Here is a 72,089-nt window from a genome sequence, read left to right on the forward strand (position 1 = left end):
ACATATTAGCATTATTAGCAGAGTGGTGAGTGTTTACTTAGTGAAATTATGGCTTGTTTTGTTATTGTGCTTGTAAGGCTGATTTTATTTTGTCATAAATTCAAATGCAGGCAGAGAAGCATAACTGAGGCAGTTGTTACAGACAAAACAATTCCTACTCCGGGAATTTTTATTTAATTGAATTTATTGCCAATTAACACAAGCTTCTGATCACCCCAGTTCTGGTGTTGAAAAAAAAGGAGGAAAAACTCAATCAAACAAAAACTTCAGGAAACAGCTTTCCTTCCCCTTCCCCAAGCTCAGCAGAAACCAAACACCTATTGTCCCTCCTTTTCAGTCTCACCGCCCTGCATTTTTGCCGTGGGTTACCCTCAGCCCACCCCAGTCCCTACAGCAAGGTGCTGGGCATTGCGGGAGGGCTGAGGCCATGTGCATAACTGTTTCTTTTGGCTGCTTTTTGCATCTTCAAATTTTCCTGCTGCTGTCCTTCTTAATGTGCCTGCCTGGTGTGGGCCATACTTGGGTTGCAGTTCCTCAGGGGTAACCCCATGAAAGATAAGGAGTAAATAAGTTAAATAGCTTTTACTACTTACATTCACAGAAACAAATTCCTCATAAAATGAATGAGAGACAGAGAATTGAAACTGTTGTAAAGGGACTTGGTGGGGCACCTTTCCTGGATGTGTATTTTCAATAAAAGCAACCACTTGCTGCAACCTAATATATGTCTCTTAATGGTTTATTTAGCTGAGAAATGGAAAACAGGTTAATTTTAGAAGGAGAAGTCCGTGCTAGGAAAGTATATACGCTGAAGCTCCCAAAAGGAAGTATACAGAGGAAACCAAATTCCAGTGAGGTTTTTAGAGGCCCTCCTCATGAAAATCCCAATGCAATTAAGTGGATAAGTGTTTGTCAAAGAAATCCGATGATTTTTTTTATGTAGAAATATGCCTGCATAGCACAGCAAAGAAATTTCACAAAGAATTTAAAAAACATTTTTCCATTTCAGAAAATGTTTCAAAAAAATAAAAAGGTGCAAAAATAAATTGCATATTTTCTTGAAATTTTATTTCATCTTTTATATATGCTCTGTTAGTAAAAATGTGATGAAACTTTCAGCACAGAGAAAGAAGTTTTGTGTAGAAAGAAGTGCGAAACCTTCAGAAACTACTGTCATTAATGATTTTCAAAACTGAATAAAAATTAATTTTTTTATGAATTAATGTGAGTTATAGTCAGTTCCTGGCATATCAAGAAGTAATATGAGAACAGTATATATGAATTAAGTTGTAGAAGAATGAAGCTGGGTTAATTAGCATTGACAATATACAGCTGTGGGTTGGCTTCAGGGGCGGCAGGTTGGCCAATGTAGATCAGGTGCAGCTGTGGCTGGTTCTGGTTAAGTGGTTGAGAGCCAACGAAGAGAGAGCAGTCGAGGAAGAAGAAGAAGAGAGAGCGGGCCCTGGATGAGATGTGGAGAGGGCAGCAGAGGGACTAATATGAAGAGTGTGATGGTAAAAGACATTGTTGAAGCTTGATTGTTTGGAGAGTGCTGTGACGTTAAAGTGATAGAGAATTTCTAAAAAATGCTTGAAAATTCCTACTTATTCTTTTTTAAAGAAACAAATTTCAAAGTTTTTGTTCTATGGGAAAATGTGGAAACCCTCTCTTCCTTTCCCTTTTAGAATACAACGTCACTGAAAAAGACGGAACTTCCCATGAAATAAATGCTAGATTTTGAGAAACTTCAGCTCAGAGTTTGAAGGAAAGCCGCCAAAAACTTTAGTTTCCTGCTAGAAAACAGGAATTGAGTTCTGAAATCTCTGAGCACTAACAAGAGAATTCTTATTTGGCTGAAAAAGAAAGGGGGGGAAATGCCACCACTGAGAACTGGAACATCCCTGAAGGTATCTCTCAATGTGCCTTCCGAAATGCTCATCCTGTTGTTCAGGTTTGGAGCCCAGAACTTTTGGCTGGGAGAGAGTGGTTGCTTGCATGGGAACACTACTATGCCAACTGTTCTGCTTCTCCTGCTATAGCATCTCCTTCACAGGAGTCTTAAAAGAGGGTTTGACAAACATCTGCCAGATGTGGTCTGAGTGCATGGATCCTTCCTTGGGGGAGGGAAGGGACACTAGATGGCCTGTGGATGTGCCCCCTATCCCTATCTTTCTATGATTTTATTACACATATGTGGTGGCATGGCAAGCAGACAACCTGAGACTTCTCAGCGGCGTGGTGTTCTGTGGTGCCTCTTACCGTAGCTGAGTTTGACTGGATGACACTGGGGGCTCCTGCCAGTTCTGTATTGCTGTGTTTTTGTTGGAAATTTGTTCCTTCAGACTGTCTCTTCATCAGTAATCTGGGATGTGGTTTCAACCCGTCCTGCTCATGTCTTCTCCCCCGGCAGTTCCCCCCTGGTATGCCCTCCCCGGCTGCAGGGGTTTCTCCTGTATACCTGGTCACTGGCAGCATCTGCTGTTAGCGGTTTCCACCAAACTGCCTCCTGGAGCTGGCGTACGAGACCGACTAGAAAACACACCACAAACCACATAACCTGCAGGTTAAGCTAAACACAAAGCTCCAGCAGAGGTAGCTATAAGCGTGCTGTTAAATTCACACGGCAGGTTAGAACTACAGTAAGAGCCGTGCCATTTAAACCAGTGTCCATCTGCCTGCTGCAGAGGAAGGTAGTTTGCTGCTTGCATGCTCCTGGGGAAAGAGTGGAGTTACACAGATGCTCAGATGGTTTTCCTTGTGTCTCATGAAATTTAGGTAAATGCTAACTAGAACTATTTTACAATTGGATGGACATCTCTATTCCTGGCTGAAAAGGCTGTGAAACAGTCACTGTCAGCTCCACCAAGATGTGCTGGCTGTAGTGCTGGCAAACTCCTGATCTTCAGTATACTAGGAGAACCAATTTTATTTTTGTCATAGCAAAGCAGAAGCCATCATACAATCAGCTGCTACCTCTCACCTGAGGCACGGCAACTTCTAGATGAGGAAAAGCGGCATTTGAAACCTCTGTAACGTTGTCCCAACAACCTGGCTGTGCCCTGACTTTTGCAGTTCAGCTGTTTGTGAATAATGCAGTAAACAAATACTACAAATTCTGACTCTGCAGTGCTGTTCTTCCTCATGATCTGCCCTTCAGGTGCTCTTATGCAGTACTTCCTGCAAATCTGAGGCAGTTTCTTGCTTTTCTAAGCAATATATTTTTCTTGCACTTCTTATCATTCCCATAATGGCTTTTTTATGACACCCAACTTGTTTGTTCAACTGGAAATGGGGCTATTGTAGGTGTAGTTTTGAGAAATACAACTCGAAAAATTTTAACTGGCACCACAATGTAGTATGCATTCAGTGTCAGTATTTGGTGTGTCACAAAATGTTCCTCTGGTGAGTTTTACTCAGTCTAACTAGTGTCTGTGTTGCTGTCCCAACCCCTTTGCTATCAGTCACAGTGATGTAATCAATTTAGAAAGCAGGGGAGCGCTGCAGGAGCAGTATATCAAACCACAAAAGTAAAAGTGGAGCTCCAAACTAGATACAACATCTGTAAAGTTCTCCTATATCATAGCTAATGGATTTTCATGATCCCTGTGAATTCAGAGATATGGGCAGGTGAGTTTTAGCTTGTTCAAATTTAAGAAACAATGTCACCTAATTTATTTAGCTTGAGACACTTCTGAAAGAAGGAATGTAAGTATTAACTAATGATCTTGGATTATCTTGTTTATATAAGGAACACTGTTGCATACTGCCTAGGTGCTGCCCTTTGTAGTACTGCATTTTAGAATAATACCAGTATTTTTCATGGCATGTTGCTGTTACTCCTATGTCCTTCTCTTTCTCCAAGAAGCCCATGACTGATTTACTGTAAAGGATGGGTCCAGAGAAATGCATTTCAGGGGATCTCAGCAGTGGGCTTTTTGCAGTGGTACAAAATGGAGCTAAGGACAATGTTTTATCTAGAGGCAAATGTATGAGGGCAAGACCCATTTAATTATGGATATGGACATCCGAAGTTTCTCAACTGAATTAAGTAAATCTCCTCACCACATCTTTTGATTTAAAGCCTTAATGATCATCATGTCTAGATTGTTCTCCACCAACCACCTTCTTTAAGGACTGCAGAGCAATGATGACCCTGCCAGCAGCGATGAGAATCCATGGCTTGTTCTGGGACAGGTCTTCTAACTCTGGGGAATTGCAGGCAATTGGGAAAATGTTCCCTAATATGTGTAACTGAAAAGAAAGTTGTATTTTTTGCTAGAGCACGTATTTGTTTGAATTCACTCAAATCTCTTCTATTTTGCAGCAAATTATTATTGGTTATATCCTTTGGAACATAAAACAGCAATGTGAGTAGTTTAGGGAATAGAAGGGTGATTTATATGCCATAATGGAAGTGAAACTCTCTTTAAAAATCAGTATAGGGAGTCTTCAAGTGGTGCTTCTGCTGGACTCACTGTAAAGATGGTCCTGCCCCAGGAAGAAAATGTAGATGAATATGAGTATGCAGGCGAGTAATTTCCACAGCTGATCATAAAACATTGAAAAACTTAATACAAGGAATAGTAAGATGCTTTTAAGTTTTAGAATTGGTGAGAACCACATTGCTTTGCCATCCTGGCAAAGCACAATACAACTTTATTTCTTTTCTTCCTTAACCAAGGAACTCTGCTTGTTTGATAGTTCACAGGCTGAATGGGTTTGCCTTACATGAGGGAAAAATAAACATGTATGAGGGTGGAGGTTTTTCTGTTTAATTTGTGCAAGGTTAAAAGTAGGTAGTTTGGAACTTATATGCTGTCATTTAGGTGTTACAGTCAGCTCTTGAACATGTAAAGGAGAAAAAGACGGTTGTGCTGCTTTGAATGAAGTCCTTATTTATAGGGGCAACCAGAAGGATTAAATAAAGGCTAGGATTTATTCAGACAGGAAAGTAAATTATACATGTTAGAATATATAAAAGAAAAGGAAAAGGAGAAGAGCCATGTGGCAGTGAAAATGTGAGATGTCTCTGTAAAAGGCCATTTTAAAATTTTGTACAAATATAGCACAAGCATTGACAGCTCTCATTACTTCACATGATCTATATGATGTCAGAGACTTGGTGTCATGTGATAGTGTATTTTAGCTTGCATTTATACAAGGAAAATATAAACACTCAGGTTTTCTTGAAAGTATGAAACATAAGGGCTCCAAATTAAATAGCCAATAAAAATAGCCCACATTCCCCTCCAAACTGTCTTGCTTTGCAGTCTGTGCTCCAGTCTAGGGGAAGCTGTTCTTCACCACCCAACCTGGGGCCGCAGTTGTAGGTGCCAAGGGAGGGATGCTCTTCTGTTGGGTTTTCTGCTGAGGCAATTCCTCTGGGTTTAATGACATTTCTCCTCCTGACTTCTGAGATCAGAGCTGGGACCCAAGTACCCAGTTGCAGAATGGCGACATACTGAGGAAGTTGCAGTCTGATTGCTTGTAGTTAATCAATATAGTGATTCTGTGTCTTACACATTTATCTTTTCTGCAGTACTGACCAGTGTAGGAATGGGGTGGGGGGAACCACCACACCCCTTGGGTAAAAAAGTGAAGTTTCACATTTCACACTGCTTCTGAAGAGCTTTCTGGTGCTCTGCTGGCAACAGAATGCTAATCTGCTACTCTGTTACTTCTGAATGTAAGACTAAAAATGCTATTAATGGTGAGCTGTAACATTAATTTGTTAATTAATTGTTTCTAATAGCTGTTTCTACTGATGCAAGGTAAAGAGATTTAGATCCAGCTATGCATTTTTATTTATAAATCTGGAAGAGAGAAGGGTTTCCACCTGGATGCATGTTTCTAATTGGATGGATTTTCTAAGAACATGATTTACAGAGAAAAAATGATAATGGACTTCTTTAAGCTTTTTCCTTTTGGGAACCCAAAATCACTAATTATTTTCCAATCCCGTCTGTAGGTTTCTTTATTTCTGTTGGCCCTTTTTTTGGAAAAGAACATAAAATAACTCAATTACACTGTGCTTTAGTGTTTCTAACTGATTATACTTCTGCACTTAATTCATGAGAAATTAGGGTAAATAGCTCTTACTGATCAGCATTTGTTTAAACAAATTCCTCGAAATAATGGAGGCCAGATGAGGGAGGGAGAGAAAATTGAAACTGTCTGAAAAGTGGCTTGCTGGGGCAGCTACTTTCCCAGAAGCATGTATTCAGTAAAAGCAGCCATGTTCTACAACCTAATATACGCTTCTTAAAGATTATTTATTTGGGAAGTAGAATGTAAGTTAATTTTTAAAGGAAAAGCCTGTACTGAGGAAGTTAAAGCCTGCTCTTACTACCCCTATTGTGTGTGATAACCTCGCCTTTTGGTCTTCAAAATGTGCCTGATTTGCAAATGGGTAGCTTGAATTTGTGAGGGCGAGGGAATTCCTGTGGAGCCTGGGTGATTGCAGTGTGTTTTGTGATTCCTGCTTGGGGATACAGGGTAGCTGTATGCTGAAGAAACCCAGGAAGGAATATATGTAGCTAAGAAGTTTTACAGATTGCAGGTAGAGGAATAATGTTGGGTTTTTAAAAATACTGAAGATAGCTCAACTACGTCAGTTCATTATCTGGTGCTAAACACTTATATAACATCACAGCATATGATGCTCTTTATATGTTACAAGAAAAAATATCAGCACCAAAGCATGCTGCTACCTTCCTTTAGTGTCTTAAATTTCACCTTTTTTTTTTTTTTTTTTATAAATAAGGTTCTGTTGAACTGAGCTGTATCTTTGAACAGCACAGCTAATTAAGTTATCCCTGAAGTGTATTCTGGCTCCAGATATATGCTACATTCAATAAGTTCACAGTGTGTTCTTGAAATAAATGGAGTAAGATTTCTAGAGTGTACCTGATGAAAAAATGCATTATGCATTGCCAGCTAGCTCTACCAGTCAGATTTACATTGTCCGTATACTACTTTGTTTGTCTCACTGTGCTCTTACTGTTTTACAAAGTTAATTGTAGATGCCTGATGTTTAAAAACCTTCCAAATGCATGTTGATATGCAAGAAAATGTAGGAGGGAAGCCAACACAAGTGGGCATTTTAGGAACTCACTGATGTTTTATCATGGAATAAAGCCAATGTGATGTCTTTAATGAAATGAGAGAGCCTGAAGACAGAGAATAGCCCATGTGTTTACACTGTGGAGCACTGGAGAAGCTGTCTGTTCCAAAATTCAGGGTACAAATTGTTTTGCAGCTAAGGGTCAAGAAGAAAATACCCCCTTTTTCCTCTCTCCATATCCTGCAGGGCACTATAGAACAATTAAGTTCATTTTGGGGAGCCGGGGTGGGGAATTAATCCTCTCACGGAAACATCTGGAATTGGTAAATATCTTAGGCAGGAGACCCTCTTGCAACAGAGTATGAGCGATTTCAACAGTGGAACAAACCAGCTTTTATTCTTTCCTTTCTCCTGTTCTCGGTCTTTGTTAAGTGAAAGATTTTAAGACCCGAAACCCAGAAAAAATGTGTCTGTGCTTAAAGAGGAGATTTGAAGTAAGAACTTCAGGCAACATGAATATTATAGACCAGACAAAGGATTTGTTTATTCAGGGTGGGATGAAAGAAGAAAATACATATCAAGGGGCATGAGACCATTTGATCTTTCAGATGCTTGGGAGTAACATTACTAATGGCATAAAAGAGTGGAAGTTTCTTCTAAAGAGCAGAAAAGCAGGGGAAAGAGGGAAGGCGTTGGTGTGTCTCAGAAGGATGTTTCCCCAAACACACGTTAAAACTGATGAATAAGTGAGAGATACTTGCTGCTGATTTGGAACTAACACTTCTTTTTGTCTTGATTTCTCTGTAAAGTATTTCAAAATACATGTAACAGATATATATGCAAAAGTGCTGTTTTTTATAGGCCCTCTTATTTCCTGGCTGAGAAGTTATTTCAAAGCAAAAAACCTGAAACTTCTCAAATCTCAAGCAAATCAGATTTGTATATGAGAAAACTCCTTCAGTTTGGTAATTTTACATGGATTATTTGGCTTGTGCTTATTATGATTTCTGCATGCTTTTCTGATGAGCCTAAATAGAAGAGGTTGATTCTGTGGTAACACACTCTTTCGGTAGAGAGTAATCAGTCTTTGTAGAGATATACCAATATGATAATTTTCCTGCAGGGAAATGGTTTGTCTTGATGTTTTTTCATCAAGGCTAAGTGGGAGGAAGCAAACTGAGTCTGTCTCAGCTGACGTTCTGAACTGACTGAAACCTGCATACCAGACTTAAGGAATTTATTAAATGCGACTTGTGTGGTATATTCTATACTTTTAAGCTTCCTGCCTACCTCCTGCCAAAACCAATTTCAGTTGGAGTACTTAATTTCAAAGACTTCCCCCCCACCCTTCTCTTTAATGTATCTGTATTCAACAGAGGTATTATTTTGTAAATATATGTATGTGTTTAGCACAAACTAAACCAGAACTGGCTGTGCTGGAGAAGCTAGAGTTCTCATTATACATGTCTTAAAAGCCTTTTTTTCCCCAAGAAGTTAGGAATTTTTTTTCTGCTGAAACTCACTGTATGTGGCTTCAGTAGTAAATCGACTTGATTTACTTTATATTCATTAAATAACATTTTATTTCTATTGAAACTGTAATGTCCCATGCAACCCGATTCTTTCTGTGAATATCCTGTTCTCAAACTTCTATCAGCATGTTTATTATAAATTACAATTATCAAATTAAACTGTTATGATTTAAAAATGTCAAAGAAGTTATTTATTTCATATGTAAAGTAAATATTGTGACAGCTGTCTTACCCCAGCCATCTTCATAATCCTTCTTGCGGGATTTCATATTAGTGAGATTTCTGATCATGTAGGTTTGATTTCATGAACGTCGGGCTGCCTGTGTGTCTGACCGCTGGCTGCTGCTGCTCCCTGGCCTTGTTACTGTTAGGCTGAGCACAACACCAGCCTATAAATATGCCACCTCTGTGTGGGAGCTGACAAGGGCCAGGACAAGAAAGTTGGTGCCTGTCTTCACCAGACTGTGAGGACATAAACACAATCTTCTCACGAACGTCTGAACCATTAAGGCATCTGCTCTGAGGCTGTGTAATGCACGCCACACAGCTTCAGCTGTACCCTTTGCACTGGGTCCAGGGATTTCTGTTTGATTATTGACACAGCTTTTGTGAGCTACTTCAGCCAAATTTCCAGCTAGGATGTTTGTCTGCTTGAGATATGGATGTAAGTCTTGACTAATATCAAGTCTCTTTCTCCTAGAAGCTTTGCTTAAAGCGTTCCAGGAAAGAAAAATAATTCTCTAAAGGGTTATCTGATCCTCCAGAGACCAAGTGGTGTGATATGAAGAAAGGACAGTTAGCTGTAATTACTTCTTACCAGTTCAGGAGAGGGTGAAATCGAATCTCTGTTCATTGATCACTTTCAGTATTGCAGTGAAGTGTGTTCTTATTTTGATGCTTGTGAGAAAAGGTGTATAAATTGAAGAGTATTTTATATTCTCAGTGATATTGCAAGACCCCATATGTATGTACAGAAACAATTTGTCTGTTTTCAGGTATGATCCCATAAGATGTGACGGAGACTGACTACCCACTTGTAGGAAAACTGGTCATTTCAGACCCACCGAAGAACGAGGAAAGAAGTTCAGAATAAAGCAAACAAAACAAATGAAAGAATACAGTGGCTATTTTGAAACTGCAGCTAAAAGTAAATTCCTATTCTGACAGAAGTATCCAATCTAGTTGGTCTCAATCTGTGGGGCAAGGAAGGAGGCTGAGAACTGAAACCTGCAGTGGTTGAAAACCAGAAGTAGCTAATAAAGCACAGTTATTGGTTGTGGTTTGTTACAGTGCTTTAATGCAAAAAAAGGCTGACCTGACAAGCTAAAATTCCTTTTAAAACAATCTATAATCTTTTTACATTACCACTAACACTTTGCAGCACTTAGCTAATAATTAGGAATTCCTCTGGTTTTCACTGTCACTGTATGAATCATTTGATTTAAATGTGGATACCTTAAGTAGGTCTGAATGATTCCACTGGAATCAGCAAATTAACTATACCATTTAATCTTCTCAGCCACGTTTACATGGCTATAGGAACTGCGGCACAGACATTTTGAATGTTAATTGGAGACTTGTAAAAATGAAGGTTCCTCTTACTTTCGTAAAGGTCAGCAGAATGAATGGTATAATTCACATCCCTTGAAACAACGAATATTGTTTTAGAAAGTGTCAGAAGTGAAAAAATAGTATTGATATGAATAAACATGTGAAGCAATTAAGTGAAATGGTTACAGAATTTGCTTTGGGACTAGGAATGAGCAACTAGTGGGATGTGTACAAGGAAATCTATTGAAAATAGGGAGATAAACCTAGACTGGGAAAGCTAATTCTAAAATGACAACTGCTCTGTAAAATCTCTTTCTCCCTCCCTCCCCTGACCCTTGTTGCATATATGTTCATTAGTCAACCAGCATTTTTAATGAGTAACTATATATATTACACACTTTAAAGAATCAGTCGTGAGGCACAAATAAAGAAACCCCTATGACTGTACTCTAAAGGTAAGATATGTTATACTTGCAAGTGCTGCAGATCCCACCACTTTTCTGTTGGTAATAAAATAAGTGGGCTTGGCAACTGCATAAAATAACTGAATGTATGATGTGTTGAATTATTATTTAAGTCTCCACTTCAAAATAGTTACTATTCTTTTACCTATTTGGCAAAAAAGAACTTTCTCTGCTTGTCTCCTGACGGGTCCCTTGGAATGTTGCTTTTCCCGTCATTTCCCTGCTTTAATATTTTTTTTAAAAATTCTTGCTTGAAATGTTAGTTTCTGTTTTCTTCTTGTAGCTTTTCTACTACCCATCAGCTTCAGTGTCACTTTCCTGCCTCACTGGCCCCTAGACTCAGCAGCATCTGTAGGTCAGCGGTGCCCTGTGCAGACTAGTAAGGAGTCACTTTAGGCAGCAAAGCTGGAGGCTTTGTGTGGAAGGAACTGCTGCAACCACTTTATGGAAGCAGCTTGCATTTCTCACCTGAGGGGCTACCAGTGGTTAAATTGGTTCTGTCGAGCTGCCTGTGGATTCAGAGTCCTACATTTAGTCAAAGTGCTCTTAACCAGAACCAGCATTTAACTTTCTTGCTTATTTGAAGTCTCAGGCTTTGAGGCCATCTGCTCCAAATGAATCTTCAGGTATCATTATTAAAATATCAGCAAGGATATCACTTGAGGCTGGAGTGCCCTTGCTCTAGTTTCTGTGAAAACACAGACAAGGAAATATTCCCTGCCCCAAAGAGTGAAATGGGTAAGACAAAGCAAACAGAAGCAGCTGGAAGGGAAGGAACTTGGTTGCAGTCACACAGCAAATCAATCCTTGGCAGACCTTGAGGTCTCTTGAGTTTTGTGTGGTTGATTTTTTTTTTTTAAAAAAATACAACAGTGATTTGAAATGGTATCCACTACGTCAGAAATCCCCTTTTTATTTCTGGTTATTCTGGAAATACCCTTTCTGCCATATCAAGGGATCTCACTGACCTGCTGCAGTCCATAATCCCTATCAACTGCCCCTCTTCTGTCACCTACCCTGTGATCTAGGCAAGGCATGGAAGAGTAGAGCATTTGTTACCTTGCATCAATAGCCATTTATCGCTGACAAATGAACTCCATAGTGGGAAAAAAGTGTGATACCTTACAGTGGACTAATCTGTAGAGATGGTAATTTTTGCAGACCAGGAATTTGGTAAAATTTCTTTAATAATGAGCAGATCCAAATATAAATCAGTTTACCTTTTGTAACAGATAGATAAGAGGAATAGAAACATTGGAGACCACAGATATACTGTGTTTTTATACTGCTTTTTCATCTGGTTTCCACTTACCTATTTTGCATATTTGTTTCCTCACCCATCTTCCTGTTTCCCATGGTGGTATTTTGAAGTGCTACTGTACACCTTCATGTAGAAGATCTCCACCAAGGTGAGTGGAGCTGTAGAAGTACCACCCAATCTGCCTTCGGGTGGAATGCGCAGATGCCTCTGCCTTCAGCCTGACTGTGTTCCCTTATTGTTTGTACTTGGTACCCTGTCTCCTACAAGTATGTGGAAAAATAATAATTAGCACTGTTAGGAATATTTTATTATTTTCAAGATTTGGGCCAAGATTCACACATGTAAAGTGAGATTTTAAAAGCAATTTGCTTTATAGCGATTAGGTCCCTGTTTCAAAAGGTACTTTGGGGATTCCTTCATGCAGAAAGCCATGGGAAAGCCACCACAGCCTGAAAGGAGAGCAGCCATTGGCAAAACTCAAAGCAGTAGTGCAGATTCAGGGACTGAATACATGTCCATACACTGTGCAACCAGCCCTGCAGCACAGGCAGCAAATTGCCCCCTGGATCCAGTGTCAGCCTGGCACTGCCCCAAGAACCCTCTGCAGGACTAATGAGACCAGTGCCATGATGAGAAAGTTATGCTGGTGCCTGTCCCATACATTGTGTACAGGCTTTAAGGCTGCAGCCCTATGCATGCTCCCGCACTGCATGGTAGAGACATGCTGCTAGCCACCTCACTCCATATACTGCTGGCTTTCTATGGAGTCCAAAAAGGTATTTTGAAGTGCTACTGTACACCTTCATGTAGGAGATCTCCACCAAGGTGAGTGGAGCTGTAGAAGTACCACCCAATCTGCTTTCTGGTGGAACGCGCAGATGCCTCTGCCTTCAGCCTGACTGTGTTCCCTTATTGTTTGTACTTGGTACCCTGTCTTCTTGGTATCTCCAGAAGTTCCCTTGGCCCTGCAGGAATGTGGCTTTCCTCATCCTCCTTACAGCTCAGCTATTACTAGCTAAAACCAACAGTTTCCATTCTGCAGTCAAAACAGACTTTGGGGATCACTTTATCTAAGTGGAAATCATCATGTACAGTCCTCAATACACAGGTTACATTAATGCCATGAATAAGTGAAGAATTCTGCAAACAACAGAGTACTAATAACAAACTAACCCTTAATCAAACACGTTTTGCTTTGTCTGGGCTCATTAGCCTCACAGTGGTTGAAGCAGAATAAGGCATCTGCTTCCAGTTTCTTTCATAAGTCTATAATAACCATTTTAATGTAAGTAATCATGATAGACCCTGTATTGTGGTGTTCTGTCACATCAGCTGGCTGGTTCTGCCTGCGCTACAAATAATCTTTCTTTGGTAAAATGATCTACTTTTTCTACAACAGTATGAGGCTCCATTGGCAGTAGTGGATGCATTTACTTATTGTAAAATGCACAGATGACCATTTTTTAATTTAGTAGCACTTAGAGGTCTAAGTTAGGGTCAAAGCCCCACTGTGTTATGCACTGTAAAAACTCACAGTAAGGGAAAGCTTGACTGGAAATTTCTCTTATCTGAGTATGCAAGAATAGCTGAATTTAGCAGGTGAAATAGTGCAAAGAAAAGCATTTGCCAAACTCACATTTCAAGACAGTAGAAGAGATAAGAAATCGAACCATTGTCCTCATTCAGTGTCTTCTCCAGAAACCCTGTTGTTTTTCATAATTAAACTATTAACAGTAGGATTAAATATTTAAATGAAGACAAGGAATAAAGTAGAACCATACACTTAAATCACCTTTCTGCTTTTTGAGGTGCTCTGGGCTTCTCTTTGCTGCTGATTGCTTGGTATTTGGGCACCATCTTGACTTGAGGAACGTGGACTTTCACTCTGCCCCAGTTATGGGCTTTTAAATCTTCCTGTTCTTTCCAGCATGGAGACTTTTGATTGCCTCTCCTTTCTGGTGGGGGAACTGACTGCTGTTTCATTTGAGGACATGTGTCCTGCGGGGCTTTCATGTTGCTGATGCATCATGCTTCTTTTGATGGCTCCAGCCCAGAGTAGCTGGGGTGGTTTTCCCTGGCCTTGCATTTCCCACAGACTGCCTGTCTACGTGCTCAGGCTTGGTGGTTTCCACTTCCCATTTACCCTCACTCCTAACCTCGTTGCTGGGGCTGCCTGCTGTAACCTGTGTCTTACTGCAGACTTACCTGGCACCTTTCCCATTGCGTGCTGGCTGATCTGATAGTTGGACCCAGGTTTCTCATTTTGGTGCAGTGTCCTGGGGCTGGGGCTCCTTTGCTTCAGGGAGGTGCCTGTGTCTGGGGCTTGGCTGGTGCTGGATCCTTGCCATTGCTTACACCTGGAACTGCTGCTGCTGCTGAGGGAAAAAAATCCTGGCATTGTAGTCCCAGGACTGGGTTGCCCCAAAGAAGGGATCACAGCCCAGGAGCACTGAGTTAAGAAAGCCTTCCAATAAGTTATAGTTGGTTCAGGATGACTCTCCCCTGCCTTTATGCCTGCATCTGCCTCTTCTGACCAGAGGAGGCTGTTCAGGCTCCTTGCCTCTGTTGCTTGTATGCCAGGTATTTTTCACCTTGCTTTTTGTATTGCCTTGTGTAGGTGGTGCTTCGTACTGTGATACTTCCACTCTCAGCCAGCTGCTGATCTGTGCAAGTGTCTGTGCATAGTACAATTTTCTCCTGCAACAGTTCAGCTCCTCTTGCTGTCTGTGTGCCTTGCCCTTCGACCGGATCTCAGCTGCCTGCTTTACAAACTGGAACCTCTCCTGTTGGCTGGAATAAGTGAGCCACAAACGTGCCGTTCCTTAATTAAGCAACCTTTAACATCTCTGAGTTATGTGTTGGTGTGCAAGTTCTTGGGTCAACAACATGAGCATGCAGGTCATATTTTGCTGATTAGCTTCTAGTTCAAGGCCTCTTTGCAACTCTGTTCTGTCAAAGGAGTCATGGCAGTTCACAGCTGGCTTTGCATTAACTCCTGGCAAGAGCATGTGGTTTTTATGTCCTTTCTTCCCCACAAGACAGCAAAAGCTCCTCCTTTCTTTTCTCTGCCCTGCTCCCTATCAGAAAGCTTGTTTATGGGCTCCGTTGTTGTTACTCTTGCTTGAGTAACACTGCTTGCTCAGTGCTTGAGCAGATTTGTAAACTCAGACATGTAAGTGCTGCTTGGTTTGCCTGTTCAATCATAAATTCTGTCCTGGTGTGTGTTCTGCCTGGCTGACCATTGGTGCTGTGTTTCTATAACATTTATTAGGGAATAATAAAAAAGCCATAGTTTCTGAAACTATATCCACTCCTTGCCAGGGAGATTATTTACAAAGGTGCTGCAGGTACTGCTAGCTTTCCATCTGATGGACACATGGATATGCACACATGCTGGTTTCTTGGCCACTTCCATCAAACTATTCCATTTAGGGTTTTACAGTTTTATAATATAGCAGGAAAAATTAAAAGGTCCTGATGAGTGGAGTCCTTACTGTAGCTCCTTCCTCTCTAAAGCAGAAGGGCTGAAGCTGCACAGGAGTGAACTAATGGCGGGAGTGATGGTAAAAACAGGAGTGGGAATACAAAGCAGTGAATGCCATGCAGTGCTGACTACAGTGTGGAGATTTCCAGGGTAACAGCATTGCCGGTGCCTGAATTAGGAACTGAAGGATTTAGGAAGAAAAATGTAAAAATGTTCCTCAGTAGTGGATCGTGATTCCCCTGTATATTCAGTTTCTTGTCCCTCAACTGACAGGTGCTTAACACTGATAGCACTTACAGAAAATCCCTAACTATGCCCTTCTTCATGTACAATTAGACACAGTATATTTCACATACTGGTCAAGTATCTAAAACCAAAACAAACTCCTTTGTGAGTACTCCTGTCTTTGAACAAAGATTCTTTGGGGTTGGATACAAAGTAAGGTGATACAAACATCTCCAAGAGCACTGTCCTTACACACTGCAAATCCTGAGGGCTTCCTTGCAAGAAAGCACCTCTGGAGATCGCCTTTTTTTCCAGCTCAGAAGATTTATCTATGCTATGCTGATCTTCCCACTGATGGCATTTTAGGCTGGGCTCTTTTCCTCATGCATATCTTTTGATACTTGCATGACATCTGCTAGTACAGAAAACCAGGTGTGGTGTGACAAATATAAGGACTATGTTACTTGACAAGTTATATAATCTTAGAATCTGTCATAGGAGCATAAAGCATTGGAGTTAAAAGATAGAGTATTTGTAAGTCTGATTAGGCGTTTGTATTTTATTTAGAATGAAAGTTTGGATGTTTTCACAAAATTACTGGAATTATAGGCGTTCTGTTACACCCTTTGGCTCTTCCACTTGGTTGCTTCATGAAATGCCCCGAAGTTTTCTCATCACATAATATGATGAGCTTTTCTGTTGCAGCTATGTTGTGATACACCACTCCTCAGAATTTTGTTACCTTGAATCAATAGCCATTTATCACTGACAGATGAACTCAAAAAAAAGTTTGGACAGAAAAAATGCAATACCTTACAGTGGCCTAATTTGTAGAGATGGCAACTTCTGCAGACCAGGAATTTGGAAAATTTTCTCTAATAATGAACAGATCCAACTATAAATCAGTTTACCTTGTGTCACATAGGTAAGAGGAATACCAACACATAACACATTTCAAGGAAAATCTTTGTGAAATTCCGCTCCCGGCAAATCCTTCACTGCGCGGACGTGAGTGTTGCAAAGGGAGTTCTGTGCTGCATAGTTGGTTGTTCCTTTCAAGGCTGGCTGAGGCCTCAGATGGGCTCTGCTTTGCTGGTTTCCCACCTGGGAACTTCAAACATATTTCTAGTCCTTGTGCTCCTTTACTGTATCCACTTCTGTCTGATCATCTGCCTGAGCTTGGCAAGCACAATGAGGAAAGCTTTTTTCTGGCAATAAGTGGTGACAGATCAAGGCCGTACAAGACCACTGCACCAGAGACCTCTGGTGCGGTCAGCCCTGAGGAAAATGGTCCAGGTGTCTGCCCTGGGCATGCTCTGACAGCTCGCTGCACTGAGAAGTCCCCGGGGTGGCTGGCCTGAGCCCTAAGATGCCATCTCTGCAAGTACTGCTGGATCCAGGCAGGGCACAGGGAGATAAGAGATCTCTGTTGCTTTTCTGCCTGGCATAGACCAAACTCCAGGCATCGTTGCGGCCCCTTTGTAAGAGCCTTTTAAACACTGCTGATGTCCTGCCCAGCATGGATGCCATAGGTAGGCTACGTGGTAAGACACAGCTGATGAGAACCAAAGGAAATCTGTGGGAAGTGGCCTAGGAACAGGTTTGCCCTGTGTCCTCCACAGCCCTCAGCTGAAGAGGGTGTTTGCAGAGATGAGCCTGTGCTGCTGTTACTCGCTGTGCTCGCACGCCCACGGGGAGTGGGAGTGCTCACCTGGGGGCTTTCTAAAACAGAGCTGCAGTGGCCTGAAGAAATGTAAGAGAAGCAGGTGCCAACATTACCAAGCAAACACAGAATGTAATTGCTGCACCTCTCACTTTGGCAGCTGTGAAGACAGGCCTGTTCTGTGACTGGACATGTGCTCTTGCATGACTTCAAGAATAAACACAGAAGATGGTGTGGTTTCAGAAACTGAAAGGAAAGAGAGCTCTGTAAAAAGCAGACAAGCCAAACACAAGGGTTAAATCTGGGCTTTGAGGAGTAAGTCAGGGGAGAGGGCAGCCAAGGCTGAGGTTCTCAGCTTGCAGTACTGGCAGCGCAGTTGCACACTGACAAAACGTTTTGCTCTGTGTATCGTGCTGGTTCTGTCAAGCTCTGCATGTCGTGCTGGCTCCACAGAGCAGCAGAGACACCTCTCTGGCATTGCCCTGGCACCAGCCACGCTCCCAGTAGCAATGAGGGGCAAGAGTAGGGGTTGTCCAGTCAGGGGTCCAGAAGGATGCAGTGATGCTAGTTTCAGGGTATGTGTGATCTTCAAAGTAAATAGAAAAGACTGCATTGTTTACTGTCCTTTTTCCTACCCCCCCCCCCCCCCCCCTTTTTTTTTAATGTGAAATTTACATCTCCTTTGGAGCCAGTCCTAAATGATTGGTGTTTAGTCATTTCATGTCATGCCCACCTGCTATTTTTCAGACATTTCAGAAAATGACTGGTTTCACAATAGGATTGCAACATATGTCAGAGAGGGACAGGGAAATTAGGATAAAACTAGAGAGGGAGGAAAACATAAATGCATCCAGAGCTGTTATTTCATGTTAATATGCAGATGTGTTGTATTACATAAAGACATAGGGAACCATGCAGAACTTGTTCTCCTCACTCATTTTGTCTTGCTCCTATTACCCAATTTTGCTTTTTTCTGATTGTTCCATCTTCTAACCAAGAGTGAGTATTATCCTTGAGGCACCATCTGTTTACTTTGTATCGGTATGACATACCACCATGAGACCTGGCACTCATGGCCTCTGAGTGGTCTGAAGGCACACATTAATAGTCTGATGCTCTAGGGTACTCCTGCAGTTCCTTAGTACTCCTGGATGCAGAGTGTGAATAAAACTAAGCTCCAATACAGGGAACTCTCCATCACTCTTCAGGCAATAGGAATTGGCATTTGGAAAACCCAGTGAAGACTGTAGTAAGGCATTTAGATTGTTACAGATGGTTTCTGTTTGGAATATATTTGGTAAAGTTATATTTTCTCATATGATGCAGTCTGAAAATACAGTTCTTACCGCTCTTTCCAGCTGAGTTAGAATCTGATCCAGCTGTCTTTGACCTGCAACTGGGTTAACTCCTAAATCAGTTATACCCCACCTTTGAAGTGTGGTAGGAATCCCATTTTCCCTGATTTAGCTCATTGTCAGTAATTCAACATGATTTTCTATAAAGATATGGCAAACTCGAATTTTCCCTACTACAATTTAGAAATGATCTCTTTAAGAAGAACATTTTTCTCAGACCATGCTCTTGGTTTGGTTTGCATAGCCCAAGACTCAAAGCCACAAAATAATAATCAGAAATATTTAGGTCTTTTGGAGCCCACATTTTGTGTGGTTATATATGTCAGCATCCTTCTTTTCTACAATACAGTAGGGCAGAGATGAAGCATATCCAAACCCAGGCCTTTCAAAGATCTCTTTCGTATTTAAAGAGAAAAAAAAATATATTTCAAAACCCATGTTTTCTGAATGAAGGCTGAATTCTGTTTGCTCCAAGCTTTCCATTTTCTTTCAATGCCCACCACCACCGAACATGAGCTATAAAAAGGATGAAGCAGCGTTGTGAATGCCTGTAGAAAGAAAAAATTGGACACCACTTGAGGGCAGCAAATACTCAGCTTCTCTCTTTGACACACTAACAAAGTATCATAAAGAGATAGGAGACTGTACTTTTATTTTCCATTTATCTTGTAATTTTTTTACTTGTCCTGCAAAGGGTTTTGTTTCCAAATAATTGCACTGATAGAAAGAAAAGTGGGTTTTTTTGTTGGGTTTTTTTTTTATAGTGCAAAAAGAAAAATGAGATTTTGTTCTGGGTTTTTATTTTTGCTTTAGAATTCAGCAAAAATACGAAGGTGCATGGAATTTTTTTGAAGGTGGCAGAGAAGAAGTCCAGCAGAAGAAGCTCATTTTCACCAAATATGTCCTTGCAATGTTATATGACAACATCTATGCAAAATCTTCACACAAGAAAATGCAAAAATAATATGAACATGAAAAAATGTATTTTCAGTCAATATAAATGATAGTGCGAGATCATGTAACTTTCAGATACATAAAGAATGAAGACTGTCAAAATACACATTTGAGGATGTCAGATTAAATCTGCACAAGGACCTTTAATCCTAGCATAGACTAAATTCTTATAGCACTTGTTTTCATAGCCATATCTTTTTCTAAAAAATGTTCAGTTTTAAAATGCAGCAAAATGATGAAACAAAATCTTTCATCTGGAACTAAATTTATGCCTTCGTGTTCCTTTAACAGCTTTAAAATGTAGATGTAAAGCAGAGATCTTTATCAATTAGGGTAACAGACTGATCAGCCATGAGGTTATCTGGGAACTTGACGGAGAAGCCTATGTTTTGGTTTTGTGCTTCACAGTCTGATGATGATGGTGGAGAAATACTGGGCTTCAGTCTAGGTTTTTACTTTCTTCCTAGTACCATCTTTCCTCAGCTGATCCATTTTGCACCTTTTCTTGTACCAGTCTTCCCCATAGCCCTTTTGTCCTCATTGAATGTTTCCATTTCTCCGTTCTGCAGTTTGGGCTGCTCCCTCACAGCCCCTCGCTCCCCTCTTGTCCCTGAGCCTCTTCCTAGCTCCTTCTCCATGCTAGCTGTGCTTCTCCTCCTCCACCGTGCTGCAGCACCAGGATGGGGGTGGCCAGAGTGCGTTGGGGGGCACTTTGGGCTTCAGCTGCTCTGCCTGGTGCTGAAGCACCCTCAGCTTATTGGAAGATGTTATGAGCAGGAGAGTCCTGCTCAGCTCCATCAGCTATGAGTGTGCATCTGAGTATCTCAGGCCCTCAGAGCCTCGTACAGCCGAACCTGAGCAGATTTTCGCATGGGTTGTAAATACCAGCACCCGTTTCACCCACGTCTTCGGTGAACTTTGAATCTCTGGTCAAAAGCACAGAGTTACTGGAGAGGTTTAGTTTTATGGTGGTATTTACTTCAGTGTCGAGGTTAGTGAAAAAGTGAAGCTGATTTACCATTTTCAGAAACGAGTGAAATGCATAAGCCAACTAAAAATATATCCGCATACAGAAATAAAATTCAAATTCAGCTTAATGCAATTCAGCACCATAATAGGCAATTTCAGTGCATATGAAAAAAGTTGTTGAGATGTAGTTGAGGGCAGGTTTATGTAATGGAAAATGTAAAAGGTGTCTTACCTGTAAGTATTGTTGTTGGTGTTACCTCTGCTCTGTTTCTCTTGTCTGAGGTCGCGTTGTTCTGCAGGCATACAGGAATATTGGAAGAGAATAAATGCAAGAATGTCTCTGTTTCACAAATAAAAAACCTACCACTCAGACTGCTGGTCAGAGTTTTCAAGATCTGGCATTACTTCTAAAGTTTTAAATGTTCAGCTTTTGTTATCCAATCTGAGAGAAAGAAGCTGTCTCTTCAGAGTGGCTTTACATTTGTCCCTCCCACTGAAAGTAAAGTGGGGTTCTTAGTCCACTTTTCTAAAAATCAGGTCTTAGGTGTTTCAGATGAAGTCTGCAAAAGCTGGCCATTACTGAATTGTTGCATTATTTTTTTTACCTTATCTTGCACAGGAAATCTGTTTCAGAGCCAGACATACTGACTGAATCTCAGGACTTCTACACCTTTGGTTCAGCAACAAGACCATCTGTCACTTCTAATTCCTGCTATGAATAAGACAATCTAGTTATCTTTGATGGAATTATTCTGAATTTGCAGTCTACGTTTTCTCCCTTTCCCCAATTAGATTTTCCTCCCCTCATACATACTGGAATCTCTATTTGAAGGTTCAGCCTTGGATAAACCAAAACCCAAGGAGGACGATGCATTTTTAATCACCGTCTCCCCATTGGACGAGATACAAGCCTGGAAAACATGCCAACTCCTCTCACCATATTTTGAGTCAGTTTCAAAAGGGAGAGAAATCTGAAAACAGGTGAATTCCTTGTCACTTTAGGTTTCAGTAAGGATGTGCAGAACTTTTGCTCTATTTTAAGCTTGATATATGTTTTGGAAGGTGGAAGATTTCTGAGGAGGAGCTGGGTATTTTTTCAGACATGTCTACATCTTAACTAGCATCTGCATATCATTCCGAGACTGCTTTTTAATCTACTGGGTTCTCATTCAGCTTTGTTTAACTCTCCAAGGCAAAGCACCCTTTCTCACAGCACCATTAAAAGCATGACTAGAGTCTCTTTCATAATGAGGAAACAAATCAGGTTTCTTCTTTGGGGACAACCATTCTCATCCTCATCCTCATCTGGGTAAAGATGTTTCCTGAGATCCTAATGTGTTAGGTCTTTCACATACACATTTTCATGGTCTAAACTACAGATAAAAAGCACATGATATGATTTCACCATTTGAGTGGCCTTATTTTTCATGACTAGGTGAGGCAATGTCTCAGGCAACTCCTTCCATCCATGTATACGTAAATACATTCCTGAAGCACAAACTCAGTGGTGTTTGTATAGTTCAGGGCATGTCTCTGATGTTAAATTTTAGTGAAAATATGATTGAAATTTTGGGGATTAATGACTTCTTGGCAAAAAATTCACCTGATATCTACTTTATCTGCACCAGTTCTTCCAACCTTCCTTCTATAATGAATAACTAAAAAGGACCGAGGAACTGAAAGCTGTTTCTAGGATACAATGTGCAGCACTTCCTACTCTTGGCTCACTCTAACTTCAGCCTCTCGGCTCTGTCATTTTTTTCTGTCTATGAATTTAAAAGAGCTTTTGCCACCAGATAGTGAAGTGAAAGCAATAGCATTTGTCCCAGCTGTGGATGGGATCACCTTGCTACCCTGGTAAAATTGAAGGGGCTGACCTTCACAAGGATTTTATGATAGGGTAATTTCCACACATTACTTATTCTGCTGTTTGGAAAAAAACCCTTTCCTGCAGTGCGTTCAGAGGCTTTGTGTATGTATGTGAGTGCACATATGTCCCTGTGCAAAGCACAGCTTCTCCGCATTGGCATTGCAACTGGCAGTTCCTGGAAAGCTGTCTGGAAAGTCACTGTGTAGCTCCAGAAGCTACTGCAAAAGAGAAATCACAAATGAGATGGCCTCCCTCCTGCCATTCATACCTGTGCCATCCTCTCTGTATTCCAGTGCTCATGTGTAGGCAGAATGATCCAGAGATCATTGCTGTTTCATAATCTTTCTTTGAGGGGAGAACAAATTCCTTATGGGGCTGCTTTCTTTGGGCAGTCCAGCTGACGGGAAGAAAAGGTCTTTAAACTGTGTTAGTGCAGGTTGATCTGGGTATAAACACTTTGGGTACATTGATCCATTGTAAACTCCTGGAACAGGAACAGGATGCAGGTATAGCAATTATTATAAAACAATTGCTGCTCTATGTACAGCCAGTTTACAGCTTTCTGGTGTCCCTGAGATATAGGTGTTGGTTTCATGTTCTTGGCAGCCCTCCCTCTTTTTGACCAGGAGCTGGCAGGAGGCTCACAGGTCAGTGGTAAAGGGCTGCTGGGGAAAGATTACCCTCAAACCAGAAAACTGAAGAGATTTTTTTTGTCGTTTGGATTTGGGAGACAAACCCCCTTGCTAGCATTTTGCACTTGCAGCACATGACTACTTTGAGATTTAGAAAGCAAACAAACAGTAATCATTAAGAGCAGTTTATTAAATGAAATAAATTTCTGCTTGTGCTGTTGACTAAAGAGCAGGCAATTTAGCTGTTCCTAATTATGGGGCTATGTCTAGATTTTTCTAAACTGAAATGGCAGTTTATATACACTTTTTTTTTTTTTTTTGAGGCATGCATGTGCTTTTCAAGCGTTTAACATAAACGAGCTCTTTTATCTCTCCTCTGTCCACAAGTGCCACCATGTGCAAATGATTGAAAATGGTGGTGTAAATCTCAGGGCTGCTTCTAGCCAGTTACAGAGCCTTGAATACATGGCACGTACCCACAGGCAGTGATCTGCCCTGGTGTTTAGCAGAGGTTTTTTTTTCTCAGCCAGTTCAGAGAGGGCAGATACACACATTGACTCCAGACCCATGTTTGGGATGGCAAAATAAAATAGTTCCCATAGTTATTCCTAGAAGTTAATTAGCTGTGACAGTGGGAAAGTGACAACCTCATGATTCTTGGATATTTATAACGAGGCTGTCACTTGCTCGGTTAGTCGGGTCATAGAGGAGACAAGTGTGTGAAGCCAGGTTTCTGGCAGGACACAGAGCTGAACCTGCATCGTCGTGCTTTTTTGCCATTGCTTAGATGTTGGCAGAAAGGATCTCTTGGTGCAGCGTCTGTAACACTACACCAGCGTGTGATCTGTATCTTTTGGAAATGTAGCTTCACCATGCTGCAGAGCTCTGTAAGTGCACATGCATTGCCTTCATCACCTGCCTTTAGAGTTTGGTCTGGGATTATTGAAATCAAGGTGTCTTTTCTGCTCCCGCTTTCACAAGCACAAGGTCAGACTTCCAGGGGTAAAGCAGAGCTGTGGCATAGGGAGGTCACGGAGGACATGAAGAAATGCCATGGTGCCATCCCTCAGGTCTCAGGGTCTGCTGAGGTGGGTGCCACAGTGTTCATGACTGCACGGTGCCGTAGTGCCCTTTTGCACTGTGCACTAGTTGCCTCATGGGTGACACAGACCACTGCTTTGGGGTATTTTTCTTCTTTGTGTATTTAGCAAGCGGCACTGCTACTATCGTGCTTCAGGACTTACCTTAACTATGGAGTTTCCTAATGCAGGAGGAGATATTAAAGTCTGACTATCTATTTTTACCATGTAATCAAGGCTTAATATGCTAAATATGATCACTGTACACTGGTAACAGCATAGCTAAGCATGACTTTTTATTAATACCGAGAGAGCTGATCAGGTCTGGAAAGGCTGTTGGGAACATTTCTGAGAGCACTTTTTGTGTTTTTGAGAGTTAAAAGAGCAAAAGAGCTACACTAGTGGGGAAAAAAGCTCTTTTTTTTTATTTCTATTGGGGTTTTTAAAATTTGATTTTTAATGATAGGCTAACCTGGAATAGATTATTTTAAAGAAATCTCGCATTCAAAGTACCATTTATTAATGTTGCTACTGCTCAGAAAAAGAGATATCTCACATAGAGAAATATATGAGTTACCATCGTGATAAGGAGAAAGCACAGAATTTTGTTTGGTTTTGTCTGTCATTCCAGTCCTTCACTTTTAGTAGGAGAAACTATCATAAAACTTCAGCATGATCTGTAGAGCATTATTTCTCCATGAAAATTCCCTGCCCATAAATCCTGTGCCAAATGTTGTAGTGGGTTTGTCATCTGCCCAATATTCTTCAGAGAAAGCAGCTGACTGTTGGCTTCCCTAATTATTTCTTCTTCTAATATTGTTTCCTCAGAGCTAGCTTGAAGGGGGAACAAACCCCAACTATGTATAAATAATCAACTAAACCCAGACATTTCTGTCAAAAAATGTAAAGCTTTGCAACAAACAAGAATAGTTCCAGGCAAATTTCTCTCTTCAAACTGGCAAGATTTCAATAAGCATTTTCTGAGAATATTTTATTTCACTGAAAGGTGGGACACTGCTTTTTTTGCATCGCTATGAACCCCCACTGGAGAGCAAAGCTGGGAAACTGCCAAATATCTCATACCTGCTGTGACAATGGGTAACTGTATCAACACACACAAACCCATATTTAACTAAACTGTTCAATTGAATTCTAATCTCCAGCTAATCGCTAAGCTTGGAAAAAAATACCTCCCTATTCTTGATTTATTTCTAAAAAATACCTTTATGATGTAATCCATGTGAATGAATGGATGAGATACTCAAGCACAATATGCTATCTACAAAGTTAAATGAGCTACAGGGCTCACATTCTATTAAATATTTCACCCATGAAACTCTCAGTTAAAGAGAACCTTTAAGTGGAGATTGGGAAGTCACTGAAGGGCCCTTTTAGGGCTCCTCAGAATAAAAGGTGATACAGAGATGTGGTTTTCTTGTGCGCTGACATCCAAGGGAGAGAACACTGCAAGCCTCCATAAGCCACACAGTTCAATGAGATTACAATAGGAGAAGTACCAGCAGTCACTGCTTTCTGTAGAAGGTACACTTCGTGTTCAAAACAGACCTGCAACCTCCTGAATGAAGGACATGTGTGTGTGTTGTAGGGGATAGTGAGGGCTTTCATCTTTCCTGCTTCAAGGCTCTGTGCAGAAGAAAGCATGTCACCTCTGAGTCTGTGCAATCAGACTTGGCAACTTCTGTGTGATCACTGGTATCCAAATTAATTTCTTCTCAGTATTGCTTAAAGGGAGATGTTACAAAAGTGAATAGGTGCTCCTCCATTGACTTCTTTGGGGCCATAATTTGAAGTTAATGATGAGGGAAATGCAGGGTTAAAACACACAGTCCTTAAATCAAGACTTGTAACACAGCACCTCATCATCCATTACAAGCCTGAATGGGTACCCTGCCCCAGTTTACCAAGGAAGCACTAATGTTCCTGATAAAAGCCACATCTGTGGAGAAGATGCCTACCTGTTACGGAGCCAAAACATAATTTCATATAAGGATGCTGTGGAGCAAGTGCGAAGAATGAGACATCTGTGTACAGCTGGTTGTTGAGCACAGGCCCTCAAGTCTCCTATACCAGGAAAGTGGATGAAAACCAGAAGAGTCTCCCCTGGACCTCCTCACTGAGTTTCAGGTGCTTACCTTCTGTCTGGGTCTCAGTTTTCATCTTTTTTGCAGACCTGAACGTAAGGACAGTCTGATCTGTGCTAGTGTTTGGTTGGAGCATCCAGCAAACTCTCTGTATTTATGATGGCTCCTCTTTGCTGATTTTAAGAAATTCCTTGCAAGTGGCTCATTCTCATTCTGGTTTTCCACCCTGCACAGCTTGGCTAGGCATATCCTTAATTTAACCTGGCAGTGAGAAGTACTGGCATGTACTTTTAACTGAAGTGACTCTCCCTGACCCAGGTTTTATGCTTGCATGGAAACCCTGTCAGTGAAAATAATTTTCCAGTGTCTTTCCATTTGTTCTGTTATTGTACTGTGTTTTCAAATCTCCACCTTTTCAGTGCAAACAGGCCAATGTGACCTTCTTACCAAATGATTGTAGAAGACTACAACTAACAAAGTGTTCTAGGGGGCTATCAAATGTCTCCAAGGTAAGGCATGCATAAAACATGAGCACGTAGTCATAAATAACTGGGCTCCTCTTCATTTATTTTAAAATAATGATGGTTGTTTAACTGGCTTGAAAGGGTTACTCTTTCACCCCTAGCTTGTTCTGAGCACCGTGGGAAAATGACATGAGAAGTGTTTAGTTTAAGGGATGTAGTCATGCAAAACCTTTGCTGTACTTGTGGAGGAAGCTGGAGTGTTTCAAGGAATAATGAAGGTGTGAATCATCACAATTCTGAATTGTCTGATAAGAAAATCTTTTAATCTCTTGTAGTAATGTAAGGACTCCAATTGCTGCAATTCTCTTTATAAATTGTGCAATAAAATATGGTATAAATCATTTCAAAAGAATCCAGGATTATCAGCAGTATTTTCCTTTGATATCAGTATTTCTGAACAGTGTTCTTTAAAGGTTTTGTTTGTTAGGTTAGTTCCAGGAGACAAGTAAACGAATTAGTTCTTCTTTTTCTTTCTTTTTTATTTTTGGGGGTTTTTTTTTGTTTGTTTGTTTGGTTTTTTTTGTTTTCACTTTATGGTCTGTTCTTGGCATGCTTAGAAAATATTTGAGCTCAAACAGTTCATTTTCAGTTGTGCCCATTAGCAGGAAGGATTTCCAGTTTTCAAAAACAACCTAAGAAAATGAACAGGATGAGATACTGCTTTCATTACAAGTATATGCAAAGGATGAGGAGTTTGGTTGCTTACTTATATATTTTTTCAAAATATATTTTAAATGGCATCCAAAAGATACCAAAAATTCTTCAGTTTTATGTGTGTGTTCAGTCAAAAAAACTCTCAAGAGTTCCCTATTGAAAAATATTCTCATTTCTCATTGTTTCTGGAATTTGTCTCCACATGCTCTATGTGATTTTACAGGACAACACCTATGGTCTTTTACCAAGGTTTTATGTTTTTATTAAAACAAAAATCACACAATGCAGTAGGATGTCAAGAAGGCGAAGTGTGGCAAGATTCAGGCTTTTGAGGTTCCTTTTATGACCAAGAAAGACATAAAATGAAGTAAATCACTCAAACTGGAAACCTCAGAACCTAGCTTTGATATATGACTCTTCACATAATATACAACAACTTTGATTACAGCTTTGTAATTTCATTCATCACTTCCTAGGCAGCAGCTGCCCATTGGCTAGAGAGGAAATCAAACATTTATCCACTGCTACCTTTGCCTGTGGATGGTAAAAAGTCCTACCATAAAAGATTAGAATAGTGGAGCTAGACAGGAAGAATGAGCTACAGCCATAAAGAATAAAGTTTAAAGTGTTTGGGTTGGATTCTGTTGTGATTTATCTGCCAGCTCCTCGCTCAGGCTGTGGTATGTCCCAGCAGCCCACCCCAGGTAAGAGCCAGGTGCGGCTCTTTGCTGGGTGCCTGTGAGCATCCTCCTGCACACTGTTTTCAGAAGGCTGTGAGAAAGTGGCAAAGCAGTTTTTGGAAACAGCATGTGCACTTGCATTTTGGATGGGTTTTTTATCACTGAATAAGTTTTATAAATATTTGATGAATGTATGAGAAAATGTGAAAAACCACAATAACAGTAAGATTGCTTATAGTGTTTTATTGTATTTTTTCTATTTACTTTCCACAGAAATTTAATAAGTAAAATATCTTTGTGTGCAGATTACAGATATGTGACACACTGGCTAATTGTCTAGATGTGTAGCTCAGACAAGAGGGATGAGCTGCCTGGCCCTTTCTCTGTCAACTCCTTCACTTCATACAGCTGTTTACAGCCAGTAATTGGCTTGGGAAACAACATATAGTACAGCCACTGTTCATATGTCAATCATGAGTAATTCCTTTCCACAAATAATTCCCAAACTGTCTTATGAAGCTACCAGAACAAAGCTACTTGAATGCTTGTTTAGCAGCAATTGCTTCACCTGCTGAGCTTTGGCTGCTGGAGGGAAGAATCCAAGTGACTGTGAGCTGCTGGGGAGTGAGCGGAGAGCAAGTGGGTTGGTAGTGGCATGGGGAAGCCACTTCTGCCCAACGTCCTGGGCATGTTTATGTCTCCTGGGACTCAGAACTAGGATCTGTGGTAGGCTGATGGTATAGTATCCCTGGGAGGACAAGACAGGTCCTGAAGGTGAGCTGGGACCCCTTTGTAGCTGAATAAAGTAGTGAACACACACCTTCAGGAAGAGGTTAAGAGGGCTGAGGATGTGACAAGTAGGCAAAAGACAGCATCTGGCTGGTTTATGTGCAGTTCATAGACTGAACTGGGGGACTTGATGGGCCTGAACTCTTCTCACAGCCTCCTGAAAGTGTTGAGACACCTGGGAGGAGAAGGAGGCTTCTCAGGGTTAGCTTCAGCGCAGGTCTGCCTTGTGGAGAGGCCAGCCCTGTCTGGAGCTCTGTGATGCGGTAGTGAGGTCACCTTGCTGTTCTCCTGCTCTGGAAGCATTCCTGGGCTTGTGGTCCCCATCATGCAGAGCAGTGAAGGAACTGTGCTGCTGCAAAAATTATATAGATGCTTGCGTATGTGTGTAATCATATTCTAGCTGTAATGGGGTTTAAATACTGTCTGATTCAGATATAATCTAACACAGCATTTTAGACTGTGTGTGAACTGCTTGATTTTCCCTTGGGTTCCTTTAAATATGAGGCAATTGCACAGCTATCTGGAGATAACCTAGTGTAGAAAAACAATAGAGATGCTTCTGTTGTTCCCTTGTCATTTTTACTTCCTTTCTTTTCTTTGAAAATGCCAGTTATTTCCCTGTAGAGCTGTGAAGTAACAGGAAACAAGAACTCCCCAGCCAAGAAAAGTCTCTTCTGCAGAACTAGAGACGATCATGTCCTGTAGAAAGGTTAACGAGGAACTGAGACTTGTGTGTGTCAGGATAAAGAGAGTTGCTCTCTTCTTAGTGCACTAGAAGCATTTATGAAACCTTTTAGGAAATGGCATAATTTATTTTTAGTGTTAAATGAAGCTAGAAAAAAGTTGCAAAAAGCTGTACCATCAGTCCTGGATTTAATTCATCAGACACTCAGCAGCTGCAGGTTTCTGGCTTCCTTGTTTCATTGAAAATGGATGTGGGGGACTTCAGAAAATATCCTTATTTTCTCATTTCCTCATCAGACTTGCCCTAGAAAATGTGTATCAGCCAAAGTGTGTGAGCCAAGCTGGTGCTGGACACCAGGCAGAGCGCTCAGCACGGCCCTCCCTTGCCCACCTCTGAGCACTTTTATGGCTCAATGCCCATCGCCATTTCCCTGCCTCGCTCTCCTGGCCCACAGCAGCCGCTTCCAGGGCTGCTACTGTGCATACTGAGAGATTTTTTTTTTTCCAGACTCTGCATTTTAATTATACCTCCTCCATTTCAAAAGGCTGGATGTTTTGAGATAATGAAATGTTTCCACAGGTCACACTGCTTTCTCTTCTCTTGATTCCTCTATTAACAGAAAGCTACTGGTTTCCAGAAGGAAATTGTCTTGATTTCTTTGTAGCCTCAATCTGTTCTCTCTGAAGCCACTGGCAAACCTACTGTTTATTTTTTAGGGATACAAACATAAGCCAAATGCCATCAGCAGGGATCAGCACATATATTGAACTGTCAGCAAGGCCTGGGGAGCCCAGTTAAGTCATTCATTAGAGCTACTTTGAAATTCTTCACTAAAAAGGTTTGGGTTTGGTTTTTGCCAGAAATACTGTCTGGCTGAAACATTTTGTAGCAATGTATCAATATCTGTTATCCAGAAGGTTGTTTTTGTGTCCCAGGTGAAATTTTATGGGGGGAAAAGGAAACAGAGAAGGATCTTTTTGTCTGTGATACTATGCTGAGCAAGTGTAGCTACCATGGCTTCTGGGCTAGACTTGCTAGCCCTTGTCTGAACACATCTGGGTAGCTGGACTTAGTCCGTGATTTCAGGGGTTTAAATCAAGGCACCTGAAAGAGGAATTGAAGGGGGTTGGGCTGGATGATCTTTAGAAGTCCCTTCCAACTCAAACCATTCTATGACTCCATGAAATATGTATGTTTGCAATGTGTGATTACGGAGTGTTCCTATTTATGACTGGTTATGAAAAATTATATTGGAGTGCAGAAGACCATCAACCTGGGATAAGTAGAAGCATCATTCAAGCCCACTCTTAAGGAATTGGATTCCACATCATGATGAAGTTGACACTCCCTGTTACAGGGCACAATGCTAATTCAATGCTCAGAAAGCAGTTAGAGACATCGCAGAAGATGATCTTGTCAAGAACTGTAAGCAAAACCTGTTTTAGTTCAAGAAATTGCTGGAGACTGGGAGAGTATGTTGAAGTAATACCATGCTATCTTTACCTTGTTCTTATACCTTTCTGTAGGCACATGGTCGCTGTCCAAGCCAGGATACTGGGGTGAAAGAATATTTAGTTCAGTCTGATAAAACTTGGCTTTTAATGCTATTTTAAAGAAAGTTTACATGAAGGTACCAGAGAAAATAATTTCTGCCTTGCCTTCAGCTATGCCCTGCTCTCTGCAGTTAGTACTGTGTGTCTGTAGCTGCACCGGCTCTTGCAGCTGAGATCTTCCACAAGGCTCTGAAGGCATCAGTGAAGGAAAAATGATAGAGACGTGAGAAGTGCTGAGGCCTGAACAAGACCAAATAACAATTGAAATTCAACTTGGTTTGGCCCATCACTGATGGTAAACTGAGCTTGAGGGTCTGCATTATTAAAGACATTCAAATACGTACATCTCTGTGAGTAAGGTGTCTGAGTATTTTCATAATCTGGGTCACAACAAAGCCAATGAATAGTGTTTGTGTTAAATCACAGAGGTGATTTGATTGATATTTGGGCCTGATGGTAATGTTGGAAAGTAATAGTTACTCTCAAAAAATTTAAAAGATCAAATGGTTATATTGCATTCGAAACATCAGTTTACCTCACTGTTGTCTTGCATTGTGTTGTTGTCACAGGCAGTATACAAGCATAAAAATGAAGTAATTAATGATGAATGCTTCCATGATTCTTGTGTTCCAGGAAAAAACAGAGCAAGATTTGTGTTGTATTTTGATTCTGATTACAATTTTCTTTATCAGTAGGACATATTCTAAATATTATTAACATTAAATGAGCTAGTCTGTCCAACAGTATAAATATGTAGTTCCAGGTTTTTTTCTTAAATCCTAGTCCACATCAGTTGTATCCATGGTGATAGTACGACTCTTGTTCTCCTTTTTTAAGTCAGTGTTGTGATTCTTAGTGATTTTGAAACTGCTTTTCAGTAATTCTAAAAATTAATGGTTAGGTAAATAGTCTCGGCTTTGGCTCAGTCTTCAGCATGCGTGCACCCATTATTAACAATCTACAGCAGCAAACCCTTTCATGGTGGTTTGGGTTCTCATATTGTGTCTGTAAGGATGGGATAATCTATTTGAACAAAATCTGGTGATATTGCACCAAAGCTCACTACATGCTTTATTGGGAAATATAAAGGTCAAGCTCTTTCTTTGTAGAGATTGCTGGCTCGGTATAGCTTTAGTAGTAGGAGTGAGCAATAGGAATGAAGGAGCAGGGTGATAAATCAGATGAACACTTCCTTCAATATATCTCTCTCTTACAGTAATTTGCACTTGGTAAGATATTTAGAGTTTGTTTATCATTCTGTCTTTTCTCTGGGTGTGCAGCCTGGAAAACTTTGGGGGAAAAAAATAAAAAGCAAAAAGATGGGACTATAGGGAGAAGGCAGATTACATAGATTGGGATCCTCCTGCATACATTGCGGAGAGGACTGAGGAATGCAGGTGATGGTAGTGCAGGAGGTACAGCAGGGTGTGCAGAAGCAATACCATGGAAAGCAAGTGAGAAATACTTTCCACTTTGACACTTGTGGAGTGGGGAAACTTTGGTTGGCCACCCCACACAAGTGAGGACATGGAGCATTACACCAATGGGACCAGCAGGAGCCTGGGGTTGCCTGGAGTGTTGGATATGCCAGTGGGAAAACTGGTGCATGACAGCTACAGCTCTTCCTTGTGGTGCCTAGAAACTTTTCCCAAAGCTTGGACTGAATCAAATTAATACATGCCTGATAGGAAACTTGAAAATCTTCCTGGTATTCATCAGGGACTGCAGGTTTCCAGAAACCCTGCATTGCTAAGCTCAGCCTGAACAAAATAAGGAAGTGCTCCAGAGATTTGCTGTGCTGTGCCCTTGAACAAAAGTGAAGCTTAAAAAAGCTTTAACAAACACTTGTGCTTTTCAAATGCTTATCTGGAGCTCTTGCCCCTGCTTTAGCTGTGTAGACTGAAGGTGAGTAGGGAGGAGCCTGCGTTGTTATTGTTCCCCCTGACCAGGGCATGGGGATAAAATGGTTCTTGACTGGAAGAGCCCACTGAAGGGTCTGCACTGACGCTACATGCATGGTTTGTCATCAATATACATTATCAGCAACTTAAAGTTAACCTGAAGTCTTGTTTCTGTGATTGTGTGGAGCTTTTAAAATTTCAAGTATACAGCTGAATGTTTTCTATGTTTCTTCTTCAAGTGAACATGCAAAACTGTTCCTCACACTTGCCACATGCGACCTCTGCCCTGAGTCGGTGATGACAGAATGTGGTCCATTTTTTAAAAAGGGATTTGCAAACTCAAACACATTCACAAATCAAGTTCAGTCAGGAGATTCCTCACATTCCTGCCCTGACCAGTCTCCAGACTCTATGAAAAATACAACTAGTCTGCACTCCATATGACCATGGATTTTTAGTTTGCTGATGGGAATGCCAAACAATAATCACTGTCAGCCAGTTTCACAAATGGCTAGAAATCATTCTCAAAGAAGAGAAGATAGTAAGTGCTATCAAGCTGGAAGACCTCTAATACACCTTATGCCACTTCTGATGTACAATGAGATGCAAAAATATCTCTTTTTTACAAACAATTTGACTGATGAAAGAGAAGCTTTTAAAATTTGACACTTCAGTTGGTGGTGTTGCAAGATCCTCAGGAGGACATGGTCAGAGTTCAAAATGAACTTGGTCAGGCAGAGAGGTGAATTGAGAATTTGTCAGGCAGAGATGAATAGGTGACTGAACAATGTTCAATGTACCAACTGTGACATTTAGGAAGGGCAATACAAATGTCAGGTGGGTAGTGTCTGCTAAGCAGCAGTATGGCAGAGGAAGATTTAGACATGAGAATGGAACAACAGTATGTATTAGTCAGCAACATGGTATTGCAAAAAATGGAAATGTCACCCTAGGCTGAAGTTGAATTTTAAATAATTCGGTAGTCTTAGAAGTCCTTTACCAGTAATTCTGCGATAAATGCCTCATTTCGATCTGATGGCCACTTATTCTTTGCATAGCTGCTCCGTTTATTTTTAAAAAGCCAACTCATTCATTATAGCTATCTCTGAGTAAAGTAAGGCATTCAACTAGGTACGTCAGCTTATGATAGTCAGCTTAAAGACATCTCCAGATTTGTTTTGAGTTAGCTGGTACAGGCCCAGTGTAAAACAGCTCATAAAACCCATATGTAGTGTGGAGTGCCTTGTCTCCTTAAACTTGCTCTGTGAGAGTGAATTGTTCAGTGGAGAGAGACATGGTGCTGCAGAGGACATCCCAGGGAGTCTTCCTAGGACTCTTGTAATCTATGGAGGAGCCCAGGGAAACCCACCCTGGCTAAGGTAATTTTTTTGCGACTGCATCTATCCAAATGACTTGACTGACATAGATCGATAATGAACACGATTTGTACGTTGAATTAATCTAAATTCTGCACTTTATTAACAGCAGAGTGGACCAACCAAGAATGGTCTTACACATAGACTCTGGTTTTCTTTTTTCTTAAAGCACAAGGAATACAGAAATCTTCCTTAGTTTCCCAGGGCTTTCCTCCTCTGTACATAACTCTTCAGCTGGTACACACATAAACAGAAAAAAACTACTTCACTGTGTACTGTGTATTGCACAAATTCGCCAACAGTGTATCTTTTCATTTTAGCTTCTCAAAGCTTTGTTTAAGCCCTTCCACATTAGCACCACAACCTACTGAAAACAATAAACCCGATGACAGTTATGGATGCACAGATGACTTGACAGCCTTGACACATTTCAGGTGTGGTAGTGTATCATTTTCCTCAATTGGTGCTAGTGATGGAGCTGTATACCTAGCTGGAGTTATACTACTTTAAGCAAACAGAAGTGTAAAGGAGAGCAAGGCAACTGGTGGTATGATTAGCTAACATGACCTGTGAAGAAGGCTGAAGGAACCAGAGTTGTTAGTCTAGAGAAGGGAAATGAAAAGGGAAGCAGGTGAAATTTTAAGATATGAAGACCTTTTTAAAAAGGAGATGGTGATCAGTGGTTGTCTACAACTGCTGGAGAAAGGACGGGACAATAGCAGCTTGGTTTACAGCAAAAGGAAATTTAAGATGGATTTCAGTGGAGGCAGAACAACCTGTATGACGAAAGAATGGAATGAGTTTAACTGGGCAGTTTGGGGTCCATCTCAACACTAACTTCTTCTTTTAGGAATTTCGCAAAGCCCTTTTAGGTGTAGCATACTACTATTTAGTCCTGACTCATCAAAGGAGGGCTGGGCTAGATGACATCCTTGAAACCCATCGTGGACTTTAATTTCTATGACTCTTTTACTTCCGTTGCCTGCAGTAATGCTGTACCTCTTCAAACTCCCTGTAGATTTGTGCACACTGAAAAATGTTTCCTTTGCTAATCTGAATGAGTCATCAAAATTAAGCAAAGCATGGAGAACCAGGCTAATGCACGAAACATTCAAAATCTAGTAGCTACTACATCTTGTCTGTCTGTGGACATCCTCTGTGTTGCAGCCTCTGCTCACTGCTTTTCTTGCAGAGATGTTTGTCTTATCTGGAAATATTTCCATACTTGAAGTTTGTAAGCAGAGCAGATGTACACACCTCCTCATAATATAAACTGATCTATAAGATTGGACTATCCGGTCTCATAAACCAGAATCTATCATCAGCAATCTGCTTTTTGATGTTGCTGCACGGGGTAACTTTAGAACAGTATCTCCCTCTGAAGATAAAATCTGAGACTGGACCTTCTCTGTTGCTGTAGCTAAATGTCCCTGGCAATGTTTTTTTTCCCTTTTTTCCTCCTCTTTCTCACTCAAACACAGGCACAGCTAAACAGCACATGACAAAACAAGTGAAAATAATGGGGATAAAACAATCTAATATGAAATTATTATCAACTGTCTCAGCCTCTGCAAAGCTTTAAAAGCATTTCTGACTGACTCAACCGACAAACGGCCATCACACCAGATCTTGTTCCTGGTGGTTTTACTTTAGTAACCAGAGAGACTATTGTGCTTCTTGTTCTTACAAGTAGTGCACACATTACATAGATCTACAGCACTTTTGTTCTAAACTGTCGCCCTTAATGTGCGGAGTCCCCAAGGAAAGTTAAAGGCAGTGGTGAGTAGCTCTTGAGATGTGTTGGGTTCATGGGCGCTTCCAGCACAGATGTTACACCTGGGCTGCAGCACCTGATGGCCAGCAAGGGGCTGTGCTGTGTGGCGGCTGTGGGGTGAAACCCACACCCAGCTGTGGGAGTGAGCCAAGTGGAGTAGCTGATGCCAGCTTCTCTGGTCTGTCCTTGAGCCCCGTCTCACAATGGAACAGCAACCCCTCCCAGCAGAAGCTGCTGTCATTTCCTACCACCAAGCTGTTCCCAGGGTTTCTCAGGCTAGGCAAGGTATAAGAAGTGCGTCTTGTCACTTTTCGTTCTCACAAGAGAAACGTGAGATTTCTCTGACCTTTGGAGAAAATTATTGCTTCTCCACAGAGTATAGCTGATTGGAATATTCTTAGGGTCTGTCTTTTGGATTGATCTTCCCAAGATCAATCAAATCTCTTCTCTGGAATTCAATTCTTCCAGTCCACAAGATTCCTGGCCAATTAATTTTTAAGCACTTTATTATTACACTCGTCTGAGCTCAATAGCTATGGAAAATTCTCTTGATATTTTAGATAAATTGGAAATACTTTTCCCTTATACTCTGGCATAAGCCTGTATTATCCCTAAAACTGAGATTTCTTATATTTTTCCCAAATGCAAGTTTAATATTTATTGAAAGCTTCTGTTGATTAAATGCTCTGAAGAGTGTATCCAGAAAACTAATCGATATTTTAAATGCACTCAGGCATATTAGCTGCTTACTGGTTACACAGAGAGATAATGAAGTTGGTATATAAGAAGGTAAAATTCATGAATAATTCATACCCATTAATTTATTCAGTTTTGCCTTTTGAATTGATTTGGCAATTATTCTTGTATGCACATCATTTACAAATGCCTAGATATAAATATTTACAGTTGCAAATTTGTGGTCAAATCATTTCTATTCTCTGATTGAATGGCTTCTGTAGCACACTGATCAGTGCAAATTGTGAATTTTCCTGTTAAATATATAGCTAGTAGAATGTGGGTGCTTGAATGATCAAATAAAGTGGATACATACCAACTGTAAATATGGTCAAACTAATGTATTTCAAATATGAATAAATATTTGCAGGCCGGTTTTTCTTCATCATTTATTGTAGTAAGAACAAGGGAAAGATCCTGTGTGTCGTGCTGCCACAGACAACAAAGACCAATGTCCTTTGGCACTGATATTTTTATTGTTTATTCAGCTTTTCTCTCTTTTTCCTTTGTTTGCAAGGGTTTTTTTTCCCTGCTGATTGTGTGCTACATTTTTCAAGGATGATTGCAACATTCAGGAAAATGAGAACTTGCTCTAGATGTGGGTGACTGGCAAAAAAAGCCCTCTGTTTCCCCTAACCCCATGGAGAAGCTGTGTAGTTAGAGGATCCACAAGCAGAATATTATGGATCTGTGAGGGAACTGATGGTCTGGCTGAAAGGGATAATTCACAGTGGCGTACTTCAGCCAAAGGAGACTTGTCTCCTAAACTCCCCTTGTACTTATCGGAGAAAGAGAGACTTCTCTAGAGTGTGATTCAGAACAGGAGTGTAATTTTAAGTGCTCTGAATCACTCTGCTATTCTGCTTATTTTGAACTATGCAGTTTATCTTCCCTCCATTTCCTACTTGTTGCCCTGATTGATGAGTCAGGATTTATGCAGAATGAATGAATTTCACCTTTTATGAATAAAGCATAGCATTGTAATAACTTAGAGCACTTGATTTGAGACTAAAGAACTAGTGAAAGCATTAAGGTGTATTATGTTATACATTTCTCTTTCTGAACAGTTAGGAGAACCTTGAAAAATTCCAAGTTTAAGCATTTAAGTTGATTAATACATTGCAATAATTCAAAGTCACTTAATGTGATTTTCAGTTTTCTTGAAGGACTCCAGAAAATTATTTTTCCAAGGTTCCTTCAATTTGAAATGTTTCCACAGAAGCACTTGAGGCTAAAAGTAAAGAATCCATCTAGAGATAGCATATTCAGAAAAGAGCAAAACCCATGAAAATACAAACAATTGGTTCTAAAGGAATAAAGATGAATACATTGGAATCCCAAGCAATTCTAAAGTAAAACTAGGTATTTGGTTGTAAACATGTTTGAGAAATGAGAGTAGATGCTCAGGTGGTCTTGAAGCCAAGCCAGTGGTTGCCTTAGGACTCCTGTGTAAGGATGCAAGCGATGCTCAAAAAAATATTTCACACTGTGTGCAGCTCATGAATGGGCGTGAAATCATGTTCCAACTTTTTGCTGCTATTCCAGTCTTGGGATGAACTGTTGTTGCTCAGAGCAGACCTTCACGACCACAGCAGAACTGCTGAAGCTGCTGCTTTCAACTCTTCACTGCTGCTCTTCTCAGGGGAGCAGTGTCATGGGGCTGGGTGAGCACCTCACATCTGAGTAAAGTGCTGGGTCACCCTGCTCAGCTGCAGCTGACACCCAAGAAGGAAACTCCTGATCAGTAGCCTCCATGTGGACACAGGGCCTGCTGTAAGTGTTGTCCACAGCCCTGCTTTTCTTGGTGGACACTCTGTGTCTTATGGCATTGGGAAAGCGCAGTGCTGCAGATGGCATTCTTCTAGTACATCAGTGTCTTGGGACAACCACTGCTAACACCTCTGAATTGAAATCAGGTGACTAACAAATGCTTCTACAGGTGTTGCATAGTGCATCTATGTATGGTGGCCCCCAGCAGGCCACTCTGGATGGATGTTCTACTCAGGACATCCAGCTGCCAGGGGCTGCTCTGCAGGTGGTCCCACTTCCTACACTAGTTGCCTGCTGCCATCTGCCGTTTTTTTTCCAGTGCCTTTTTCATCCTTGTACTTTCTAGGGGTTTAGTAGGACCTCCAAGCACTGTCCAGAATGGCTTATCATAAAATTATGACTGTTTTAAATATGATTTCAATCATGGGCAAGGTTCATAGGGGGTTTGCTCCAGTTCAGAGATGCCATAGCAGGGGAGCAATGAGTGAGCTCCTTAGGGCTGTGTCAGGTGCCCGTAGTCTGTGTGTGCCCCCCTTGGTTTGCAAACATGAATTGAGAGGAAGGGAGGTCAAAGGGATGTTGCACTGAGGTGAGAAACTCTGTCCTGGTGAGTAGTGTGACAGTATAAAGGATGCTTGAACCTGGCTTCCTGCTCATGATGTGGTACATTATGGGGTAGTGTGCCTGTGAGTAATTCTTCCTCCACAGGGTGAACAGACAGAAATGATTTTTGCTTCTTACTGTAGTGCTAAACCACTTTTGTAGTCTCTTCACATTTTTAGCTGAAAAGTGGGAACAAAATTTTGCTGTCAGTAAAATGAATTGTCAGAACAACTACATGTGCTGAGTTTAATTTCATTTAATATTTAATGACTAGCTAGCTTTTCCTGGGATAATGATTTCACAAGAAGAGAAAGATCAGAGCAGACCTTCCGTTAGTGTAGCAGAGCTACAGCAAGGACTGCAGGAAAGCAGGGTTGCTCCAGCAGAATGAGATTCTGCCATCTGTAGTCACTGTGGATAGCACTTCGCTCCTTGAGGGTCTGTACTTGGGTCAGGAGGACTGCTGTAGAAGAAAGGAGACATTCAGTATGCATTGAGGCATAGAGATTGACCCTAACTGCAGATTGCTCCCTCCCTTGGAAAGAACAATGTGGAAACACAGTTTAAGGCAATACTCTGTATCTCCTGCTTTTATGAGAGAAGGGGTGGGATGTCTCCTCACAGATCTCATGTCACAAGGCTGTGCTGTCCAGCCCTTTCCACAGTCACATAAATTCCCCACTCAACCGTGGTCATGGTGATGTTATTTCATATAAAGAGGACTTTTATACAATCATTTCCACAACAAGTTTGGAACAGCAACGTGCCTACATTTCTGTATGGCAAACAATGTTGGAAACACTTGACTATCAAATAGTATCTGTATGGTTTTGATGTCAATGTCAAAAGTAATGTTTCTACATGCAGCAGGTTAGCAGATGTAGGTGTCGGTGGTCCACACAGCAGAATAGGTGCTGATTTGTTTTTTCACATTTGTATTGGCTCTGCAGTGCTAACAGTCTTGTTAGTTCTTGTCTTTGGCACCCTCAGATGCATTCCTCTGAATTTCGAGAGTTAGAAGAACCATTAGACACAGGCAAGGAACAAGAAGACCCACAGCATATGTTCAGTCTGCAGGCGAACAGTACTGCCTGTACTAACCCTAATCCATGTGTACAAAGATGGTCTGGGAAGCTAATTATGACAGGCACAAAAAAAAAATAAAAAAAGAAAGGACTGTAGGAATTTGCTCCAAATGACAGCAAATGCAGTTGGCAGAATGACTGAAACTCAGTCCCTGAAGAATCCCTCCAGGATATGTAGCTTTCCTGACACAAAGTGAGAGGGTTTATCAAGTGGACTCAATGACTTTAGAGTAATTTTCTACCCATAGCCAGACTAACACTTGTTATTCTTCCTCTTTCTCTTTTTTTTTTTTTTTTTTTTTTTTTTGCCATTGGGTAGGGACCAGCTCCATAGATCAATTTGTTTATTTGTGTGGGGGAATTTTTGGTGATGGATTAATTGACTGATAGTGTCATTGCCGCCTTGTGAACCTAAGGATAAACACACAGGCTGTTAGCAAAAGCACTGCCTGATGCCTGTCATCTCTACCGAGCAGGCATTGCCCCCTCCTCCCCAAACTCTCAGGATGGCTTGAGGCTCCTTTCCCTTTAATGTTTTATTTTTCACTGAACTGCACCCTGTGGTTAATTTTCCTTCTTACTTTGCAGCTTCTCCTCACCAGCTGCACCGCTATGTGGGTATATTCCACTTTCAGATCTCACAGTTTGCCAAGCACGAGGCGCACGCAGTGAGAAGCAGTGGCACAGATTTTAAAGGATCTGGCTACTTTCTCTCCTGGCTGGCATTAAGGAGAAAATAACTGAAGATTTGTACCTGTTCGTTTGAAAAAATCCGAAATGATTTGTGAAGACATAGGAAAGATGGCTTTCAGGTATTGCCCTTGCTTGCCTGCCAGATGCCAACAGGGGGAGTTTCAGCTCTGTCTCAGATTTATGCTTCTGACAGTATCCTCACCTTTAGTGATATTGATCATGAAGGATAAAAGTTATTTATTTTCCCACATTTCAATAACATTTCTTAACGCCTCTTTCCTTTAAAGAAACACTTCTGTAGCTCTTCTATAGATTGAAAACGAAGGCACAGTTCCTATTTCTTGTTGAAATCCTTTTAAAAAGAGACCAGTGATGGAATGGTTCTACACCTTTCTTTCCTGGAGTGAAAGAGAACTAATTTGCCTCTGAGATGAATCAAAACCAGACTTTAGAAGAGTATCCCCATTTCTCCCATCCCCAAGAAAACCCTGATGGCTGAGGCGTAGTTGACTTCTCTTGTTCATTTTGTATAAACTAAGATTTGAAAGATAAGATCTTTGAAAACCAAAAATCTGCCTCTGGCCTATCAGTTTAAACCAATTAATTCATAGCCAGATAGAAAACAAATATAGAAAAAAATATCTGCCTTTGATTTGTTTGTTTATTTGTTTAAAGGGGAAGTAAATGGGAAAGTACTTCACTTGTGAGAAGGCAGAACAATATCTTGGGGAAATGAGCCTCGGCCCTTAGAAGGGGCATGTAAGCCACGCTTGCGTAGAAATGAATGGAGTAAGGCTATCTTGTCTCTTAGAAACAGGACAGAATATGTCAGTGCAGTGCTGAAGTCAATTCTGCCAGGTCCCAGCAAATTGCAGTTTCTTTTCACAAAATTTCTCATTTACTTCTTAGGTGAAAAATTATTTTTGAAATTGTCTTCAAAAAGCAAAGAGTACACCTTTTCTGTAATATAAGCATAGTATTTTTAGTTGCTACTGAAGAAGGTACCTTCTGTATATTGAGCCTCTAGGGTTCACTCAAGCTGCATTTGAAGCATTTTTTGCTGCCATTCAGACCAGACTTCAGCTTCTGAATCTTCTGCATTTTGGGGTGTGAAAGCATGAACAGATTAAATCCAAAGCTCTTCATGAGAAAACTGAAATGTCCTGAGTCATCCAGTGAGAGTTGACACTAGCTCCTCTTTTTAAAGTCTTATTATCTCTGCCTCTGAGCTTCAAATCTATAGCTACTTTCAACTATAAAGTCTCAGCTGACAGGGTCCAGAGCCATGATCTTGTCAACAAGAGGCCAGGGTGGAAGGAATGTCCCTTAGGTAGTCTGTCCTCTTTGGGGCAATCCTGCAAAACTGACTTCTTCCTAGTTTGTGGAAGGAGCATTTTTACAGGATTAAAAATTCTTCAGCTTCCACTTGGCATCTGAGTTTTGAATTTACAGGCTGTGTCTTTCTCTCTATACCCACACACATGAGGGTCATGCTCTGTGTAATATGCGAAAACATCTAAGTAAAGATGTGGTGTGTGTGTATATATATGTATGTGATATATATGTGATATATATGTGTATATAAAGTGTGATTGCCTACTTCAGCAATCCAAATTAAAATCCATGTATATAGCAGTGATGCTCATCATTTCACTCAGTCCAGTTCCACAGCCAGTTGAAAACCTTTTTAATTAGTAGCTATCAGCAATTTGGTGTGTAGGTTGCTGGAGTGGAGAAGGTTAATGCTGTATCTGGGGAGGAAGGGAGTCAACTTACTGCTGTAGGAAGTAGGGCATTTTTCCTGATTTGATGAAACTATGTTGGAGAGAAATCCACTGTGTCTTGATATTGACATAATTTTGTTACATATGCTGAAATGGCTCTCTGTGATGGGCTGATCCTGTGTATGTACCAAAGGGCAAGGATGGCCCTCTGTGGCTTGCCAAGATGCTCTATCTATTCCCATGCCAGCAGTCCGGCCAGAAGGGGTGAATGTTTCCAGGGGTATTAGGAGGTGTGTCAAGATCACTTAGGGCTGGCAGGTTTTACTGGGACGGTTGCAATATTGCGGTAACACATCTGCCTGGGCCTGGCTCTTGAGTAAGAAATGGTGAGTAAAAGTAATTCCCAAGGACACTGAAGTAGGTCATCTCCATCACTGACTGTGACCCAAATATCTCCCCTGATAATGAAGACTTGTTTCACACCCTAGCCAAACGGCGTGAAGACAGGGCCGGAAACCCTTCCATCTCTCCTCTGTATGAACTTCTGGTTAAAGCCCAGACTAGTTGTTCAGATCACAGGCAGAAAGTGAAAGAGAGGAAAGGCATGTGGAAGTAAGAAGGGTGTTTACATCAACAACTAAGAGAGGCTGTGCCATAGGGTTAAGGCAGCAGTGCAAGCTTGCACAGGTATTTCCACTTGTGCTGTCTTCACACCTTCTCCGAGGGAAGGTTTTTGTCCCAAACACAAAGACTGTTTGTATGTTGCAGGATACATTGCAGTGCACCACACAGCTATGGCTTCTGGCTACACGTCTGCTTGTGTGGACGTGCCAGTGTGCACCATGCCAGTGGGTACCCTGCTTTCCTTGAGAGGGAAATCTGGGTGCACACAGGCAGAGAAGGATTTGAGGTGCAGCAGGTATGCTCACGAGGACACCTATGGCCCCAGGCCTGCAAGGTGCACTGGGGACTTCAGTGTCCCATAGGCAGCATGCGGCCAGAGGTCCTGCCAGGGGGTCAGGGCTGCAAGTGCATCGGTGTCCAGTGAACATGGCTTTGAGGTAGCACTCTTAGAGTTGCATGAATGGGGGTCGCAAGGCTGTAATCTGTAATCGTGGGACTTGGGCTGTATTTGGGAAGTGTACAAAATATGGCTGCAGTAGGACATGGGATATGTTTTCTGTGCCTTTAACCAAGAAAACAAAACTGGTAGTAAACACCATATAAAAGCACTGAGGATCATGGTGGTGTTTCAAACAAGATGATCACATCAATCGGTAGGCTGCTGGGTGCATTGTATGCACAACTAGCTTTGTACGTAACAAAATCAAAAGCCTTGTGGAAGAGTAAGTAGGAAATCTTAATTTATAGTGTGGAGGTGGACATTTGAGGTAAGTACAGTAAAAATTTTTACTGGTAAATGAAATATCAATGGAAAATGGTTGATGTCTCTATCTGTGACTTCCAGACAAGCTTACATTGACATTAAGTACAACAGTGTGCTTTTCTGGAGTAAGGCCAAGATGCTGTCAGGGATCATATATCTTTTAGTCAAGAGTGGTATAAGATCTCGCTGTCTCTAAAGAGAAAGGGGATGTCTATGGAGGAAAGTGGAAATATCTGTAGAATTTTTTGTTCTGAGAGCCGTGTGTTTAAAACACAAAATCCCAGGAATGGGAGAGGAATGAGAAGCAATGCTTTAGAACCAAACAAAACAACAGAAGAAACAAGCAAGAGTTGTGTCTACTATGTGCTTACGAACAATAGCACTGAGTCAAAACCTGCTGGACTCATTTGGGAATGCTGTGGTTTAGCTAGTCCAACTGAGCTGATCTGGAATGCTCTTTTGTCTTTCAACAAGCCTGCAAAAGTTGGCAGAGATCTGATCAGCCCTGCTGAACAGACCTCGGAGTTCAGCTCTTGTGTCTGGTTAGGGGCCCAATGGAAAAATTAAGGGTCAAGCAGGTTGTGGGCTTAGCTGGCTTTTGTGTTGGAGAGGCGTGTGGAATAAGGTGGTGTTTTCTGCACGTAAGAAAAATGTTGCCTCAGAAAGATGCGTCCACATGCACTCTTCCTTTCTGAAGCAAGGGCTTGCTGTGTAAATAGAAATGGGAGCAGTAGCTTGGGGTAATATTTTGTGCTTGTAATGTTACAAAGACTAGCTTAGTTCTTTGTCTAGGGTCACATATACAAGGTGATTTAAGTCTATCTAAGTCAGAGCTATCACAGCTTGGTCCTACACCTTGCTTCCTCTCTCCTTGCCAGCACTGGTATTTGCCTGATCTTGTCATGAGCCAGTTCAGGGAGCTAAACTGATTAAAGACTACTGCTTTTTCCTGCAGAGTTACTTTTTACCTGGTTTAACTCCCTGAACCAGCTCACAGCAGGGTCATAGCAAGGCCTAGTGCTGGCATGCAAGAAGAGCTAGTTGGAATTTGTGGCTGGGGTGAGAAGGAAATGGCAGGACTTGAATTAGTTGAGTTCCCCGGGGAGCCTCAACCTACAGCAGTTTACCCTTCCTCCTGTTCCATTGCATCCTCTTATAGACCTTCTGTCCCCTTAAATATTTTATAACCAAGTTTGTCTGAGTATGGACTCTAACTGAAAGTATTTTGTAGTGCATCTGCATACTGCTGGAGCTGCTTTCTCCTTCACAGTCAGACTTTGCTCAGAAAGGCTGGACTTTGCACCCAGCAGCATAATGTGTCCACCTGGGTTTGTGAAATGCTGTAGGTCCCAACTTGGAAGGCCTAAATCCCACTGACCCAACAGCTTCCACTCAGGTCAAGGTAATAAAGACAGAGAGAGAGGTACAAAGACACGGCAGTGCAGCTGGGGTGATGCTAAATTAATTTGAGCATACCTTGGGAAGGCAAATGGGTTGGCATCAATGTCTCAGCCTCATCCTATGCTGGCTGGTCTCCAGGAGAGAAGGTCTTACCATCCCCAACCCCATGGGCTTTCTTCTATGCCCTGTCCTCGGCTGTTTTGTAGCCCAACATACACTATGCGTTTAGTGTTGGTGGAGACAAGGCTGAGAGAGGCATGGAGAGTTTGACTGCAGGTACTGAAAGTGCTTGTGGTAAATCTTAATAACATCACTCATCCTCTGGTCATGGGTAGGCTATGCAGTCACTTCCATTTTATGTTAGGAAGACGGCTATGTGAAAAAAGCAATTAATGTCAGTATGGTAATGATTTGGTCCTGTCTCTTCCTTTAATGAGTCCAGAAGTATCAATAAAAATGTGCACCTTGGGATTACTAATAGGAAGCAGTGCTTCAAAGTAAGGTCTCAAACGGTGTCTCCGAGGAACTTGCCTTGCCAAAAGATACTGACTCCTAGTTCAAAGAAAAAGTATTTTCAAAATTTGGCATGTAATAGTTGTAGTTGCTGTGGAGATATTAAGCAATTGTAGCTGAGCGTGGGAAGTGGCCCGTGAAATCTTGAAAGGTGGGGAGAAGTCCCAACGAATGATTCCTCTCCTAAGTGTGGGTTCCACATTTTGTGAAGGCCTGAGAGACTGCCTGTAATTTCATCTTTTCTGACAGTTTGTCTTCTATTTTCACTTGCGGGCCATTGTCATTATTTTAAGCATCCATTTCTTACCTGTTTGCCTTAGCAATTTCTGTTAGCTCCAGCACATCCCACATGTTTGAGCTACAAATGGTTTCAGATGGAGGGACTTGACCTTCCTTCCTTAATGTTTTCTCAGTGTTCCTTTGTTGCTGGGTATGGGATTCAGGAAGTATTTTTTTTCCCTCAGAATGAGGTTGTAGTTACCTGAGGGCTGAAAAAATGAACATTGTAATTCAAGGCAATAGCACATAACAGTGAAGAATGTAAACGGTGCTTTTCACTTAGCCTGGTTTCTTGCAATCTCTTTTTCACCAGCAGCCAACAAATGACTATTCCAATAATTAAAAGGAATACACTTGGAGAATTAGCCATATAATGAACGGCTGAGAAGTTAAAACTTCAGCTCTCTGATTGTGCATTCAGTCCCTACAGACCTAAAACGCAGAATCCAAGTTCCAGTTTAGAGCAGCTGCTTTCAGATGGTAGCATGAGCTCTGGTACCAGTGCCATTTAAGCAACATACTCTTCTTATACTTATTACCCTTTCCCAGTGCATTCCAGGGACCAAGAATAGGGCAGAAATAAATGCTGAAATGTGATAGCATGCATTTTATATGGGTTACCCATGGTCAGAAGAGGAAGTAATGATCTGATAAGGGTTACAAATCCTAATATACCTGAAAAAGGGAGAGAATAACTCCCACAATGGAGTTATCTATGGCTGTTCCTAGTCATATGGGAAATATGTAGCTCTTATGTCCATGGGTGACAAGACTTAATCTGGAGTAGCTGTACTCGTTTATGTATGAGTAAGCTGGCTGTATTTCTCTCTTATTCAGAAGATAGTGATCTTGCTTTTTAATCTTAAAATATAGCCGGTGCTGAAACTCGGAGAAAAAGGTTGAAAACCTTGAAGTTTCTTTTTCATCTTATATGGCTTTGGACACCCTTTTACAGGTAAAATGACATGGCAAAGTGTAAAGTAATAAAGGAACAATAAGCAGTGGCCAACATGTGGAAAGTCAAAACTATCTACAGCTGAATAACATTCGTACCAGAAATGAAGGGCAAACAGGAGTATAATTTATTATTGCCTCTCTATGTGGCTTCAGAGATCACATAATCCAAAGTAAAAAATGGCATGCATATGTTCCCTAAGATATTCTTCAGAATGGAGGGGCTATATATCAAAACCTTGTTTCCTGGTAATGAATTTTAAATAAGTGCCCAGGGCATCAGGTCACTGATGTTTCCACTTTGCAAACTGGGTGGCCTATGAAAGCCCCTGGAGCCCTTCAAAGGCGCCTTAAAAAAGATCCCTAGTTTTAACTGACCAAACTTTTCAAGAAAAATATCTGAAACAATTAGGAGAATGAAAACCAGGAGGTCAGATTACTTGGCCCATGGCTGAGGATTTACATAAATAGGCCTAACCTTTGACATGAAAATAAAAGGTAAGTACAGAGCCCTGACAGAACAGCAGGTCATTGGTATTTACTCTGTAAAGTACTGCCTCTGATGCTATGACAAAAATGCCAGGAATTCCACTGATCACTGTGTGCTGATAGGGCTCAAAGGTATGCAGCCAGCTAACAGAAACCCAGCCTACCTGACTGATCGAAACTGCATTACTCCCACGCATTTATAACCTGCAATCTGCGAGCGTGGGAAAGTGTGCAAGGCCTTAGACTAATTCCTGAGGAAAAAAATGGAGAAAGTTGCTGTCTTTAACAGCCTTTTGAGTTTTTTGTGGTTTGGGCAAGATATAATAAAATTAATAAAAAGTCTCTGAGTGAGCATCTTAAGACGTTTGCTTCACTGTGTGTACTGCCATTCAGGACTCCAGAATTGGTGTCGCATGTGCAGGCTGAGATTGGTACCACATTCAGCACTGTGGGACTTTGTCAAAGGTAATCTGTGCTCACAAGCAGTCTTCAAGTGTCAAAATGGTAACCAGCTGTAGGAAGCCAGTTGCTGGCTCAGTTTCTAACTGATGAAACTCTAGACAGTTAACCTACGGAAGAAATTATATGCTGTGTGTTTGGGCCACATTTTGTCAAGCAACAGCTCTGTGCTCACAGGTCAGAGATGGAAAGGTGAACCAAAAAAAATTCTTTGCATTTTTATGTCTAGCATTATAACAAAGGTGTTTTCGATATTTTTTTCATTTCCACACGGACAGCAGAGAAAAGAGTACCCCTGTGAAAGTGGAAGCAATCAGTGCAAAGTTTTTTATGTTCATGTTTTATGGAGACAGTCGGCTTCCTGTTCCAGTTTGAGACACAAGCACACACCAAGTATCCTGCAGGCTGTTTCAAACTTGTTTCTCTAATTAATCAAAAGTGATCCATTACAGAAAACCTGCAGGAATGTCAGAGATGGATGCTTCTGCTGTACTGTTTTTCACTTGCTTGTTGCAACAGAGGGGGAAGCTGTTAGTGCCTGCCTAGTAAATTATTGAAGGATGGTGTAAGAGGGCCTGCTGCCTTCCTCTTGAAGGGCCAGGAAGCCTGGGGCTAGCCAGCCCCATGTTGCTTTCCCTGTCTGCTAGACCGCTGTGGGATTTTGGAAGGAGGTAGAGGAACACCCCACAGCTGGAGACTGATCTGGGGAGAAGATGAGCTAGCCCCATGCCCTGGGCACTGCCTGGCCGAGTCCTGTGTTTGAGAAGCTGGGCAGGTGGTGATGAAGCAGGATGAGCTAGTGGCCACTGGAGGTTGGTCAAGCAGGGTGTCCTGGTGAGGAGCCAGTTGTCGGTCCCCCTGTGCCCGGTGAGTTTGAGCACTGTGTGAGAAGCCCAGCCCAGCACCCCTCTCTGACCAGCGTGGCCTTCACAGGATACCACTGGGCACATCACCCTTCCCTCTCTGGCCAACAGGCATGAACCTAGGGTATAACTTTGAAGGGAAATTAGAACCATTTGAAGGACATCCAGTCTCTGGAGGGTGTTCGTGGTGACCTAGAGCCCCTTTGGTGTTGGTTCTGATGTGTCCCTTTGCCAGGCTCAGCTGCCTCCTCCTATGGACCCCTGGTCTTTCTGAGGTGGTGGACGTGTCCCCTCCTGGTGGACATGTCCCCTCCTCTGAGTCAGTTCTGTGATCCCACATGTGAAGCGTAGGCCAGTCTGCTTTTTCTGGGTGCTGTGTTCTGTTGGCACTGTTTCACAGATGCATGGGACGCAGAAGCAGTGGGGCAGAGTCCTTACCTATCAAGTCCCCTACTGCACCCTGAACTGCTTGACGTCTTGCGTGCAGAGCTGTGGCTATCTGCCCTGCTCTGTCAGACTGACCACATCTGGCAGAAATGGATTTGCTACATATAACTATGAGGCTAGCAGTAGTGAAGCTGTCTCAGGGAATTGAGGGCAAGAGTTCATAAACAAGCTGTTTCCAAGAGGTGTGCAGTCCTGGACAGGGAGCTGCCACTGGTGATAACACTACCTTGCAAAATTATGTGAATCCCTGATTTAGGGTAAATAAGGAGTACTTCTGTCTTAGTTTGGGGTGAAAAATGGAGAGTTGGAGGCCTGGACAACTTCCCATGGCCTTTCTTGCTTGTCTCGATTAGCATTTTGCTATTTGCTGTGTACCTTAAGAGCACCTTCAGTCCTGATCTTCACACAAGCCTGCTGTAAAACACCTCTGGAACTTCCTGATTTTTCAATCCCTAACCATTGTAACTGCTATTTAACCGTTTTTTTCCCCTAATGGCCATCCCATGTCTCTGAACACAGCTTTGTCTAGCACTAAGTGCTTTCCCTTATCTGGGTAGCAGTGCCAGAAACTTGCCATCACAGCCTCCATACTGGGAGCCTGGAAGACCCTGCACACGGTTTTGTCCTCAGCTGGCTCTGTGATCAATGTTTTCCATGTTTCATTCTGAGGCTGAACAACTTCTTCCCTTCTGCATTGGTGTATATGTATAGTTTGGGTTGCAAAGTTTGTTTTGCTTTTGACAAGTTTCTCAAGTGTAGTTTGCTTAAGGACTGCCTCCATAATCAAAGAATGATGTGCATCCCATCAGCATAGTGATGCATATCCAGGTCCATCCATATGTGAAAAAGCAACAATGTCTGCAGTTTGTTTGCCTTCAGAGAAATCATATCTGGGCAGATATTTTCTCTTACTATGTAATTTTGAGACAGTTTCAAAATTGTGCATTTGGGAACTCTGTGCTTTAAAAAAAGTGACCAGGCTTTTCCTAAGCTCATATTCTATTTCTTGTTCCTCCATTGCAGCTATAGGAGAAAACAACTTAAGAGGAAGGTGATTTGCCGGGGCCATTTTGGCAATGGCGACAAATCACCTATAGGCAGTCTATAGACTAAGGCCAATGCCCCCTCTTCTTCTTGGCCATGCTGTTTCCTAGGGGGATTTAGTGTGCATAATGTAATTGATGTCACCTCCTAACTTGGGCTGTAAAATTGTGGGAGGACAGGGTCAATCCCTGGGGGATGTCCATGGCCAAATTAGTTTTGTCTGTATTGTCATCTCAGTCCTGATCTCTAGTTTCTCGTCAACTACTTCTGTTTCTCAGGCAGTCTGTTAAGAGCTGCATACTTTATGGAATGGCTATCCCTGCACAGTTTGCTCACAGAACTGGTCTTGAGTACTCTCAGACTAAAATTTTGGACAGTGAGACAGATTTTGTGGAATGATAAACGTTGTACCTGTGCCTTGACCAGCAGGGCAGCAGTCTTTGGCTGTACTCTTCCGTTTCTCTTCTTATTAAAATGTCCTGTATGCAAGTCCCCTTACTATATGCCATTAAAAATGTGTTCTGGCTTCCTGTGAAATGCCTAAGGGAAGTATTAAATTCATCCTTACATGATCTCTGATGGCAGTGGGCTTTTATTAATGGCACTTGTGCCTCTATTCTTGCAAAAACACAGGAAAATACCTAGTGTGAGAAGGCTGTCAAAACACTACTCTGCCATTTGCTTCCTTCACATAATTATTTGCTTCTCTTTGGACCACTTATAAATGTGGTGTTCATTCTGTCATCCTATAGTGGCTGGGAATCTCATGCACACAATAATTTTTTCTTCTGCCTCTGTAATTGATGGAGCAATGCACCTCTCCAGCCCTTCTTTTAGCTTCTGCTTCAGAGGGAGAGCCAAACTTCCACTCCCTGCCAGAGCTGAATTGAATTTCTTTGGGGAGACTGTGTTTGGGCTAGACTCTTCTAGCTCTGTCCCCTGTCTGCTGATGTTTCTCTTCCTCCTGGAAAGTCATCTTTAGTCCCTTCAGTCTCTTCCAATGTTGTTTTGTCCCTAGCCAGCAAATTCTGTTCCTCTCTTCCCAGATAAAACCAAGAATTTGATACAATTTTAACCCCAAGGAAGTGATTTTCTTTCCCAACTCTCTACTGTTTTAACATGTTATTTAGTCCTCCATTCACCCACTTCCTGCAGTGCCTAATTGGGTAAGACCATCCCTGTAAATCCCAGATCAGTCCAGCTTACCCCCTTTCACCTATAGATTTTTCCCTCAGACCGAGCAAGACCGCACCTGAGACCACAGGTTGGGGCACCTACATCCAGCTGGAAGTTAAGGTGCCCTTTTTGCTCCCGTTGGTTGCCTTTTCCTCTCTGGGCCCAGTGCTGTCTCCAGCTCTGGAAGAGGACTCCCTTGAGTGGTACCATCTGCCTGGGTCGCTCTTGCACTTGCTCTCCAAGTGTTTGTAAGCCCTCCCCTGGTGGCCTCATGGATCTCAGGCTTGTTAGGTCGCTTCCTACCACACAGAAGAGCTGTTTCAGATACTCACTGATAGCTGGGAAACATAAACATTCAGAAGCAAAACATTACTCAAAGTCATAAGGAGGGAAGGCTGCATTTGTAAAACTTTGTGTGGAGAAACCCATTTTCTTTTGTGAAGAGCTCTCAGGCACCATATCAAGCCTGTGTTTTGCTAGAGGAGGCATCAGCTGAAACAGCCGCAGCCAAAAGGCTTTGATTTGTTTCATTTATTTCTAACTTTCCCATTGAAACGCCTGAGAAAAAAAAAAATCACTTCCTTGGAGAGCCCTTCAGCTCTCAGAAAGATACCTGCTGCAATCTAGAAACAAGTTTGTTCTGGGAACAGCCTGGCCAAGCACTGTCCAGGGGGCTGTAGTTTGTTCTTTATTTTATTTATTAATTTTGACCCTGAACACAGCCACCTCTTTCAAAGGCTTCTGTTGTGGGTTGGGGGTTTTTGGGTATTTTTTCTGGTGAAGAGCTGAGCAGGCTCCAGCTCACAGGAGCGGAGCGCAGTAAAAGCCGGGAGAGCCCAAGCGACGGCAGCCTGGGCTGCATCAGCCAGCTGGTCACAAGGATGCCTGTCATGTGCTGCTGCTCAGACAAAGATCCCTTTCTTCCCGTGCCTGGTGGGTTCTCCATCAATGAGAAGACCTTGTCCTACAAACAGAAATCAAACCTTCGTAATTGGGGTGTCACTAATAAAACATGACTTCTTTACCAATTTGTACAAGCACTTTGACCTCTTGCCTTGGTGCAACAGACTTTGAAGAGTTTTCATCCCCAGCTCTTTTTATGGTTTTGATGGAAATACTGTAGGAAAATTTATTTGGGGAGTATTTTTGATCTATCTCAAGCAAGAAGCTAAGCTTGTGCACTTCCAGTCAAAACTGCTATAAATTATCTGGAGTGATAGTTAGCTCTAAATAAAAATTATTTCAGGTTATGGCTTACTTTTCATTTAAATTTAGAGCTACTTTTGCATGAATAATTAGTGTTACATGTTTTCAACAAAGATAAGAAGAAAATTTCTGCTCTACACAGCTTCCACTCCTAAAAAAATTGAAAATTCTAACTAAGAAGCCTGCAAAAATATAGACTAGTGCTGAATAGCATGGCTAAGCAGCTGTGCTATTTTTTTTCCCCCCAATTGAATTATTGCTATAACTGTTCTTTCTAAGTTAAGATCTCACTGGGGGAAGGAAGAAAGTTTCTAGGTTTCACAGCAGGAAAGTCTTTAACAAGAAGTTAATGTAGGATAATGAAGAGGTCAGGAAAACCATAAACACAAAGGGATTGTCCAGAAGACTGTGTAGAGATAAGAGTGCAAATAAAGTTACTAAAGAGAAGACACATGCAGCAACTATTTGAATTTTAACCTAGCTGTTCAGTGACAAATATGTACCATATCCACCAAGGCATATTATCCTGGGCACAGTAATCAGCAGCAGTCATGGTCACCACCCCAAGTTACCAGAGAGAATGAAAAATTCTTGTTTGTACATGTATTCTTCTTTAAAGGGAAATGTCTTACATGTGACAGGATTTAAAGGCTACAAGATACGTGGGAAGACAATACTATTTAAAAACAAAACCAAACCGAAAATTGAGAGAGGCAGGTATTTGTGGGATTCTGGGATTGTACTTGAATTTTCTAATATTTAACTTATAACAAAAGGGAGTACATCACAGACATTAACTGAGCTAGCAGACCAGTTAGCTTTACTCTTGCCTTTCAGTCAATAGGTCGCTTCTCTGGGTTAGGTGTTGTGCTTTGCCAAGCAGCAGGATTTTTTAGCTGGTCCTATATTGATGAGAAAATGATTCTGTTTCTGTGGTGCCATAGGTCATCAATAAAATAAGAAATAATTATATTCTTCAATACTGTAGAAATGCTACCTTTACTATTCTTAGAATATTTGATTATTTTAAAAATAAACTAGATCCTTTTCAAATATACTAAAATCCCACCTCAGTGATGTATTTTTGCAAGGGATTTTATAGAAGTTAGCTTCTGAATTACATATGAAATGCTGCGTATTAACTGTGCTGGTAGTTAATTCAGAATTAGTAACTAGAGTGTGGTTTTGCCTGTTAGCTCCCTTTAGGGTCAGGCTGGGGCACTCTGAAGTATTACAGCCATGGAGACTATTTCATCATACAGACGTAGGTACCTCTGATCTTTGTGGTTCTGTTTGCATTGATATCCCCAACAGTGAAATAACTTGTCAGCTTTAAACACTGCATATGATGGACAAAAGTCAGCATTAGTAGCACTGAGTTCCATGAACGGATCTGTATTGCTACCACCAAGTAAATGAATGATTAGCAACAGAAAAATGCTATTTCTTCTGCCAATTTCTGGAGATTTTGTTGTTTTCTTATAGGAGAAGAAGATCCTACGTTCCTTATTTCAGAGACAAAATAAATGTTTTTATGTGTAAAATGTCCCCACTTCTCAAGAAGTAGGTATCACAGGCTAAAATACCTAAACACTAAGGAAAATGACAGCTCGCCCCTTTCCTTTTACCCTCACCCTCAGCAGGAATGAAATTTTGGCTAGCTACTGGTATTTTGCCTGCTCAATTATTTATTTTCATACTGCTGCAACTTTTTATCCTGATTCCTGCAGAAATGAGGCTTATGCAATCCTGCTGCGTATGCTTGTATCTCCGTCACTTCCACACCCCCAAAATCTTTTGAACCTATTGACAAATTTCAACAAATTGATCTCTCCAAGAAAATCAAACTCTTACAAGCTTTGCAAAAATAACCTGCCAGGTATTGCTCTCACAGATGGGTAGGCTGCAGTGCAAACAGGCACTATTTCAGACAGCAGAGAACCCACTTACAAGAAAACGTTTATTTATAAACTCCTGTCCATGGGGAGCATTTCAGGGAAAGTTGTTCCTTCTTTGATCTGAAGTCAATTGAGTCTGAGGCTCAGGTCTTTCAGGAGCTAGGCTTCATAGTACTGATCTCCACAGCAAGTGAGGATACCATTTGTTAAACCATTAATTATTTTTTTCTTATTTATTTTTTTGGAAAGGACTAACAACTGCCCAATAGCCTGTCTCTTAAAACCAAGACTTTACTTTGCCCATCACCCTAGAAGTCAACTCTTGACCTTTATCACTGTCACTTTTCTCCATGAATTCTCTGGGTTTAAAGTTACAGAATTGCCAAAATAGATAACACGAGTGCAGAAGGCTGAAAAGTGGCTAGGATGAGCCTCCAGGGACAAAGTTTATCTGTTGGAGCATTTCCTGTGTGTACTTTGAAACCTCTCAATTTAACTTGATCAAGGCATGAGCCGACACATTTCAGCTCCCCACTGAACAAATTTATTGCTTATCGCTGTTGCCACCTCAGTCTTTACTTTACTTAGTAAGCCAGTACATGTTAAATGAACAACCTGGTTATTAAAAATGCTAGGTGCTGGTCTCAGAAACAGGCTACAATTTGCTTGACATTAAATTACACAGCACTTCAGAGACCCTCTCTTTCCCCACAGTCCTGATCTAAAAGGAAGTTTAAGCCATGTACAGCCAGTGTGGACAACAGTGGCCTCTCTTTGGGAACGCTATATCCATCAGCATCTGTTGTATTTTTTTAGTATCTTGGGCTTCCTCCTTTCTTTTTCATTAACTCTCGTAGGACATATGTGGACTGAGAAAATAAATGATGGTGTTTTCAAAATGTGTTAGTTAACTCACATTAACACATTTCAAAACACAGTTTAGCACATATGGATTAGCAGACCATTTTAAACATAATTTCATTTTATCAACAGTAGTAACTAGTATTATTTTTAATGTTCTGGTTGCTGGGATATATATTTTTTTTAATCAAAAAAAGTCTTTACTTCATAATAACAGTAGTAAAGACTATTGCATGAAGGGAGCATGGCCAGACAGCCTGGTGTGTAGAAGATAATGAGGTACAGTGGCCACCTTTCTGATTTTAAACCAAAACAATTTGACAAGTTCTTTTAAACAATGTCTAAAATATTTTAATCATCTTCCACTTACTTAAAACTACTGGGCCATATTTTCCAGCTTACATGACCTTCCTTATTCTGAGAGAAATTGTGTCCAAATGTTTTTATTTTCTTGGTAACTGTTGTTCATCAACAGCATGTTCCCCTGAAATGAGAGCCAGTGTGGTACTTAAGGTGAGGCTGCTTCTTCCTTCAAGAAGCAGCTACAAGGGCAGGGAGGAGTGCCACACATTTGGTGACATTTGTCCTTAGTTCTTGAATGCTTTTCCTGTGTGACTGCAGAACCCCCAAAATAGGAAATTGCTCCTGTCCCTCCAAAGTGTATGTTTCTGGGTCTGTAATGCAAACATTGAAATATCCTGGGTTACAGAAAATAATCACGCAATAAAGCAGCCTCCCAAACCAGCCTTCCTCCCAGAACAACACTAAAAGGGATCTTTGCTTGACATAGGTAGATGCAAACTATTCTTCAGCACTCCAAAATGTGGTTGCCTTTGTTGACCGGCAACTTTTTTCCTTCTTTCAAGGAAAAATAACTTCTTCAAACATTCTGCAAGCTCAGATATTATCCATAATCAGTTTTTATTCTACTTCTGTGTCATCACTCACCGAAAATGCAAAATGCTTAGGCAACATAAGTTATGATGGAAGTTTTCAAAAAAAGTGCAGCGACAATCTCCTCTTAGAATTAATGGGACATGCGTGATGCTTTCCTGCACAGCTTGGTAAATGTCACTCAGAGACTTCAGAGCATCTATGTAAGAAATGACAGGAAAGCCAGCCACATATGGCAGTATCTGCTGACACAGATCAACCTCCACACGCAATTCAAATAATAAATGTATCATGTCTTTTTCCATAATAACCACAGACTAGGGATAGTTGACTTTAGGTTTTTGTGAAGCTTGCAGATGATGTTGTGGTTTTACTGGTATGTAAAACTATTTCAAATCCACAAAATTCCTTCACAATTTGGACTTGCATTGATTATTTTCTTCCTCTGATGTGAATAACTTAAGTTAGAGGACTGACTTTTCCATGTAAATGAAGCCTGTGCCACACGTTGAAAACTCCTTGCCTGAAAGATGAGTTAACATTCATGTGAATATCCTGCATTTTTGCATTAGCTGTAATGAATTAGCTGTAATTATTGATATAATCCAAGATATATTTTACCACTCTGCTTTTAAATTTGTCAAAGGAAACCTTAGTGTACCCAGTTCTGCCATTTTCAAGAACAAATTTAGACAACAGAACCAGGTGAGAAATGTTTCCATTCTGTTCTGGGATGAAGAAGATCTCTAGAAGTATTCTCCAAACAGGGAGAAGAGCAAGTTTGTTCTGGACTAGGTGGTAGCCTGGTGCTTGTGCTTCACACTGGGACTATTGGAGAAACAGGTTTAAACCCTCAGTTGGCTTGAGCTGGGTTCTCATGTGCCAGGAGGAATTCCCTGGACACCAGACCATCAGCTGCTCTGTGATGGGTCTCCTTAAATATCTCTGGTCATAAAAGTTGCTTGCACTTCTCTAAGAGATGTTGTCTGTGTGGGTGTGGGTTCGAGCATTCCTCTGTGATGAGGGAGACTCAGATGCATGCTCCAGTTCCAAGTGTTTTTTATTTATAAAAGGTGGAAATTACTCCAGTGGGTAGGCTTGGAAAAGATGCCTTCTCCATTCCATCAAATGATGCTGGTCAGGAGCACACCTAGTCCTGAAACTAAAACTTAGTCCAACTCTAGCAGAGCAGATAAGGCTCCTAGAGCAACAGAAACTGTCATTTTTACTGAAAGTTTCATTTTAACAGCTATATTTCCCTTAGAACCTCTGTTTTTAACAAGTCAGCATTTTGAAAAAAAAAAAAATAATATTTTGAAGAAATCTCCATAGCAGCTCTAAAGAGTAGGAGATAGAAGGACTGGTTTCTTGGGCTGCTGTGTGGACTTGGACATTCTTACTCAGTCTTCAATAAGGCTTCATCCCTGTGGCTGCTCAGCCTCAGCCCAGCTGTTCTTGTCACAAATAATCACAGAAAACCACAGCTGATGCTGTTTGGAGCATGCTGCTAACGGCTGCAAATGTGCTTGCAGGTACTCTTGACTGTGCTGAAGCAGTCAGGTGGTTCAGGGCCCTGAAAGAGTAGGGCTGCATGGAGGGCAGCAGTCCAGAGATGATATCCTGCCTGGGGAGCCTTTACACTGACTGTTGGGGATTTTTTAAAGTAGAATGGAAACAAAGTGTTTTAAATCCTGAATAAAGGAGTGGCCATCGGCTGCTCAGCTGTACTGGAAGTCCTGTCTCAATGGCAATCTGGGTGGATGGCCTGGAAGTAAAGAAACCTGGTGCAACCCTGGCTGCTAAAGGAGTGGGAGCCAGGGTTTGGGGGCCTTTCATGCTCCTCAGTCTTCCTCTGCTGGGTGGGTATTACTTATGTTTTTCTAGACATTTTTGTGGGTGGGTAGAGGCAAAAGAGAAAATAGAGGAGAAAAAAACCCAACCCCTAGCTATTTCTGATAAGACCACCTGCTAGTCTCTTCTCAGGATGGCCTCATTGTGTGTACCGCTCTTCTTTTCCTCTACAGACAGCCAGTGTTTCAGATGTCTGTGATTTTCCAATGATGAGTTATATTAAATTCAGACACCAGTTTTAGTTTTCAAAAAATTAATCTTTGCAGAGCATCTATGTCAGGAAAACTGCTGTCCATTAGTAGGAAATTATTCAGAAAAAGGAAGACAATTTGCTTATTTATGTAAGAAACTGCTGTACAATTAAATACAGATATAGGTCAGTAAAATAAGTTCTTTGATCTATTGCTACAAGGAATCAGTGTAAATACGTTTCCTGATAAGAGCTGCTACTGCGTAATTGCATTTTACAAACTGCGTAGTGTGCTATTACTCAGGAAGTGTGTTTACTGATATGCATGTCTCCACTCAGCCTCATGGCTGAACGGTTTGTTTTTTCTGATATATATAGTTCTTGCACATTTTTAAATAAGGCAATTAAACTTGGGAAGGGATGGAAGAGTGTACAAACAGGGAAAATTGATTCTAGAGCATACAAACCCACTATTGAAAAAGAGACCAGCTGATTGTTTTTTAAAAAAATGTAGGTTAGTGGCATTTGAGATTGATTTGCCAAAGAAATATTTAGAGGGATTAATTCATACTGTCAACTCTGACTGTTCTGGGCTTCATCCTTTTGTTAGAATAGATGAGAGCATGACTCCATCACAGTTGTAAAAAGTCTTGCTCTCCATTAAGTTTTGCCCTATTTTAGGAAGAATAATACTCACTGTAGAAATTAAGCCCTTCCAGAGCTTGCACGAGAGCTGCTGACTGAATGCCAGTGGTGTTGAGTGCTCACTAGTTGCTCACCTAAGGATAGACTTATCCTGGGCTTTAGTGGGATTGCTAATAGAGGAAGATGGGATCAACATGGTGTTGTTATAACTCCAACTATGATTCCCTATTTACTAGGGATGCAGCCATAATAATGAAGGGTATCCAGGTAATTCTTTTCAAGTTTGGGGTTTAATCACTGTGAACCTACCTAAGCAATGCCTGTTGGATAGAAGTTGTTCGGTTAGGCAAGGCTGAGGTTATTAAACATTGTCTCAGCATGAAAATATGCGTATTAGTGTACAGGTTTAAGCAAAGCCATCTCATCATATTTTTAATCTGGGGGATATGAAAAGACCATTGTCTAGTTAAAAACAAGAGGGGCAGAAAAGTGGTTGCATTTGTATTTCTTTGTTTTGAAGAGCACATTGTTGAACTATGAGAAGCAGAAAACTGCTGTGGGATGGGAAGTAAGCCCTCGCAGAGCAGGATTGCATCTCTGCACTACAGTTACAAAGGCTGTGATTTGACTAGTTGTGGGCTGCTAAAAAATCCCACTTTGCCAAGGCTTGGTATTCGTAACAGGGTAAACAATCCCTTTTAGGCTGCAGTAGGATATCCACCATTCTCGTGGTCTGTAGTAGGCAACAGAGGAAAAAACAGCGGGTGGTTCCTGAGAGAAAGGATGTGGTTCTGGGTTCGTGGCCAGGGTAGGAGGTAATTCCCGCATCCTGCCTTATCTTTGGGTTCTGGAGCCAAGCATGTTGCTCTGCACATCATGTTTTTGTTAATAGAATAATGATTTGTAGAGCTGTCTTCTCTGCAATGATTTCAGAACAAGGCCTTCCTGGGAGACCCTAGGGAAAGTTCTTGATTTTTCTTATGGGAGGTACGATACGTAGTCACATGCAGGGCAGCCTGAATTCAATATGAAATTGAAACTGAAACGCTGTTTGTCTTTGCCCGGTCATTTTGAAGGAGCAATGGGAGCCATCGTCATGTCCTCCAGGCTCAATGCACAGTGAAAGAGGTACTGCAGCATGGTTGGAGCCCTGCTTCGGGTGTCCATCAGAGGCCCTGCTGCTGCCTTAGGGAGCAGTCACGGTCTAAAGGTCCAGTGAGCCTGGGCTGCGTCAGAGCTATGGTGCTCAGCATACAAGTGGCATCCTTTTTAGTAACGGCTGCTGCAAAAGTAGCCTGTAGTTTACATGTACATCAGCTACAGAGCAAGAAACAAAAAATTATAAGGAAGAGAAGAGCCTCCATCTTATTCTGCTTGCTTTTACTGGAATGGAGTGGGGTGCTTTAACAGGGTGGTGGAGGAGGCAGCATACCCCAGGGGTTGGTCATGCTCTGGTCTGGGATTTAGGGGAGCTTGTACTTTTCCATGACTTTACTGCTCCTGCCCTCTCTCCTCAGGATATCTCCCTTCACTTCCCTGGAAACCAGCACTCTTGTGTGAGTGTGAAATGGGGACAGTAATACTTGCCTTTCTTCCAAACTTGCTTTGGGACCTACCAGTGAAAAGCATTTGGTGGGATAAGTTCCTCATGGCAGCTCAGGTTGTGATCAGGTTCTGCAAAGCTAGAAAGTTGTTGCTGATGTTGTCTTTGGTGTGGTTATAGCTCCTAGAGTGCAGAAAAAGGCCTCTCCTGCTGATGTTTAGAAGTATGTAGGATTGGCATTGCCACTGTTGTTAGAAGAACAGTTGTTGTTTTTATTCTGTGCATCTTTCTTTGTATTTAAAATACCTTAGAATAAGGAGAAGGGGAAAGAAACCTATAAAAGAGTGCACTAAGGATATATTTTAAGCAGATGCCAGGAAACGACAATGTTCAGGTTGCACACAGAGTCTGAATTTGGCTCCCTTGTGACAGTACAGTCTCTAATTATATGAACAAATACCATTTTTGAAGTCATATGATATAAAAATATGGACTATTTGAAACCTTAGACAAACATGAAAGTCCCTCCAATTATGTTACACTTAAGCTGCTTTATTGTCTTGTGGGTACAATACTCATTTTCTGCAAGAGTTCATTGACAGTACAGGGGGTCTGCAAGTGAGTGCAAATGTTCCTGACTGCAGTGCTTTCCTGAATGGGGACAGATCTATTAAAATGATGAAATACTTTCCTGACTCAGTCCCGTGAAAATTGCTAGCAGGGGCCATAGTCAGAGAGCAGAGACCCTTGGCTGGAAGGAGGATGTCCCCTTACCTATTAGAAAAGCAGGGCTTATCTTTTTTCAGATTTGTAAAGAGAAATCAGAAGAGAATTCTGAAGGGATTTCTGAAGAGAAATCTGAAAAAGGGGAGTAGTCTGGCCCAGACAGAAAATTGTTTTTCTGCGTGAGGCATCTTACCTGGGCCATCCAGTCTTTCCTAGAAGAAAGGTTCCAGATACTGCAAGATAAGGCTATTGACAAGGTACCTGAAAAGCACAAAAAGGAATTAGGTGTATACTTCAGACAGCTGCATCAGGCTTCTTGTCACTCTCCTTCCCAGCAGTATTGCAGGGAGGAATTCTTCTTTTTGTATGAGCAGTTTTTCTAGTGGTTAAAGACATTAATGAAGGCTGAGACCCTTAAGTCCTGTTTCTTGCCTGTTCTTAATGGACTGTATGAATTCAATCACATAGTTTTAGTTCCCTGAACTTCACTTTATTTAGTTGTAAGACAGCCTTCTATGCTATATACCTCACAGGCTTTGTGAAGACAGACTTTATGTAAAGCCAACAAGGATTTGCTGGGAAAAAATGTGGTGTAATCATGACATATTATAGTTGTTATCAGTTACCATTAAAAGGATTGTACTTTTGCATGTGAGAAAGGGAAGAAGGAAAGATGCTCATTAGCAGCTTCCTTCCTCAGGCTATGAGCTTCCACAGGCTCCTCTCCGATAAGCGTGTACACAGCTGCAGTCCCACGGCAGCCCAAGCTGATGTAACGGCTGCTGCTGCAGTGCAGTGCCACCGTCTGCTCCTCTCCCACAGTCCCTCTCCATCCCCTGTGTTGGCTTGGATGTTAGCTGCCTCTTTGCAGAGCCATTTTTAGGTGTTAACATGGAAGAAAACTCCCATTACTTTTTTTTTTTTTTTTTTTTTTTTGTGAGGATACTTTCTGCTGAGGAGCGCTCTGAAGCATGGCAGGACAGTGTGAGAGGGTTCCTGGAGGTGTTGCAGTAGAGAGGCAGGGATGTGGGCCAGTGGGCAGGGCAGCAGAAGTGGCTGCATTGGCCAGCAGCCATGCTGACGGAGGTTGCCAAAGTGCCACCACCTTCCCCTCTCAGCAAGAGTTTTCTGGTGTCATGATAGCTGCTGCTGAGACTTACTGGTTTACCATACAGCCCCACAAACACCAGTTGCCCCAGCTGGTGGGTAAGTACAAGGGTGAAGAGGAGTCATGGGGAAAGGACAGAAGTGAGGATGCTGTAAGATAGGACTACAATTAAGAACAAATTCAAAAGAAAGAAATAGAAATCCTTATGGAGAAAATGTTGGTTTGTGGCTCATGGCTCTCAAAAAGTTGACCAGACTGGGATTATTGGGAGAAGTGTGGCTAACAGTCTGGAAATACCACTTTCTTATAGTAGAAAGTGCATGGTTTGCTCACCTCTTAAACTCTGCAGGGAATTTCGGTCCCTCCTCCCTGCCTTGGAAGGGACTAAGTAGAATTAATAAAGGTTTAGAGAAGAGCAGCAAGTATGAGTGAAGGTACAGAATACCTCGCCCTCTCCTGTTGGGAGAGGCTAGAAAGGATAACCCCCCTTAAGTCTGGAAAAGAGAGACCTGACAAGGGCAGAGAGGGGCTGTTGGTTTGTGGTGCTTTGTGGGATCATGAATGACATGGTCAATGGGTAAGAAAGAAGTGAAAAGAAAGATACGTTTGACTATTTCTTGCTAAAAAAGGTGGTATACACCCTGAAAAGCTATAAAGACAGGATGATTTGTGTTGAAAGGGACCCCTGGAGGTAATCTGGTCCAAGCCTCTCTGTAAGCAGGGCCAGCTTAGACCAGGACTTTGTCTTGCCTGGTTTTGAATACCTCCAAGGATGCAGATCCTACAGCCTCTTCGGGGAACTTCTTCCAGTGTTATCAGACAGAAGATTTGAAGAAAATTAAGAAAGTGTTTCATGCTTTGCATGATCATTGCATATGTTCCATTGCTTAGGATGCTATGGGGTGGAAAGTCTGAATTGCTTCATAAAATGACCAAAATCCTAGAAGAAAAACACTTCCAGAGCTATTAAAGCTGTGAGCACAATGTCTGGCTCTAGAATTCTGTAAGCAGCAGGTTGAGGCAAGGTGGGAACATACTATGGGAACATAAAACCCACAGTTTATTTGTCATCTTCTCTTCTCCCCCAATGCACCTACTATTGGCCACTGTCAGAGGTGAAGTACTGGCTTTGATGAGCCTTTGGACCAGCCAGCATGATGGTCTTTGGTCTGATCAGTCAGTACCTAAGCCTGGCAACACATCAAGTAGGGAAAAATGCATTGGAGCCCTTAACGCTGCCTTCAGTCTCACAGAAGGGCTGCTGCCCAGGCAGGTTCGGACCTATTTCCATCAAGCGTTAAAAGTTGGTTTCATAACACATATTTTTCTGTCAAACTTTGTGAATAAAACAGTGCAGGAAGATGTCGTGACTAACATGAAGCTTTTTATTCAGGCAGCAGATGAAGTGGGTTAGTTTTAGAAAGGAGTAGGAGTCAGAAGAACATTCAGCTTAAGCAGACAGACCAACCCTGGTTAATCTGAAGGGAAAAGCAGTGACACTGGGTCTTGCATATCTGATGTGAAAGACTGGGAATACAATACTGGATTTATTATTCGGGTTATACATTATCCCAGAATACTGTGGTTTTATAGTGGTGACATCTGACTACTTGCTATCAAGAGATAACTTGAAAGTGCCGCACGATAGCAAAGCTGTTCCTGTCTTGTTGCAGTTATTTTTATTGATGAGCTTTCAGATGCCATGAAAGAGTCCACTGGTACACAGCGGAAAAATACCATACACAACCAGTCAGGGTAAGTCTGAAGGTATGCACAATAAAGCAAATGAATACCCTGCTGCCCCTCTGCACACATAGCTGCTTATTCAGCCTTCAAAAATAAGTAAATAAAATGCACAGCTGTTTGGATTCAGAGATAAGATGATCCCATAGTGCAAGGACCAATCCCATTTTTTAGATTTAATGTGCCACATCTTGTGGGAGAGGTGGATGTGGAGAACACTTCTTTCTGCGGTATGTCATCTGCAGCGTAACCCTCTCACACTCACATCAGACCCCTCCTTTCACACTCAAGAGTTGATAACCTCTTTGTTGCAGAAACATTAATTGATTGCTTGGGGGGGGGGGGGGGGGGGGGGGGAATACATTGAGAAGGAATGCAATGCTTTATTTATAGGTTAGTTGTTGCTTTTTTTCCTGTGAAGTGTTTTCATTTCTGGTGGCTGATTATTAAGGAGAGCAATGGTGTGATTGTGGACTCTGGGCAAAGACTTTCTGGTGTCTTCTGGCTTTCATTTGTGCTGTTCCCCATGCAGAGCTCGGCTGCAAAGAGAAGCTCTGCACCAGCCAGGATGGTGGCCTGGGCTCAGGATGGCACAGAACAGGGGCTCTGCAGGGCAGAACGGCTTATCAGGCAGGTCCTGGGCAGGAGATGAGCCTAGGGACTTGTGATGGGCACAGTGCCTGGATCTGCAGCTCTGACTCAAGAGGCATAGCGTACCCAGGCACACCGTGGCTGGAAGCTGGTGGATGGCCAGGTGGACTGAGCTTAGCCAGGTGCCATCACAGCCACCAGTTACACCAGATTGTGTAGTGTCTAAGCCTATTTACAAGCAAAAAGATGCCCTCATTTCCCCTCCCCATGCACTTGCAGGAAGGGAGGAAGAGCACTGTGTATCCAGTGGAGCTCTATCTCAGATGAGCGGCTCTGGAACCAGTGCCTAGCCTGGTGATGGCAAAGAGAGAGCAAGCCTGCTACCCAAGCTGGCACATGGCAGGGGTTGGGAGACAGTGAATATGCACATTATTTTGTTTTTCCAGCATGTATCTTACCCAAGCCTTTTTTTTTGTGATCTTGGTAAGAACAAGAGAAATGGGAAAGCTTTTAGTAAGATCGGTTTCTCTAATGACTCACCAAGTGCTACAAAGTCAAAACAGGTTGCTTGTGCTTGAAAGGTATAAAACAACCATGTCATTTTTATGGTTACTGTACAAAACACTGCATATACACACGCAAGGGAACATTTTAAAGCCTCGTATAGCTTTTTTTTTTTTCAGCTAGAGGCTCCTTTCTCCCGGTTTTTATTCATGTGTCATGCTTTTTATTAAGCATTATTGCTTTAGCAATTAAGCTAATTTCCTTATTGCACTCTGCCAGTCAGAGTGTTGCTTTTCTGTATTCCTAAAAGAAAGGAGGAATTAAATTGAGGTACCGGTGGCCCAACCAGTTCCATCTGCAGTCCACTGAAGTTCTCCCATTGGCATTAGCCGGGGCAACTAGTTCTGTGAGTACTGGGAAATGAGTAACTACATCTTATGTCTAAAAAAGACCTACAAGTCCATCAACTTTCTGTTACATAAAATTATTTTCAACAACACCACCACATACATTCCTGTAATGTCTTTCATTCCAAATGATATTTCACCATGGTAGTGTTTCAGGAAAATGTGCCTTTTTTGTAGTTACACAAGATTTGACAAGAAAAATATCCCTTTCAGTGAAGTCTGACAGAAAAATGAAATTCCAAGGAAATAAAATACCTTATAATGCAATTAGAGATTTTTACAAAAAACTTTTCAGAGAGATAAATACCCTCATTTCTCTCATTTCTTCAGAACAAGACAGCCATTTTAGGATTTTCCAGTAGTTTCTCAATCTCTCTTTCCCCCCTGCCCCACCTCCCCCCTTTTTTTTTTTTGACTTATCGGAACAGGAAGAATCCAGAAGTATTCAGGCCTCTAGAGGATACAAAAGAATAGTAGCATGAGATATTTTTTCAGGTGAAGAATAGTTCTTATACAACACATTCCTTTTGCAAGTTAAGGTATGCCTCTGCTGCAGTGCCTGGGTAGGTCCTGGGGTGGTTAATCCACACCAAGCTCCCACTTCCACAGCAGCACCTCTACTCAGGCCCCCACAGCTGGCGTGGAGCTCACCTGGGCATGCTGGTGTGAGCTACAGACAGGAGATGCTCTAGATATTGCCAGATTGTTTCTGAAGCTGCCTGAAATGGACTCTGAAGGGAGCTTACCTCATGAAGCAAAACAGCAATGTGTACAAGAAATAGCTCACATCCTTGGTTTGTCATTGTACAAAGGTGTGTTAGAAAATTCATGTTAAGACTCAGTAAGGGGTAGCATAAACTATGCAGCTGAAATGGGTTTTTTCCTCCTTTTCATGCTGGGGAACTGTGCCAACTCTTTATCTGGGGGGGGGGGGGGGGGGTGTCATTCTTCTTAACATGCTGGTTACAGTATGAGGACTGCTGTCTTGAGGATGGGGATGAAGTCTGAGTTCTAACCGCACTCTTCCCTTGCACCACTGGCTTCACAAGGGCACCTCCCCTCCCTGGGCTGGGACCTGGGGAGGAGGTATAAGGACAGGTGGAGGTGCATCACTCCCATATGGATCTGTGGAGAAAGCCAGCTTCTCTGCCTTTTGTTTCTATACTGTTGGTCTGTGACCTGCATGAGCCGTTAAGAAAATGGAGGGAAAGAGTTAAATGTGATGGCTTATGGGAGTGTCTTCCCAGCTTGATGCAGGTATTTCCTGCCCAACAGCTCAAAAATGGTAATTCAGAACAGGATGCACACTTCTTTCTGCTTTCTGCTCATTAAAAAGTCAGTGGTGATAGACATGATCTCCAGGGTGGCTGCTCTGTACCTAGCCATGGGTCCAGCCTGCCTCCAAATGAGAGGGCTTGGTGCTGGTGAGTACTGGGGCACATCTCTGATGCCCAGCCACACACACTGCAGGAGAGAGAGGACGATGTCTGGATGGGGTTTTGACCCTCCAGTCCCTACTCCTGTTCACATCTCCACGTGGTCAGAGAAGCCTTCAATTCAAGCAGTCGAGTTATGGGAGAAACATGCTGGTCTACATCCCATGCAATGCCACAGGATGGGAGGTGTCCTCAGCAGGGAGGAGTTGGGCTTTCTGCCCATGGATGACTGACCTGCATCCCCGGGCTGTCCCAATAACTGCTCTAGGCTCTTGCAAAGGTGGTTTGCGTGTCCTCCTCCAGGACTACTGAGCTGCTCTACTTCTTCAAGCTTTTTAAATTTGGGTTTCCCCACAGCCAGACCTTTCTCAGGCTGCTTAGCTTTTTTTCCTAGTACACCCACATAATTACTCCAGCACAAAGAGTGGGCTTGCAAGGCAGCAGCATTTTAAAAAACCACAAACTCTGATCTCAAGGCAATCTTTCCCTCCCACTTCCTCCCCCTTCAAGCAGGGGTGTCAGCCGTGCTGTTTCTTTCAAACTTTCTCTGAGTCATCTCATCAGGCAGCTTGTAAATACTTGAATGCATCCATCAATGTCAAGTCAAAGTAAGTAAGTAGCAGCATATGCTGTGCAATGGAGTTTCCCTTGCTCACATTTGTCTCTTTTTTGGATGGGCAGAGAATTCAAGAGGGACCCTATCTCCCCGTATCATCTACATACATACATAGTTGTCATCAAAGATGTTGTCTCATCATGAGAACAAGACACGAGATGTTAAGATGAGCTTCTTACAGTTGAGGAAACTCATACTCTTCTGAAACTCCCACTACTGCATGAGCCAGAATAGAATGCCTTCATGCAAGATGTTCCATTCATTTCAAGCCTAAAACCTGGGAATTAGAGACTCTGAGAAGCTGCAGTACCAGCAGCCCTTTGAGAATGTACCATTGCTAACCATTTTGGACCAGCTGGTCACAGCCTTATGAGCTGTTGCTAGAAAAGTATTATCCTTTTGTATTAAAAGGGTGTAATTTGCTGTGTCAGCATTTCATACCAAAATCTAAAAAGCAGAATGTGATTCAGAGGGTGTATAGAACACAAACTGCTGCCTCAGAAGGCAAAATCTGCTGAAGATCAGTAATGCTCCCTAGTATGACTGGTAAACATGTGAGTTTTGTCTTGAGCTAAATGGCAAAATACGGCCCCTGCACCAAGACTTTGCTCAGCATGGGGCAAAATCCACCAGTTTGCTAGCAGGCTGGGTTAAGGTAGTGAAATGACTACAGTGGGAAGAAAGGAAAAGTGCTGCAAAATTTTGGTGTTATTTCCTCTGGATAGCTTGGAAGGAAGGTCTGGTGTCATTGCCTAGTAAGTATGAGATGGTCAATTCAGGTGGACCGGTGTACTCTTAAATATGCATGTGTGCAGATATGCTCCCCACCAACCCTCCACCCCAAATAGGTAGGTTATGTGTGAAAATTACAGTGGAAGCCAGGAACTCAAGCTTAGCACTACCTTATGGAGTAGTCTGGGGGAAACCAGCTGAGTGAGAAGAATGCTGTTCTGCAAAATGGGAAAGATGTCCTGAAAATGCTTTCTCCTTTCTGCTACAGCCCCCAGCGAGAGCCTGGCAGAATTGGCGCTGTGAGGGGCATCTCATTTGTATCTATTATGCTTTTAAAACATAAGGCATTGGAATCTCTCTCTGGATTCAGTGGCCTGCCAGAATAAGATACTGGTCAATGTGAGTACAAACAGTAGTGCTGATCTGTAAACAAATTTTCCCTATCACGACGAAGGGACATTTCAAGCATTGCTCTTCACTATTGTTTGTCGGGGAGTGCAAGTTAAGAATCAGGATAATCACACAGCAAAAATGCTTCCCATCTCTCACTCCTTTATTTACTTTTTTTTCGTGATTTCCTTCCACTCCCAGGTGAAGGAATGTAGGCTGTTTGAAGAGCTGATCTGCTGGGGTGGGGCATTAAGTTAATTTGAAGCATTGCTGATTATTTAGTCATGTTCTGTGGGAGTATTAGAATCATAGAATTCTTGGATTCCTAACAAACTGTGCACGTGTACACAATCTCCAGAAAGAGAACAAGTGTTTAAAAACAAGGCTCTATACACAATTTTAAAGTAATTTAAATATTATATATATATATATATATATAATTCAAGTTAAAAACATCTTGCACTACTACATTACTGACAGCTTAAAGTCAGACACCAACTGTGATGGCATAGATCTGTAAGCTGCTTTAGGGAAAAATTGCTAACTGGTATAAATCTGATTTTAAAACAAAGATAGCACAGTGGGAAGTTTGAGTTAATTTAAATAGGAACATGTCATTTATAAACAGAAGTCTCTTCCCAGTGGTCAAATTGGTCCACCAACAGTGGTTTAAGAAGGCAGCTCTCTTATTTTTAAGTTCATTAGCTTGTGCTGTGGCATGTGGGACCTTGCTTTTCTGACTAACATCTTCAAATTAAGATGCTTTCCAGGTCTGCTAATGGCTATATCTTGGTCAGAACCAAGTTTCTCTTCACTCAAAGATTTTGTGATTTGAAAAACAGTTTCCCATTTTGGACAAGGATGAACACAATAGCTTAACTGACTATTTCATCCAATAATTACGGAAATGTTTTCAGTACAGAGTCACTTCATCTCACATTTTTAGCTTCCATGAAAATATAATGTCTTTCCATTGTTCAGACATGGATTGCCTGTCATTGCAGTGCTGATGAGACACCAATGGACAAGTTCTTGGAGGCTTGTGAAGGCTGGTGTTAGCTTTCCATGCCATCCAGTCCACATACCCCAGATGGAGATCACCAAGGGAAGATTCTCTCAGAGTAATAGATGTAAATGTTTTTTTACAAAAGCACAACCACCTGATGAAGTGATGGCTTTTATAAATGAGCCTGGTTTTGATCCTACAGACTCAGACTAGAAATCAAAGTCACATGATGTACATTGGAGTGATGTGCAACTGGAACCAGACCCAGCATTTTCAAAACAGGTCCACTAATGGTTCACAAATACTAGCTTCTGGCTTTTCCAGTATCAGACTTCAAAGGAAGGCAGATTTTGTTTGTGAGGCACAAATATTTGTATGGTAAATATACCTTCACTGTGTGAAAAATGAGCTCAAAGCTGATGCTGGATAACAAATCTGGAATTGGCTGATTTATCCAACTTCCATGTATAGTTTTCTGGTTACAGCTCCAGAGCCATAGTCAATGATATTTAGTCATCTAACTACTTCCTTGATAGGCATAATGAAGTAATTAGCTCTCTAGGTGCTATCAGATATACTTACCTCTGTGTGGCCACAAAACTGCTCCTTTGAAAGTCTAAATACAAACCTGGAAGTGACTTCAAGCCTTAACGCTGTGTTCACAATGAAAGTCAGGCAAAGACATTTGCTGTATCAAAACTTCCCCTGACTTCCATTGTCAAAGGCAAATTGGCTTGCAGCTCTTAATGATTGTTACCCAGTTCCTAGTCATTCACAGTGGCTGAGACGCAGCTCTCCCACAAAGCCATGCAAGCATCATTCACTCTTACATACTACGTTGGCTTCAACACCGAGGTACATCTCATGCCCTGACTTATCTTTGTACATGTTGTCTATGAATAATTCAGGACGTCTCCAGACAAGTTTACTGTTTCATTCCAAGTGAATAAGCACCAGTAAGAAATCTGATGTGAAAGTGTAGCAACAGACTGCATAGCTAGTATAAAACAAGAAAGGTTTCCATGGACACCCCTTTGCTCTGAGAAGTGGTTTTAGGAGAGAAATACAATATTAGTGTAACAGGTTAAGGACATAAGAGAAGATAGATTGTTCCAGAAAGTAGCATGCATCAATTGTGTTCAACTGGTCGTTCAGGCAGGCGTGTTTAATGAGTGTCGGAGGCAGTTGGCAGTATAAAAGATGCACAGTATGCCAATCCCTGCAGTCCTGGGCTGGTCCGAGCTTTGCTGATGTACTGTGCCAATTAATCGCTATCGCTGCAATGACTCATAAAACTCCTCCTGTGACATGTGCTGCACTCTTGACATTGCAGGTGTGCCAGCTGCTCAGAGCTCAGTGCCAAGGCACACTGTGTAGGACATAGGCACACACAGATAGACCTATACACACATAAATCCTTTGGGAATGTAGGCCCCTCATTATAATTTTACATTGTTATGTATTGATAGTTTGCTGATTTTTTTTTATTATTATTATTATTTTTAGCCAGAAATTGTACCAACCAGTTCAGAGGCATTTGTTAGAAACAAGCAGAATTTTTGTGACTATGCGTTTGGCAAGGGTAACACTCAGCAGATTTCAAGGACATTTTGACAGGAAACTTTAAGATATGTTGTCAAAGCTATAACGAGAAAGAATGTCCTCCTATTAACATGTATCTAGATTTTCTCCTTGATCGTTTGGTTAATGATCCCAACCTTGTTAGCTGCTATCAGGGAAGATCCAGCAGCTAGAGATCTGAGATGCAGATGATGAAGAATCATGGATTTCTAAATTAAAGAAGTTCAAAGGTAGAAACAGCTAATAAGGAAATGGAAAGAAAAATCTTTGTGATCACCATCCAAACTCTAGGGGAAAATAAAGAAATCTGCTGTAGATAGGAGGTACCCTCCATTCAGCCCTTCAGGTCAAAGTGTTTTCTGAAGTTTCTTTCTTTCAAGAGACAAACTAAAATGAGCA

Source organism: Falco biarmicus, chromosome 2 (genome assembly GCF_023638135.1).
Source record: "Falco biarmicus isolate bFalBia1 chromosome 2, bFalBia1.pri, whole genome shotgun sequence".
In the NCBI taxonomy this organism is placed as follows: domain Eukaryota; kingdom Metazoa; phylum Chordata; class Aves; order Falconiformes; family Falconidae; genus Falco; species Falco biarmicus.